Below are 72,089 nucleotides of genomic sequence, written 5' to 3'. Positions count from 1 at the left end.
CTAGGAATAAAGAGCAAGACTTTATAAGGGCAGTTTATGCCGAATGCATGTAAGTTAGCATAAAATCAGAATGCATATACTCTGATTTTTTAAAGGAAACATAAGACAGTCTTTTATAACAAGTGTCAGATTGCCTCAGGGCCACTGTTATACAGAGTTTAGATAGTTAGATTTAATAAACTTTGCTCAACGATCAAATATATTCCATTAATATGTGATTGGCAGTCTTGATGAGACTGGAGTTTTCAACTTAATTTTTCCAAATTGGTCTGTGGAAACCGGGTACAGCGACTAAATCCATAAGGACATTGTCAGTGAGGGAAAAAAAAGAGACATAATAATATGAGATCGAGAATGACTGAAATACAGCTCATCAGATCTCTGTAACTGTCACACAAATAGTCGGTCCCAGGACTATCGCATAAATATCTGCATTGGAGCAGAAGGGTATCTAAATTGCATGCTGTGATTACCATTTACCAATCTGTACGTCAATTTAGAAATTAAATATATACGCAAAGATGCCCTGGCAAGGTAACTCAGTTGGTTAGATCACCATCCCAATATGCCAGCGTTATGGGTTCGATCTCTGGTCAGGGCACATACAAGAATCAACCATACATAAATAAGCATACAGGGTGTCCCAAAAAAATGGATACAGGATATCTGTACCTGTACCATTTTGAAAATAAAATGTATTTTAATAAACACTGGCTTTATAATTACACTTGTTTTGTGTCTACATTTTTGGGACACCTGATATATGCAAAGAAATTCTCCTCTCATGAGGCTGTGCCAATCTAGAGCTTCTAAACTCTGCCAGTTCTCTTTCCCAGGTATTTTTAAGAAAGGTAGGCATAGTGGGAGGAGCTGGGTATCATAACTGAGTGAAGATAACCCCATAGCCATCTACAACCTGATTGGACAGGTACTAAAACAAGGATAATACCAAAACTATTTAATGCGGGTGCATTAGTCAGGGTGCTCCAGAGAACAGAACTAGGAATTCCAAATGGCTAGTACATATACATACATTTTGTTTAGTGTAGTCCTTGTTCTAGTACCTTTAAGATAATAGTACTATTTACTAGTATCTCTAAGATATACATCTACATCTACCTATCTATATCTATCTATCGATCTATCTATCTAAAGAGATTTATTTTAAGAAGTTGATTTATAGGATTATAGAGGTTGGGATGTACCAAAACCTTCAGTCAGCAAGCTGGAGACACAGGAGAGCCAGCGCAGTTCCTGCCTGAGGCAGCAGGCTCCAGGCTCAAGAAGAGACCCAATTTCAGTCCAAGTCTGAAGGCCAGAAAAGACTTGGATGTCCCAGGGCAGGTGGGGTTCCCTCCTACTCAACAGTTTTGTTCTTTTCTGGTCTTCAGTTGATTGGATGAGGCTCATCCACACTGGGGAGGGCAATCTGCTTTACTCCTTCTCGGTCTATCAATTCAAACATCAATCTCATCTCCAAACACCCTCACGGACACATTCAGCATGATGTTTGGTCAAATGTCTGGGCACGCTGTGGCCAGTCGACCTGACATAGAAAACGAACCATTACCACATGACATGAAGGGAGCAGAAGGCTCCTCATGATATCTGAGCTTAAGGCTTTGCATTTCCTCCCCATCCCACACTCCCTCCTCCAACACATGCACAGTTTCTATCTGCTACTAACATTTTCCAAAATGTTTTCCGGATTAAAAAACTATCAGTATTTCTTCCTCAACCTTCAATGTCACCTAGAACAGATGAGAGTTCTTATGAGAGTCTCTGTTTCAGTTTCTGATACTCTTATCCAATGAGAGCAGAGGCTGGAGGATTTGTCGAGGAGTGGTAGTTGGACTGGTTACAGGAAGGGGGTACAGAGAGAGGCCTCCTGTGCAATGTGCTGCCAACACTGGCTGCCAGGAGTCTATTTGCCTGTGTACATGTTCACACTCATGTCCACACAAGTATGCCTGTGCAATCATGCATACATATCTACATAACCACACACAACCTGATGGAGCATGCATGCATTTTTCTCGAGCCAAATGGGCAACAAGCACAACAGAACCTAAGAAGGAAGCAGTGTGTCTGGGACACCTGATGGGCTGGAGCACAGAGCAGCTCTAGACTTGCACTGAGAGATAACAGGAAAGTGGAGTCAGGGCCAGATCAGGGCAGGCACTGAATGCCAGGCTAGGGAATGGGCAGTTTCTTTACAGTTAGTATGAGGCCAGTGAAGGTTTCTGAGCAGGAGTCTATTAGAAGGGACATCTTAGGGAGATTGATGTAGCAGTGATACACAAAACAGAGAGGCAGTGCCCAGAGGGTAGCAAGCAGTGAGGTTTCATTCTACACCTTGGCTGAGCTCAGACTAAGTCCAGTGATGGAAAGGGGGTGGGCGGTGGGGATGGGGGGAAGGACTGTGTAAGAGGAGCAACAAGAATACGATATGTATGAACAGAAAGCAGGAAAAAAGTCAAGATCCAGACTTCACGAGGAGCCTATACTGGGGTGTGTTTTGAATAAAGAGGCTATAAGGACTTCAGCAGCAGAGACTCAGATTTGCTCAGGCACTTCTCAGTCAACTTGACTCAACTATGTACTTCCTACATCTGTTCTTCTCTTGTCTAAGCTCTGTCCATTCTCTAACTCAGCATTTACTTCCTCTTTATACACAAAAGTCAGTTTTACGCCTACAATAGTAATATGAATATCTTATTGGTTGGTCCTCATGGAAACCGAGTTGAAAACAAACCACTTTAGCCAGAATCAAGGAAAGATGTATAACTTTTTTTTTTAGTATTTCTAAATACTAGCAATTAAGAAAACATTTATTCATTGAACATTATGAGAATCTAGACAAGACCATTATTAGAGAATATTTTTATTATTCCCCCTTTTCTCTTGTTATCTAGTCTCTACCTTTCTTTTAATAGACTTTTTCTTCTTTTTACTAAATGTATTTATGCATCCATCCTATCCTTTTGGGAGGTAGAATAAATTCAATTACCCTCCATTGTTTCCTTTTGTGTGACATTTAACATGTCCAGACTGGAGCTGAAGTCAACAGTCCTACCGTGGCTGCACACTGTCACCTGGGGAGGTGGTGGCATCTCATTTCCTGGGCCTCCTCTGGACCAGTTGAATCAGAATCTCTCTAGGGGTGGGGAGGGGGATGCCCAAGTGCAGATGATAATAATGTGAGGCTAAGTAGGGAGTCTGCTTTCTCCATAGCTCCTGCATCTCATATCTGTTGTCAACGGGCTCCGACTGAAACTGTTCTTACATAATCCTTTACTGCCGGTTTGAAGTACGTTTTAACAGTGGTACAATATTTAAGGAAAAAACCCTGCTTAGCAAGGTATTGCAAGTCACAGTTAAGGAATTCACTCAAAGTGAACACACTCTAAGCAGATTACAGTGAACTTGTTTTTCAGAGCATGATGAAAACAGAGGAAGGAGAGATTTAATAGAGTGAATATTATTTGCTAAAATTCAGAAATGCTTGCAGTTAAATCTCAAAGTCTTATTTTGACAAGAGGTGCATGGGTTAATGCTTCTCTCCCATCTTTTCCTGTGTAATTTTACCATGTCAAGCTAAATTCCAGGCATTTGAATGCCACTTGTTAATATTTAAAGAGCATTTTAAGCAAATAAGTGGTAAAGTGTCTTTTGAGACACATAAAATGGACCTTTATAACGTTCACTTAATGAGAGCATGCTAAAAATCTGGAGGTATTTTAACTAGACTATAATCTCTGCAATATTTTAACAGACTTTTAAAATGATAATAGATTTATTTATTTTTTTTTATCCTCATTCGAGGACATTTTTCCATTTTTTGTACAGACAGAGTGGGAGGGAGAGAGAGGAAGAGAGAGAGGGGGAAACATCGATGTGAAAGGGACACATCGAGTGGCTGCCACCCGCACGACCAACCAGGGCCGGGGACAAACTGCAACCGAGATACATGCCCTTAGCGGGAACCGAACCCGGGTCTCTCCGGACCGCAGGTGGACGCTCTAACCGCTGAGCCAAACCGGCCAGGGCAATAGATTTATTTTTTATGCTGACTATTTAAAATTACGTATACCTCAAAATAAAAAGGATTTCTAGCTGTCAGGATTGTTTTGTAAGAATGATGATCTGTGGGCCAGATGAATATGTTTAACTTTCCCAAGAGTTTGTGCATCTTTCTTTTAAAATGAGATTGTGTGTGATTCCTGATACTGAATTATTAAAAAAAAAAAAAAAAGAAAGAAAGAAAAGAAAGAGTTGGGAAAAGATGGCTCCTCATCTCTTGCATGTTAATAATGCCCTGATTTAATCCGCAAGTGTGTGTGTGTGTGTGTGTACATGTAAGTATATATACAAGAACATACACACAAATTGCAATACAATCATTTGTCTATTATACATCTGCTTGTTCTTTTCTCTGATAAATTCTAAGTCAGTAGCTCCAACAGTATTTTTTCTCAGGCATATTTTTATTTTTCTCTTTAAATATTTTTACTATGGTGCAATTTCCCCAGTATCTTAGGTTTTGCTGCTTTAAGTTACTCTACTTAGGACTTGGAGTGACTCCAAACAGCATAGAATGTGGATTTAAACATCAACAAACAGTAATCACAGCATTGGCTGATCCTACATCTCTGCAACCATTTCTTCTCTACATTGCTTCTTTGCAACAGTTACTATCTTATCTTAAAAGCACAATATACCTTCTTGATGGAAACAGCAACTTCTTTAGCCAGCGGTGTCACCAAGGGAGGAGTAGAGAGAAGAAAGTACAGGATTAAAGAATAGAAGAGAAAGAGACAGGGGAACAAAAACAGGTTATACAGACATCTGAAGGTGGAAGGAAAGGGAGGGAGAGGGGACCCTGTTCTCATAACAGCTGTGGTTGGTGCCCAGAAGAATATTCATGGCCTTGGTTACCCCCACTGTACTGTGCCCTCAGTTCATAGTTGAATTCATCCCCTTTGACTATCTATAATCCAGAAGAGCTCAAGATCAATGGGAAGAGGGACCAATACTTTAAATATAAGAACAGAAAGTCACATGAAACTCAAGCCAGATCTTGCCAAGTAAAACATCACTTAGTCACCTATGAAGACTCTCCACTCTGCCAAGGAGTGATGTCTCCGTGAGGTGCATAACAGGCTTGCAATGACCATGTGTCTGTTTTGGACTGTCCAAAGTGGGTCAGATCCTAAATGTGTCCAAGTGAACCATCAGACAGTCCGACACCCACTGCACCATTCAAAAGAGCTCTTACAATAGTTCATTTTCATTCCAGCAAAGCAGCTAAAGTACCAGAGTGCCTTAAATGACCAAGAGTGCAGCGATAACTGTGGCAGAGAATGCAGATTCACGGTATCACCCTTATCAGTTTCATCACGTGTCATGTGTTTCTCACAGTAGCTCTTTAAGGGAAGCTGGACAGATACAATCTCCCTCCTCCCCCTGGCGCCACTTGTCTAATTTTTTAAGGGGAGGAAACTAAGAAGTCAAATTTAGTAATTAAGAGCACAAACACTGGCCCCAAACTACATAGATTCAACTCATGGGTCTGCCACCTACTCTCTGAATAATCTTAGGCACGTTAACCTCTCCAACTTGGTTTATTACCTATATCACATGAATGATAAAACATACCCTATTTAATTTAATTAGAGTTAAATGTTTAAAGTTTAAATTATGTTTAAAGTTTTCAGAACATAGCATATATACCAAGTTTTCAATATATGTGAGTCGTGTTTTCAAATTTTGCCACATCAGAGACAAAAATCAAAATATCTTGTCTCTTTGTTTTAATTTGCCTTTTCTGATCACTAAAGATGATGACCCCACATATTTAAATGGTATGTTTACAAACTATATATATTTTTTCTGTGAATTGACTGCTCGTGTTCTTTGTTCTTTTGTTCACTGATTTATAAGGCTCTTTATTATTGATTTTAAAGTACACTTTGTATATTGCAGATATTAATTATATGTATGTTTGTTATATGATTGTTAGGTAAATAACAATCACTTTCTTCCAGTCAGTGGCTTCTTTTTAACTTTATTTTGCCATTACAGATGTGTGACTTTCATAGTCAAATCTGTTAGTCCTTTTTAATTTATGGCTGTTCATGTGTTTGGTTGGGAAGACCTGCAACACAAGACTATAAAAATATTCTCCCTTTTTTTTTTTTTTAGTAGTTATACAGTGTTTTTAAGGGTTATTTCTTCAATCCACTTAGAATTTTGGTATATGCTGTAAGATAGCATGCCAACTCTATCTTTTTGTCAAATTGCCGAAGATATCCCTATGATCTGAAGTAGCATCTACTGGCAAATACAGTATAAACTAAACTGTGGGTTATGACTTTTTTTCTATTTCATTAATCTATTTGTCCATCTCTGTGCCTGTTTTAATTTTAACTTTTGATTATGTTGGTTCCAAAGATTTCTATACTTTTAATAAATGTTGTGGCACTTATTGCATAGTTTTCCTCCCAGATGAACTTTAGAATCAACTTTTCAAATTTCAAACTAATTGTATTAGAATTTAAGTTGGTATTGCATTAGATTAATAATTTGTGGAGAATTAATATATTTATAATTAAAAGACCTCTATTGATCCAGGCTTTTAGACCCTTGAGAAGAATTTTATCATTTTTTTTCATATAGATTTTGGCTATTAAATTCATTCTTATTCACTTTATTAGTTTTGTTTATACAGTTTAGATTTTTATTACATTTCTGTTATTTCTGTTTAAATAGGGAATATTTATTTTATAACTGTTCTTTTATAGTATTCTTTTATTAATTCTAACAGGTTTGTATAGGTGATTTGATTTTAATGAAAATACACGATTGTAGTGTTTGACTCTTAAGCATAATATTTGCTTCATAATTCTGATAGATGTTCTTTATCAATTAATTTAAGAATGTTTTATTTTATTCCTAACTTACTAAGAGTTTGAGTTTTTTAAGCCAATAATAGGTGTTCAATTTTATTAAATGCACTTTTACATTTTCTGGAATGCTCATATGTATTTTCTTCCATATCAGTGAAGTAAATGAAACTAACAGAACCACTGATGTTGAATAACATTTGTATTATAATAAAACCATCATGCTGATTGCATATTAATATTTTGCTACTTTGGTATATGCAGGTCATATCTATATTTATTTGTGATATTGGTTGATAGTTTTTGGTCTGTGATATATTTGTCTTGCGTGTATCAGACATTATCTACAGGCTTATTTATTATAAGTTTTCAATTTATCCTATGCTTCAAAAGTCTATCTATAACAAAAGAATTATTTGTTTCTTAAATGATTTTTATAATTTGCCTAATAAAGCTATCTGGACCTCATGTTAGTTGAGAGGAGAGCATTGCATTTTTAAATAGACTCCATTATTCAAATTTTACTTACCCTTGAGGTAATTTTGAGAATTAACACATTTGTAGATAATTGTCTTCTGCATCTATATTTTTCAATTTATTGATGACAACATTATTTTTTTTTAAAGTCTCTCAATCTGTGCTGATATTCATTTGTTTTCTTGTTTTAAAATAGGTTTTCTCAAGACTGTACTTTCAGGGATCATTTTTATAGTTTGTTAAAATAGGTTTTCTCCGTTATTTCTTGTCGAGATTGCCACAGGTGTGCTAAGTTGTCAATTATTTCAATCAGCTCTTACCTTTATTTATCAAGTCTACAGATTTTTCTTTGATTTATTCTAATTTTATCTTTGATTTATTCTAATTTTTAGTCTATTTTGTTCTTTTCCTAGCTTCTTTAGTTTAATGCTTAGTTATATTATTTTTCAGCATCTTTTTTCTAATAAAGGATACAGTTTCCTCATAAAGAATCTTGGCCACATGTCATCATTTTTTATAGGACTTATTTTCATTGACATTCATTTATTAATGTAATTTAATTTGTTTTTTTAATTATTAGAGTATGAGTTGTATATTATAGTAAGCTGAAAGGAGTCAAATAAGCAAGAATGATAACTATAATTTGTTAATCCATCACACAGATATGACTAGGTAGCCTTTTATAATCCAAGTCTTCACAAATATAAAAATTAACACAAATGAAATCAGACTATGCATTCTGTTTTGCAGTCTTCCTTTTCTGCTTGATCATATTTCACAAATTATCTAAGTTATTATATATTCTACTATAACAGCAATTTTATTAGCTGCACTGTACCACTGCTTATTCACAGATTTCTTCAGCATTGAATACTTATGTTGTTTCTACTTTTCATGATATAAATATTGTCTCTCCATGATAGACAAACACACACAGACTCGAGATCTTAAGGATTTTTTAAACCAAATAAATAAAACCAAACATAAATAACTAGATTAATTATTAAAACCATTTGAAAGAGGTTGAGATAATGCATTCAGAACTACATTCCTCTTCATCTCAGACCATTGCTAGAAGTGAGAATAACCATTCAGAGAACCACGGATGATGGCTGAAACGAGTCAACCACAGAAACAGATAAGGAGCAAACCCGGAATATTTACTGAGCACCTTTGGTGTGCCAAGCACCATGTTAGGTGCTCTCACATCCAATATCCATGATCTCATTTATTTAATCCTTTGTTTAAATTAGGTATCAGTGGTCCATTTTTTCTATCTACTGTGAACAACTTTAATTTCTTTAGTTTAGGCCTTAATTGGGCCTTTAGTAACACAGAAGGGAATCTGGTTAAATTTTTTTTTTGGTTGATATATATTGCTTTGAAAAAAAATAGGATACCACATATTGGGACTTTGTGTGATGTTTTTATGGCTATGTTTTGGAATTTTATGTATGCATATATATTTTATTAAATTTGCTATGGTGCATGATGCATGGCCAACTCAAGAGCTATCACATTAATTCACTTCAAAAATAAGCTCAAGATCAATTGCAAACATTTTTTCAATAAGAATAATCGAGCTAGCTCATATTTCTTTATCAAGTACATATAATGCAAAGCAATATTTCCTTAGCACCATTTAGGCAAATGCATAACTGGTAATAAATCCTTCACAAACCATTTCAACACAGTCTAGAACTCCTTCTATGTAAAATTCCAAGGAGATACTAGAAGGCTCACATTCATGATAAAACCACTTACTGGTTTTATGCATGTTGTATAACAGTCATATCCAGCCTACATCATGCAACGTCAGCACACAGTCACACATTGGGAAAGAGTAGGTTTGGTTTGGAGAGGTCCCAATGGCAGGTGAAACATCATCAGTTTGCAGCGTATATGGGGCACGTTGCTAGTACCAGCCCCAATATCTCCACACTTCATTGCAAAAAAACACCTCTCCTCTGCTCATGAAGTCAGAAACAGTCTTTCTGCCCTGACCAGTGTGGCTCAGTTGGCTGAGCATCAGTCACTGGTTCAATTCCTGGTCAGGGCACATACTCAGGTTGTGGGTTTGATCCCCGGTCGGAGTATGGGACAAATTGATGTTTCTCTCTCACATTGAAGTTTATTTCTCTATCTCCCTTCTTCTCTCTCTAAAAAAAAAATAAATAAATAAAAATAAAAATAAAAACATATATTTTTTAAAAAGTCTTTCTTCCAAGTTTTCTTATCTGTTGTCTTTAAAAAGAAATAATCAAATGAGATAAATAAGATAGAAACTATAATATTAACAAAATGCCTTCATTTCCTAACTCTAGTGCCTAGTACATAGTGGATATTACATTAATTTGTTGACCTTTTGGTTAAAGTTGAAGACAATTACTTCATTTAATTTTTAAGCGTGCGATCTTCTAACTTCAATTCTCCATCTTTATCCACCTGTTTCTTTACGCTCTTCTCTGCCTATCCTTTACAACTACCATGTCTGCTTCGGCTTCTCCAGCCTCCTTTCTTTCTTCACTCCTCAAGCGTGCGTTTACATCACCTACTTCTCTTACCTTTGTCTCAGGTCTTGCCCAATTTACTATCTTGAGAGATGTTTAAAAACAACAACAACACAACCCCAAAACTTGTTTCCCCCCCTTTTCCTTTCCCTGTCTGGATTCCAGTAGGACATAAAAAGTCTCCCAGCATTGCTGCAGCTTCAGGCAAATCTAAGTAACAAATATCACTTAAAATTCTCTCCTATTCCCCTTCCACTAGGTTCTCTATGTGGGACTAACTTCTAAAGCAAACATAAATGCTTTTCCTTTTTAGAGATCAGGGTCATAATCAAAGAGCAGCGATGGTATTCTCCTGACGGGTCTAAATTTGGAAATGTCAGATTTTAAAAGCTTCCCACTGGCTTTTCTCTTCCAGTTTTCTTTTTATCTCTGTTTCCTTGACACCTTCCCTGAGCCAGGACCCACTGGTACCTGAGGGTCAGCAGGGTCAAAGGTCAGGAACAGCAGCTCTGACCTTGCCCAACAGTGAACCCTGGAAACTTATATTGAGAAGCCTTGATCAAGTAATGAGTGAGCTGTTCATTCCATTCTACCTGTGATTTTAGGAAGGCAGAAATCATGAACCCCCCAAAGCTTCCAGGTCTTTCTTTTCCTTGACCACATAGGTACTAAAGTTGCAACTATAAAACCAGAAAGGCATCAAGAAGAAAAAAAAGTAAATGCAAATGTCAACTCTATTTTTCAATCTCTGCATTCTAAAAATTTTCATCTCTGTCTCTCACACAAATGTGATAACATATTCATAAATGCAGAGAAACCCTCCAGTCACTTTCTCACATAAAGCAAGTTCAAGCCAGGATAGAACTATCAGGAATGAGTGGAACAAGAAGAATACTAAGTCTTAGAAGATTGAATGCAGATTCATTTTACTGTAATTTCCAAAATACTGATCTAAACCCTTCCTTTTCTTCCACCAGCATTTATTGAGCCCTTAACATATGTCAGACTACACCTTCTGCACAAACAAAAATCAGTAAAACAAGTCCTCACTGAACATCATGGACAATTTCTTGGAAACTGTGACTTGAAGCAAAATGACCTATAGTGGAACCAATTTTACCACAGGCTAATTGATATAAACAAGAGTTAAGTTCCTATAGCATATTCTGGTCACAAAATCATCCAGACTTCTAAATGAATTCCCAAACCCTTCTAATAGTAAACATCAAAATAAATGTGACACATACATTTAAGAAAGACAAATAAAAAGTGAACTGGCTGTTCCGGCTCAGGGTCTCGGGGCGAGAACCCATCTGGCTGCTCAGGGCTCACACACAGGATGCCTCCCTCACAGGACCACTCACACACCACACTACTCGGGTGGGACAGTGTAGACATGCCGACTCCCCTCACATGCCCAGCTCAGAGTTGTGGGAGGACCAGAGTCCCCACACAGAACCCACACAGACAGAGGGAGAACAGGCAAACTCCACCCAGACAGTGGCCCTGGCTGGGAATCGTTCTTTTGTTGTTGTTGTTGTTTTCTCTCACCAACATTATAACCAAATGACAGTGAAGGAAATGATGTTATTGGAGGACCTGCTATACAGCATAGTCCCCAAACCAGGAAGCTCACAGCTTAGGGAGAAAGAGCCAAGTAAACACATAGTTACAGTTGTGTGTGCAACAATACAGGGGCGGACAGGATTTCTTGAGAGCATGGCGACTGTGGCACTTAATGGTACCCACAGAGGGTATTAAAGGAAACATCACACAGCAGATACATTGCAATCGAGTCTAGAAGAATCAAAAGGGCCAATACAGTGAAGGGAGGCAGTGTGGGAAGGGACGGGAATGTTATTCCAAGCACAGAGCCCTAAAGTATCAGAAAACAGGATCATTCCCAGGGTATGTGAATGATACCAGAAGGGGATTCTAGGATCTAGTCCTGAAGAAACAATGTATCATGCCAAGGACTTGGGACTTCATTCTCCCCTCCCCACAAGTGGTTTTGTATTCTACATCTTGGAATTCGAGATTAATTAGAATAATAATTAAAATAATAGCCAATACTTACTGCACAGTTATTAAATACCGGAAACCACGTGAAGTATTTTAAATGTATCTATATTTAATCCTCAAAACAACTTTGTGAAGTAGACACGCTTATCATCCTAATTTTCTATGTGAGAAACTGAGGCTCAGAGAGTTTTCCTGGGGTGGAGGCAGGAGGAGGAAAGAGGGGAACATTTTTAGATAGCACTCATAGTGGAAAGGACACATTTCAGCAAAGTATTCCTTTGCTGAGAAAAAAACCCACTGTCTTAGAGGATGGGGAGACATTGATCACAGATGAATGCAAATGAGCAGAGCTGGAGGGGACCCCCTGGTTTTTCATATTATTGTCCTGCCCTCACCCCATTTTCAGAATGAACCTAAGAAAGGAGGAGAGGGGAGAACATGTCACCTCCCACAGGCCCCTTGGGGAGTCCCTTGGCTGTCCCTCCAGCTGCTCTCCTCTGGCGTAGTCTCAGCGGTAACGGTAGGAAGTTGTGCAGTGTGCTTGCTGTACCTTCAACCTAAATTAAACCCTTCACAGTGTTGTCCCATTTGCTCTTCATGACAGTGTTGTTTGCAGCCTGCCTGTCACCCCAATTCACAAATGAGGAAACTGCTGCGTGGCCAGGGCTGGGGCGGTATCCATGCTTCTTTCCCGTAACGCTGCCTGGAACCTTCCTCCGCCCAACCTGCCTCCCTCTTCGCCTTTCTTCCTGGCCACTCTCGTCTAGAAACAGTCCTGTCCGACAACCTGTGGGATTTTCTACTGCAGAATCTCTGAATTGAGGAGCTAAGGTGCTTGGTGATCATACTGCCTCTCCCGTTTTCTTCTTTATGTTTTCTCTACTTATGCCTACCACCTACTATGTGCCAGGAAATCTCCCAAAGCCCACTTAATACATCTACTCCTGTAATACAATGACCCAGAGAGAAATGGCATTACCTCCTCAGCTGAGTATACTGAGACAGCAGGAGGTGAAGAAACGTTCCCAGAACACACAGGAAGAGTCAGAATGGGGATCTGAACCCAGAACGTCCTGCTCCGGGATCTGCGTTCCTGTTCAAGCTTCATCTTGCTTAACTTAGCAGAATCCGCGCATCTGACCACTCAGTTGTTCCCTGCATCCTTTCTTCACTTGGCTTCCAGTCGACCTGCCTCACCTGGTACTAGTCCTACCTCTCCAGCTGTCCCATCCCGTTCTCCTTCACTAGTTCCTCCTCGTCTCCCTGCCTTCCAAAAGTTGGAGTGCCCCAGAGGTCAGTCCTTGGGCCTGTTTTCTACACTCAGTCCCCTGATGACCTCATCTAATTTTACAGCTTAAATAGCTCTATGTAAACAGCTTATAAATCAATACGTCCTGTCTGGAACTCTCCCGGACAATTCAGACGCATATATCTAACCGTCCACTCAACCTCTCTGCTAATGGCTATCTAATGGCATCTCAAAACCCACATGCCTACAGCTGGGCCCTGGCTCTTCCTCCACAGCCTCGCTCCTCCCAAACTCAGTTAATGACACTCTGTTCTTCCAGTACCCAGGCCAAAGCCTAGATGCATTTCATGGCTCCTCATATCCTCTCTCACAGTGCAGTCACCTGTAAAATATATCCAAGATCTGACCACTTCTCATCACCCCTCCCCACTGTCTCCACTCTAGTCCAAGCCACTGGTATCTCTTGCCAAGACGTTATAATAGTTTTTAACTGGTTTCCCTGCTTCTCCCCTTGACTCCCCTGCCAACCTGAGTGAGGGGAGCGAGGCACCACCTTGAATGCAAAATTTAAGAAACAAGAAAACTCAGTAATCAAGACGAATGATATTTTAAGGCAGTAATTTTCAACCCATAATTTAAAATAGCAAAATTATAAATAAAAACAGGACCAGACTCTGTGTTTGCCTTCCTCACCTCCTTTTCCTCATCTCAGTCCAAGTGCCACACTCGACTGCCTTCAATGTGTTCTCGACAGTCACAGTGATTCTGTTAACACTTAACATCTGGTCCCTTTCTGGCTTCACCCCTCAGAGCAAAAGCCGAAGCCCTCGTCACAATGCAGAAGATCCTACATGACCTGGCCCCTCATTATCCTCCCAAACCCCAACTTCCACTTCACCCTGCACTCTGTCAGCTGCGTCTTCTCCACCTGGGCCCCCTCACCATCCCACCCTCAAGCCCCTGCATTCACCAGGTGCTCTGCCTGGAATGCTCGCTCCCAAATACATCCTTCGCTTCACCTGTTTCTCCTCTCAAATCCACTCTGTCTAGACCACACTGTCTAAAATTTCATCCCCCTCCCCGACACTTCATATTCCTCATTCTTCTTCCATGCTTTGTTTGCCCCTGGAAATTATCATAAACACATTGTATATATTACTAATTTACTTAGTTTATTGCCTTATAAACTACTATACAGGTGAGATTTAGGGAAAAGAGGAGTTTGTGTTGTTCTCTGTTGTATTCCTATGTCTCAAAAAGTTCTTGGATGAGAGTGGGTACTCAGCAAATACTATTTGAATGAAGAGTGGTAAAGACTCATGAATGCTTTCCTTCAGCTCCAGGGTCTTAATGCCTGCCATGTGCAGGTTTTGAATTCTATTGCCTCAGTAAATTACATCAGGAACTACTCTTTCACAATGCAGTTGCCTAAGATCAGGAGAATTCACAAAGTGCTAAATTAGATAACATATTGCAAAACCTTTGTTTCAGATTGACCAATTTTTTGGGAAAAAGAAAAACCTGCATAAAAAAATATTTATCTGGGATTCAAGTTCATGCCTTCGATGAGGTCAACATTGGGAGAGCAGGTTGTTTCTGAGACATAAGCACTGAAGATCAAATTTCTCTTACGGCAAATTGTGAATGTTATGTCTACGTTCTTATTTCCAAAGACTTGACATAACCTTAAATGCTATACAGATTTTCTTAATAATTTCCATGTGAATCTACATGTAATCAAAAGGCCTTTCTGATGTAAAATATATTTTATCCCCTTTGCTAATTATTAACCAAAACTAAAGATAGGTTTTGTAAATAAAACTTGTTTCACCATGAACTGTTGTCTTTCGATGGGAAAGATGAAGTCCAGCAAAGAACAAATCTGCTTGGCCAAAAGACAATAGACTTTGCCTGCAAACACCTGTAAGACTAACCTCCTCCGACCCCACGTGCCTTTATGCCCCCCCCCCCCCCGCTCTTGCAGGTTCAATTCAGCACTGTGGGGGCGTTCGAGAGTATCCCGATGGAAAAACAATTTTACCAACATTTGAAAACAAGGAAAGAGCTAGATTTTGTCTTAAAGGCTACTTTTCTTTGTAAGTCTTCAATATGCTTTGTGTAGTTTCATGTATTTAAGAGGATTTGTATTTTTTGTAGAGGTTTCTATGACTGTATTCACTTCACCAGCAGGTTGGGATTATAAAATGAAAACAGGTCTTGTTTCCCCCTACCTTGTCGTGTTCAGAGAAAGAGCATTAACGTTAGAAATGTGTCAGTAAAGTGACATGTCCCACCCTGGAATGCTGCACATATATTTAATCATGACTATCATAAAGATACTTTCTGATTTGTCTTAGCCAAAATACAAAGTTCGGGTATTTTTTTTCTTTTCAAATCACTGCATTTTGCAAAGTGCAGACAGGGAAACTGGCATGGTAAGCAACCAGGTTAGCCTACTGCCCCTAAAACACAATGCCCGAAGCTGGGCAGGAGGTGGGGCTGAATGCAGACAGCGCTCACTAAATACTCCTGGAGAATGAGTGAGTGAAAACCGAATTGACCTGGGTCAGAAGCAAGCGAGAATTCTAAATCAGGTCAAGGGCAAGAACGGCCAGGCTTATATGAAGAACATAAAACTGTTCTGACCCTGTAACAGCTAATGGGTATTATCTCTCTGGAATCTCATTATTTCTTCCCTTTGGTTTCCTAAGTTAGATGGAAAATATTACTTTCTAAATGATGCTTGTCTATTAATTTGGGGACTTTTTATTCTATTATTTTAATAATACTTTAAAGCTGCATTTTATTGAAATGATCACCTTCACTTTTTTTGGTCACCCAATTTTTGGCCCAGTTTCCTATGTTATTAATGGTTTATTCATTCTGAATCTTTAAATGACAACCAAAATCAGTACAGGAAATCTCAATGCACAGGACAGAACATTTTTTAAAGGACGTGTTGTCAAATGCGTTAGATTTGCATTTGATTCAAACCAACACAACACACGTGTCTCGTTCTGGTTGGCAGAGCACCGTAAGCAGAGTGGAACCCAGCTCGAAACCTTCAATGAGCCCTTCGCTCTCCCACCCGGCAGGCATGTTTCTACTACCACACGGGAGTCTTCATAGCCTCACACCACTGTAGCCTGTGACCCTCAGCGTGGCCATATTCTCTCCCCGTAAACCTGTGAAATGGAACAACCAGCACATTTGAAAGGGGGTTCAAATCGTGTGCCCAAACAGAAAGCGTAGACAATGAAAGGCTGGAACTGCATATTCATATCTGCATACCTAAACATGAACATAAGGAAACGTTCGTAATTTCTTAGATGTTCACAAAGGGTTTCATGTCCTCTACTGCGTGCCCTGTGTGGTATAAGATCCGATGTTAGTAAAGCCCTTTTAACATCCCTCTAAAGGATCCATTGTTCTTGTGTTGTTAAAACCCAGGTGACATTTTTATTACATTAAGTAGTTTGCATGATATCGTCTGTATATCTGCCCCCAGCACACTCTGTTCCAGAAATTTATCTTTGGAGAATAGGTAGATAAATGTCTTAGTTAACACACAGAAAAGATAAATGGCACTAAAACTCTCAGGATTTTGATACCTTATACTACTTGATTGATTTAGTAACAGTGCCCTCTTCCCACATCTGCAAGGATAATTTTGCATATTCTTTTAATTGACAAGAGCTAATTTGTGTTTGCGCAGTTGGTGACATTCTCAGATGACTGGATTGAGAATTCCTGATCTGCATTCTAATTGGGAAAAGGATATTACTCATTTTTGACTTCTGAATTTCAACTGAACATTTTTTAAAACTCTTCCTTAAAAAGGATATTGACCTGGCCTTGTTTGTGTGTGGCTGTTAGTGGCTCTAACCTTGATGTCTCATTTGCAGAGAACGTTTCCTAGACATGTCCTCCAGAAAAGGACAAGTTTGGACTTTGGCAACCGCAATTTACTTAATTTATCTTAAATTTGGTTTCAGTGAGCAACCCTAATTAACCTGATTTTTTGCTGATAATCACTCTCAATGGAATCAAATCACAAATCCGGGGATGGATTGAGCGGCACCCAGAAGGAAGCAGCCCTCCGCGCACTGGTCCAGCGCACAGGATATAGCTTGGTCCAGGTAGGAACTTCTTATGCCATCTGCCGAGCCCCACGGAATTCAGTGCTGAGACACTGAAATCACGGTGGAAATGTTAGTGGTCCTAATATGCAAAATGGGGTCAGTCAGTCATATAACTCTTTTGATGGATGTCCCTTTCCAGTGAGGAAGTTGCAAGTGATGGTCTTTCTATACTTTGGTTATCAACTCAACATTTACTTGTCATTTGAAAGCAGAATCAGTGTCCACAGTCACGGCGATGATCGCAGTTTTTAAAGGCAGTATCAGTATATGAAAAGGCAGCTGAGATTTGCCACCCAAAGCTGTCAGTGAAGTAGAACCAAGCCAGTGTTTCAAGAAGCAGCAGAGAACAAACTATCCAGGCCATAACCTTAGTTCCCAGAGAGATCATTGCAGATGCAGGGGGAGTTCTAGATGTGACCATGTGGTAGCCGAGCTATTCCAGTTATTTCTCATAATACCTACTCAATAGTTTAGGATAATATAGTAATTTTTCTTCATGTTTATCATTTGGGGGGGGGGATTCTAAATTATCTATTCATAGATGTTGGTTGTTAAGAATTATCTGTATATAATTGTCTTTATGATAACCTCCTTTAGAGAGATTTTGCTACATTAAAAAGCTAGTATTAGCCATATAAATGATCTTATTTGAAGAAATAATGTTACTCTTTTTACAGTAAGACAAAGTATTGTAATTCTCAGGGATTCAATGGTCCTTCACCCACATGATTTTTCAACTTAACTAAATCTGTGTGTTGTTATATCAATGTCATATGTGGATAACAATAAAACAGGCAACAGTGCCCCTTTGTTACATGGTCCTTTGTCAGATTGTTGTAAAATGAACTTCATTTAGTTTTCAACTAATCTTATAAGTTATGGCATGCTTTGTTAGAGATAACATAATGCTCAGTGTGGTTTCTGATTCTTCATCCTAATGAGAAGTGTTTAGTTAGACTTTTCTAAGATTTCAGAAAGTATCATTTCATGGTAGACATTCCAAAGTTTCAGTTAAGTCAAGGGCAAAGGAAATACTAATGTATTATTAGGTTTTTTTTCACTCATTCAAAAGCAGATTGTATGCTTTCTATCTATTCCAGACATTGTGGATACAGTATTATATATAACAAAAATCTTTGTCCTTATGTGCTTAAATACTAGCACTGACTAATTGTGAGACATTGCACTTACTGCAGTACGCATATTATTCATATTATTCAATATGACAACAGTTCTATACCAGTATTATCCCCATTTCCCAGGCAGCACAGAGACTGAACGACCCACTGAAGCTCTGCAGTCACGCAGCTGGGCCCCACCCTGCAGTGCGGCTTCACGAGCTGGATTCTTAGCCTCCGAACCGTTCTGCTAAATTACATTCCCACTAGACCCGCAGAGAGGAGCTGGCTGGGCAGCGCCCAACAGGCCCCAGCGGGCATCAGAGGGTATTGGTTGTGCAAAGGGATGTGATTAAAGGGCCCCCGCAGGGAGTAAGTTAGAAGGATTCCTGGGGCTGGTTGGGGAGAATGGGTCACTGGGAGCTGAGAATTCCAACAGGAGACCAGTTAGGGACTTACATGGTATTGCAGGCCCGGCGAGGGGCGTTCTTCTATTGACTCTTTTCATTTCTGTGAGGTGGGTATTGGCCACCCTTTATAGACAAGGGGAAAGTTAGGGATCTGGAAGCTTCGAAGACCTTACAGCCAGTGCCCTTTCTGCCCAACAGTGGAGTCAGCAGAACTTCTGAGTCCACGTCTTATATTTGGTTCTTTAATGGTACCTCAGACTCCTGTGTTCTCTCACCACGAGGTAGAGAATGCCCTGTGTTACAGATGAAGGGACCAAGGCTCAGAGGGCCAGAACTCGGTCTGCCTCACCCCACCCTCTGAGTCTCCGCAGGATCCACATACTCTGCTCCTACCACCGCCCTGGCTGAGGCCTTTCCTAGCCCTCATGCTGCACCACACTGATTTCGGATCCTCCAGTCCCCAGACTGCCCAACCCTTCTATCTGGTCCCTCAGTCTACCTGGGACACCAAACTGGTGTGGCCCATCAAACCCTTTCCTGTCCAGCAAGCCAAGTGCTCTGTCATCCGTGTCCCCACAGAATCTCGTACATGCCCTGAGCAGACAGCAATCGACACAGCACGTGTGGCCTTTCTCTCCAGGTATGGGGGGTGGGGCTCGGTGGCTCCTCGGCATGGAGTTTTCCCTTGGTCAGCGTTCTGCCTGTGTGGACTGGCTGCCGGTGGAGGGTCCCTGGGGTTGGCCCAGCTCTGGGGAGAGGAAAGGAACCTTTCATCCACCCCTGCTGGCTGTGGTCTGCCAGCCACACCCTTGGTCCGGGCACTCATATGTCTTGTACTTTTCAAACATTTCTGGAGCCCCTTCCTTCCTGGCTGTTTCTTGAAGCCCAAGACGATCCCTGCTGTTTTCTGTTTATACACTGGGTCTAACAATAAAGCGAGAGGAGGAAATCCACCCTTGAGTGGCGTGTGGGAAGGGCCTGGGCATGTCTGAGCCTTCCAGGACTAAGGCCAGTACTGCAGTCTGGTGTGCGGATTCTGCCCTCTGCCTGGGAGACCCAATCCACATCTGCAGTTCAGTGACATCTGAAGACTCCCTCCTCTGCCTTGTTCAATGTCGCATGAGGTCCCAGGCCCTCTCCTGGGAGCAGGAGCTACGAGCAGAAAGGAGGTGGTCAGGTACAAGTCCCGCCCCCCAGCCTTGCTCCCTTCAGGCCACCCTGGGGAAAGGAAGGGCGTGTCCCATGTCACTCTGACCCCCTCCCTAGCTGCCCTGGCCCTGACGCTACTGTATCTGGCATTTACCAAAGCCTGTCTCAATCACAATAAGCTGATAAAGAACAGCAAACTTCATCAGAAGGAGAATTAACAAATTCTGGTATATTTATGTAGTGAGTATAAAACCGTGGCCCCAAAATGAATAACTTGGAACCACTAGAGCAATGAATAAAAGTCAGAAACATTTGGTGGAGCAAAATAAAGCAAATCGTATAAGATATACACAGCGTGATACCAATTGTATGAAGTTTAAAACATGCAAAATACGTTATAATCCTTAGAGATGTGAGCATTTAGCATAAAACAGTAAAGAGCAGAAAGAAGAGAAAATTGCCGGCGATTAGGGAGCTGTGGGAGCCGGCTTCTCGCTCTTCTCTTTCCATTTGAGTTGGCTGCTCCCACTGGGCCCGCGTGGGTGCCGCTCCTTGACCCTGTCTGCGCAGCTTAGTGTATTGAAAGTCTATTCGCAGGAGCCCATGCCTGGTGAGATCATGGCAATCCATGACGTGGCGCCGGCTGGAAAGTGCTATTTGTTTTTTAATACTTAATAAAAGTCAAATCGTTCTAGATGTTTTTATCTCCAAATTTAATGTGCTTGGGATTTAAACAGTTTTGTGCAGCCTTCTGCCACATAATGTGGTATTTTATAATTCACAGGCCAAATTCTACAGTTTACAGTCTATAAAACCGATACCCTCAGAATAATTTTTTTACATCTGATCAGTACCGTGGAAGGTGGGGATTTTTTCCTTTTGCAACCAACATTCCCATCGATGTTATCAAATCAAATAGTCTTCTTAAATCAGTATTTTTTTGAAACGTCTTTGAACCTGAAGCATTCATGCGAAGACGGTGGTAGTAGAAAGCATGAGAATCCTTCTGAAGAGCAATTTGTCAATATTTATACAGAAGAATATTCTCCTTCTGTAAACAAATCTCTAATGATCCAGAATATAATGACAGAAATGCATATAAGCCTGTCTGGTCTGACATTATTTATAGTACCTCAAAATATCAAACCTATAAGTACATATAAAAGCAAGGGAATCATTAAATAAGGTACGAATCAGTGCGTTCAACAAGCGAGATTTTATGAGAAAGAATCCTAAAGCAACACAGATTGTCTATCTAATTTTACTCTGGGCTCTGGCTCTTCCCTTTCTGCCAGATAGAACTCAGGGCATGTCTCACGACTTTTAAAGTAACTTGCAGATGATAAAAGAATCTCCACTAAATAAGTGGGTCTAGATCAGGGTAATAAAAGCAACTTCATTCAAAGTCACAGCTATTTATTTCCCTTTCCCAGTGATGTCAAGGTGGAGTGTGATTTCTTTTCCGTTTGCCTCCTTTGTGCTTTCAGAAGCGTAGTTTTCTGCGCCAATTCGCTAACTGTAACTCCTGACTCAGAGCGGCAGCAGAAGAGAGGGATAAGAGCACAGGGGAGAGGGCAGGAAAGTTCTGAACTTGACTGATACTGGCATTAGGCTCTCTGGACCTAGCAGGTATGTGAAGCTCATGGGGCCCTTGGCAGGATCATCAGAGACACCTCAAATCCATGCTTGGGGAACCTCTCACCTGGCTGGCTACTGTGCTGAGCTCAGCCTCCCTCTGCAGAGCTTTTTAAATTCTAAGTAACTCTCTTGGAGAAGAGAAAAGATAACCCCAGATTCCAACATGTGGCCAAACTCTAGTGCCCTGCAAACAGTCACACACTCTCCGACCCAGCAAACCCTAAAAGTGCGGTGAGGCACAGAAAGCAGGTCTCCTCTCCGAAACAGAGAAGCAGGCCGACCCCTGCCCCCAGGAGACAGCTGTGCAATGGGTTAGACCCACAGCCTGCTGTGTTCCCACACGCAGAGACTACCCACCAGCTCCGAGTGCCTTTCTCCAGCCCTCCCCTGCCTTAGCTAAACTGGAAGCACCTCGCAATTTAGGGGTAAGTAGGATTCACAACACACCAGCAGTGGTCTCCAAATACCTTTGAATAAACTCCAAAAACTCCTCTCGAATTCTTCAATCTCATTTCTAAACTGCAGTGTAGGAGGGGGAGGAGAGTTAAGAATGTAAAAACACTTAAATAGTTTTCTCTACCTCGTTGTCCTGTTTGGTGGTCCAGTGACCCGATTTCTATCCAAACCAGAGGCCAAAGGAGACCCACTTCCTCTTAAAATTCTGTTACAATGAAATTGTATTCAGTCATCAACTGATCATTTAAAACATGCTGCAGGACAGAGACCTCTAACATTATTATTACAGCTATGTAAAAAACTTACAAATAATATCTATTTTTTAAAAGACTCGAACGGCAATGGAGATCATTTTACAAACCTAATGTTATGATTTAAGAGCATTCTTATTATCAAGGGGAAAAAACAGTAGGGCTATGTTACCTTTATAATTTAAAATGTTTTCAAATAAAATACCCCTAAAAATACATGGTCAATCTGTATATAACTTTGATCTTATATATTCAATTACATTGAGAAACTGGTAATAAGAATTTAGATCACACATTAATAACAATAATAAAATGATAATAAATATTTATTGGGCACTTATAGTCTAACTGCTTTATGTATATTAATTCACTTAATCCTTAAAACAACACTACGAGGTAGCTACTATGATCATCTTCAATTTGCAGATGAAGGAAACAAGGCACAAGGAGGTTGGGTAACTTGCCCAAGAGTTAAAGGCTGTAATTCCAGTGCTACTGGGCAAAATTTCTGACAAGATTTAAAAAACTAGGACCTGGCCCTGGTCGGTTTGGATCAGTGGTTAGAGCGTCGGCCTGCGGTCCAGAGAGACCCGGGTTTGGTTCCCACTAAGGGGATGTACCTCGGTTGCAGTTTGTCCCCAGCCATGGTTGGGTCATGTCGGTGGTAACCACTCAATGTGTCCCTTTCACATCAGTGTTTCTCTCTCTCTCTCCCCCTCCCACTCTATCTGAACAAAATATCAAAAAATGTCCTCGGGTGAGGATTAAAAAAACACAAAACTAAGACTTGTTATAATGTTATCTGTAAGATTACAATTTTACAGGTGAGCCTGTTAAAGCAGTCTAAAAATATTTTGTTGAGCCTAAACTTTGTAGCATGATTCACTTTAAATAATATTTGTTAGCAGAATGACTATTAGATCAGAAATTCTTCAATAATGTTGAAAGCTAAAATTACAAAGCCTAGTTATCTAGATCTAAAGCTTCTAATCAAGATGTTAATATGAGCATGGTGTTAATAATGCAGGATAGTAATTCAATCATTTTGAATCAACTGGAAAGTTTCTACTGATTTTGGCTACAAAGTATTAGAAATCACCCAAGACTTCAATTCAGAGACTGATAGAGACTGGCCCCTACCACATCCAAGTTATATGACCTTGGGCATGTCTTTTAATTATTCTAGGGCTTAATTTCCTACAAGATTGACTAGGACATGCACTCATTCTGTAAGTCATGATTTTGTGATTCTAGTATCTGCTCAGTCTAATCGTTGGTCAGCAAACTGTACCGGTTGGTTGGAAGAGGAGACCAACATGTATTGAAACACAGCCTCAAACTCTGTAATTTAGGGAACATCCTTTAGCCTTCTCAATATTTTAGTCTTTCTACTCTGAATTAGAGGGAATATTAATATTATTAATCTTTTTTTAAAAACAGGGAAACATCAGGTTAACTTTAAAAAAAAAAAAACCTCTGTACAAAAATGAAAATAAACATCTTAATACAAGTTAGGGAAAATACCCATAAAGTGATCATTTCAAATTTTATGGTATTTATAAGTTAGGGTTATTTCTGTTGTAACTTTGCAGTCTGATATTGAATGTTGAATACTTACAAATCAAGAATTTAGAAAACACAGGGTGACTAATTTGTGCTATCTTATCACAGGACAAATACAACAGTCAAAAATAGAATTGTGCAGTTTACTTAATAACGTGAGCCAGTCTGTTACATGGTTAACTGATGCAACAATACCTACTTGTTTGAAAATATTCTTGGTGATTTCATTTTTAAATAATTGGATATTATTGCATATTGATAGCTGAAAATGTTTTAACAAATTACTTCAGAGAATAAATAAACAATGCAATTGCCTGCAAACAGTAGACATTTAATAAATATTATTGATAAAAATTGTGTGATGTTGACAAGCTAACTTTCAACTTTATAGCTGCCTTATGCCACATAGAAATATTTTAGAAGTTAAGTATGCTACAATGTTAACTTGTAGAAAGTCTTTGGGTCCAGGCAATGGAATTATGTGTGGTGCTCTCTTTTCCCTGCTTTTTAACTCTTAATTGTACCTCCTGGATTTTCTAAAACTAGCGTGTATTTTTTTGAGAGTCAAAGGAAAAAAAAATCACATTGTGATGATTCCTCAAGAATTAATCAATGATGTGGGTCATAAACCCTGTGACAAGTGGTGCTCCTTCTATCGGAAGTCTCCTCCCTACAGTTAGACAAAGGGAAAGGGGGCGGGGTAGGTGGAGATGGGAAAAGGGGGGAAATGGGAATAGAAAGACTTTGCTTAGCACAGTGGGTGCATGGTGCAGTGTGCAGATGATGTTTTGAGTTGTACCCTTGAAATGTGTACGCTTTTGTGAGCCAATGTCACCCCATAAATTCAATTTTTAAAACTAGGCAAATAGATATTTCATAGATGAGCATTTGCAGAAAACTTCCCGCCTAGTGTGGGGTTTGTTTACATTAACTATAAACCTACTACAACTAAAGCTAAATATATATTTAGTAAAGATCACCCTGAAATAGTCTGAATATTTTTTTAAATAGAATCAGAATACTTATATATAATTTTGTTTTTTAACTATGGTGTATATTAGCACTGTTGGTCCAATTACCCTATGGTTAATCTATTTTCTAAAGATCATTACAACTCAATCCATTTCTGTGAGTATGATAGCACCATTGCTTTCTTAATCTAATGGTTGTCCTTGGTAAACTGAATCAGTGTCTTGTTTTCGTGTTTCTGTTTTGTTTCCTTAGTCCCTATTACCATACACAGTGCATTCATGTTAGGCCTTGCCATTACGCATATCAAGTAGTTGCGATGAGAATGAATGTATCCAAAATTTTAAATGGCAATTTAAGATTGCATTAAGTGAGTAACACAGATGTGGGTGCTGCTTTTCTGCTTAGAGGTTTGAAACTGACCCTGCTCTTTGACCCAAGGTATGAGGATAAGTATTTAGACATAAGGATGTTCATAAGAGTGAAATTTATAATGTTTAAAAAGTAAACATAGCCTAAATGTCCAATAAAATACTACCGGTTACATAAAATATGATCACCCTTATATTTCCAAAGTATGCAGCCATGTAAAAGTCGGATTTCAAACAATGACATGGAGAAATGTCTAAATTTTAATGTTTACTTAAAAATGAGATTGTAAAACTTACATGCTTGCAAATAATATTTTAAGAAATTATTCACACAATAAAAAAAATATTGGGAAATAATAAAATGTAAATCTCCAATTGGGGTAATTTTTTCTTGATTGATACTCTTGGTTTTCCAAACTTCCTATAATGATATGGGTTATTATTTTATAAGGAAACAAATCTCAAAAAATAAAATAAAATAAAATTAAGTAGCATACAATTAAGAGGGGGAAAATTGGAAACTTTTTATGGAGAAAACTTTATTATTAAAGTGGATGGTAGGTATCTGGATTCATTAGGCTCTTCTAATTCTTTATATGTTTGAATTTAATATGAATATAGTCCAATCCTTTTATTTTGTAGTTAGAAAAGCCCCAGAGATCTACAATTCAATAGACACACAAGCCAGAGGTCTGCAAACTATGACCCATAACTCAAATGTAGCTACAGCCTGGTTTTGTAGTGATTACAGGCTATGAATTGTTTTCACATTTTTAAAGCATTATTTTTTTAAAGCCTAAAATATCAACTAGCTGTTTTTTTTTTACAGAAGAAGTTTGCTGACCCCCCCCCCAACTCTAATTCTTAATCCATTACTCTACGTTTAGAAGCTAATCCTCAGTTTTCAAAGAAAATTCCTTATTATTGCTTAACCAAAATCTCTGTAAAATGCACAAACCCTTTATCCGTAAGGACAGTATGTCTTAAGTTCAAAGATCCAGTAAGATTCACAACAGATAAAAAAGAAAAATAAGTGGGCTTCATCCTTCTCTTCCTCTTTTTATTGGCCATCAGACTCAATTCCCTCAAACCACATTCTTTAATTCTGATCTCTCAGATTTTGTTTTCTATGCATGTTCTCTTAAATGGAGCTTCAATGCAACCACGTTATTTTATTCTAACTTGTTCAATTCCTTAATGAATATGTATAAGTCATCGGTATAAAGGATGGAGCTAGTTCAACATAAATTTAATTAGGATATACTCCACTCTTCTAAGGGTGCCCCAAATTAAGTTAAATCCCTCATCTCTCTGGTTTGGTACTTCAGTAATTTTATGTAGGCATTTCTCAAATTGCAATTCTTTCCTTACAAATAAAAATGAGTAATTTAGGACCTCAGTGTTTACAATCAGCATTATCTAGATTAGCTCAGCAAGAGGTAAATGGAAAAACATGGTGGCATGGACATTCTTCAACCGCTACACAAAAATCCTAAGGACAGAAATAGGATTTTGACTTCATAGTAAAATATAGCTCCTGGGTCCTACGTTTTCTTCTATTGCCCGTTCTCACCACCTGCTCATGTCCCTGCTATCCAAGGACTTAGGTCATCCATCAAGTGCATGAATACTCATTCTTTAAATAGGTAGACTAAGCACAAGAACAGGATGGATCAGCAAATCATCACAGGCACGTGTTTCCCTAGGATTATCACCCCTGCCACCCACCCACAGGCCAACTTTATTTTCAAGCTCATAAGAAGCCTTGCTTCTACCACCGGAAATGCCACAGCACAGTATGGAAGGCTCCGGAAGAAGGACCGTCCTGTGAATGCTTCTGTGGGAAACGTGTGTGCCGCCGTGGCGGGAACTGCAGCATCCCAGGACACGGAGATGCAATCCAGACGCTCTTCTCCAACAGCAATGCACTTCTCCTGGTTTTGTATGAGGTCTTCAATATAAAGTTCAAAATCTTTGCAAACTACGTGGTTTCCCTAAAACCAGAAGCACCTGGGGTTTTCTATGTTATCAGTCTAAAAGGCAGTGTGAACTTCATGACTCAAAAACACAGAAGCATGGACAGCTCTTTTGGACTTGAGGTTTTGCTTACAGGCAACTTCAGGATTTTTTTTTTTATTGTTACCTGTTTGTCTGCTAGATCGGCAACCAAAAATAAGTGACTTTGTCTTCAGAACCTGCAAGCTTACCATTGTGAAATGCAAAGAGAGCTTTCTAACATAGACTAAGAAGAAGAAAAAGTGAGATCACAGAGCCCAACGATTAAGAATGTGCAAGGACTTCAACTCTGATCTTTTTAAACATTGTTTCAGAGGTGCCCAGGGAGAGTTGAAATGAGGTTACACGGCATTAAATAACTTTGAATTTCATACTGAGAATATTATTTCACTTTCGATTCTGTTTCAAATACTCAGATGAGAAAAGTTAGTAGCCCCTGCGAAGCTTTTTAAACACAGGACAGGACTAAGACTCAGCTTTCAGTGGATAACAATGTCAAGCTAGAATTTATTCATGATTTCTCTATTTTGTAATTGCTTTTATAATTACCTTCCATTTGTGGGAAATGATACTGATACTCTACTTATAAGAATGATATATATTATACTTTCTTTTCTGCATAAGTTTCTTTAAGAAAGTGAATCAATACAAAGACAGTCATTAAATAGTGAATGAAATAGGTGTTAATTGGATATGCAATTTAAGATACACTGATTTTTTTTTAATCTCTATAATATCCCTTTAAGAATCCAATTGACTAAGTCACAAAACATTGAATAAACATTTTTCCACACTTTAATATGGTGTCAACATCTGCCTCCGTTTCACAAGCATCCTGATACCCTCACAAGGCCTTTGCATTCACCCAGTGACCCCATTCCTTTATAAATGAAGAAGTTAAAGTCAGGAGAGATACAGTGTCTTTCCAAGTCTCCCAGCTTATCAGAAATTTAAATTCATGGGAGTGTGGTAAAGAGAATGATGACTGTATAAAATTTCTTACTGTGTATTATTTATGTTTCTCACATAAAAACAAGTATATTGGATGGAATGCTCCCTGGCGTATGTTAAACAAGGAAAGGACAGGAGAGCAATGACCCAAACGACATGTTCTTTACCTGCCCATGGACAGATGTCTTCATCTGCTCGTGGACAGCTCTGTACCATTTAACCATAGCTCTGACTGCTCTAATATCAGTCCATTCAAAAGGCTAATAAAGAGTAAATCAAGGAAACAAGTAAATAAAAATGTGGATGAGTCTTACTGATTAAATTATATGTTCCAAAATAATAATAATAATAAGCCTAAACTGGATAAAGCAATGAGGGCAGGAGAAACTAATTAAAAAATAAACAAATGGAACAACATCAAAATAAAAATCTTTTGCACAGCAAAAGAAACTATCAGCAAAATGTAAAGGGAACCCATTCTCTGGGAGAACGTATTTGCCAATGATACATGTGATAAGGTGTTAATTTCCAAAAATATATAAAGAACACATACAACTCAACAAAAGGAAGAAAAACAATTTAATTAAAAAATGGGCAAAGGTCCTAAATAGACACCCCTCCAAATAGGACATACCGATGGTCAAGAGACATATGAAAAAATGCTCCAAGTCACTAATCAGAGAGATGCAAATTAAAACAACAATGAGGTATTACCTGCCAGATGACTGCCATCAACAATCGACAAATGACAAGTGCTGGCGAGGGTGTGGAGAAAAGGAGACTCTAGTGCACTGCTGGTGGGAATGCAGACTGGAGCAGCCACTGTGGAAAACAGTTTGGAGTTTCCTCAAATTTTAAAAATGAAACTGTAATATCACCCAGTGATCCCACTTCTAGGAATATATCCTAAGAAACCTGAAATATCAGTCAGAAAGAATATAGGTACCCCTATGTTCATAGCAGCACTATTTACAATAGCTAACATCTGGAAACAGCCCAAGTGCCCGTCAGTAGATAAGTGGATTTAAAAAACAACAACTGTGGTACATTTACACAATGGAATACAGTGCAGCGGTATAAAAGAAGGATGCCTTACCCTTTCAGACAGAGGGCATGAAGGGATCTGGGGAGTATTATGCTAAGTGAAATAAGCCAGTCAGAGAAAGGCAATTATCACATGATCTTCACTTATATGTGGAATCTAATGCACAAAATAAACTGACAAATAAAATAGATCCAGAGACATGAAAGCAGGAAACAGACTGATGAATCTCAGAAGGAAGAAGGGTAGGGGAGCAGAAAGAGATTAATCGAAGAGCTTATATACATACATGCATAACCATGGACACACGCAATAGTGTAGTGAGGGCCTGGTTGGGGGGGCTTGTGGGAGCAGGGTAGAGGGGCCAATCAATGGGGGAAAAGAAAGGAGACATCTTTAATACTTTCAAAAATAAAGATAAATTAAATAATAATAATAATAATAATAATAGTAATAATAAAATCCTATAGGAGAAGGTTGTTTTGTCCAGATTCTCCAGATGTATAAAAAGTTCAGATACCAGGTGGCCAAAATGAACTCAGACTGTTTGACTTTTATGCTATGATTTATTGCCTAGAATCATTTATTAAAGGTTGTGTGATTTTATTCAAGGTCAAGAATATGGTATACATTATCCCCGAAAGACTGTGGTTCCATCGTGAAAGGCTTAAAATATCCGTGACATGAGGAACTTCCAAATACCCTTGACATATAAACAGAGTTACTGGGTAGACTTGCTATCTAACATTTAAGTTAAAGCCACTGGATTTATCGTTAGAATTAGGTCTTCGATTTTTAATTTACATAGTTGAAGATTCTCACCTATTTATACATGACTAGAGAGTGAACAGCTTCCAAGTCTTCTATTTGGAAAATAAAAATTCTCAGAATTGAATGGGCACTCTCTCATGGAAAAAAAAAAAAATCCTATATTCTTTCTCTCTGCACTATTAATACATTTGTGCTGCTAGGAGGGTAATGCATTCCACAAGAAAGACATCAGCCAGGAGGGGAAAGAGCAGTTATAACTGGGCTTTATCTATTTTAAAATCAACTACAAAAAATAGTGCCTAAAATACCAGCAATCCAGCTCCCAACTGTCCTTTCCAAGTAATAGACATAATATTCTGACCCCATGACTAATGCCCAGGGCCTGTCTTCAACTGGATCCCTACTACTGGGATTTCAATTCTGGTGGATGGTTCATAAAGCAAATCTCCCCCAGGGCGTGAACCTTGTAGCATCTCTGAACCCGTCAGTCCCTTTGCGATCCCAAAAGATATTCTTGGAGAATTTATTTCAAGTGTTTGTAGATACCACAAAAAGGCAATTAATAAGCTTTCCTGCCCAACCATTTTGGTGTGTAAGCAGATACATTCTCCTTTACACATGATTTGCACAAATTGTTTGGTGACATTTGATCAATTATAGGAAGAAAGAAAGTTGAAGGGAAAATTTACAAAAGTCAATATGCTCATTGCCTATTTATTTGCAAACTATCCACCAATGCTTGTCAAATTAGAAATTCTGAAATTTTACCATGGTAGGATGAAAATTTGGTTTCCTCAATCTGAAGAGTAGAAATACTGCCTAATTTATACAAAGTTTTTTTCAATAATCCACTGAATAGTGTGTGTCTAGACATTTAAGATATACAGAAATGGGAGGGCTCACCCATCAACCCAAGAAGGCGGACCATAGTTTGGCAATAGAAATACAGTTCTCAGCAATAAATATGAGATGTTCTCCCCGCTTTAAAATAAAAAATAAAAAAAAGTGTAATAAAATGATTGGAAATTAAAAAAAAAAAATTTAAATGCAACAGAGAGTTTGCAAGTTAATGTCATGATAAATGTTTTCATAAATAAATATTTAAACATATGGATCTGTTACAAGTGATTAGGCTTCCATATAACAAGGCAACAAAATGTAGCTGATGGATTCTGAAACCAAACTACCAGAGTTCAAATCCTGACTTCAGTTCCCAAACACACGACTCAGCAAATTAAATTTCTCTAGGCTTCTGTGTCTTTTGTAAAATGGGGATAGTAACAGTCCATAACCCAAGATGATGTTTGAGGATAGAACAGTGTCTGGCAGTAAGGGCTATATGTGTTAGAAGGTAAGTAAATAAAATATTTAATATGTCTCTGAAAGTATGTAATTGATACTTTCCGGGGAACTCTTAGTTGAGATATAATTCACTTTTTAAAATAAAAATATGAAACATTTCATTTCTTATATTTCTCCATGGTAACAAATTTTTGCTACTGGATAATCCTATGAGCATATAGGAGAGAAAAAAATACAAAAACTCTTGAGGCAAATATTTAAATATTTAGTAAAAGGAAAAATATCTAGTCATTTAAAGCAGAAAGTCAGCAAGGCAAAGTAGAATTTCCATAGGACGTCTTTTTTAAATTTAGAGCAATGTAATATAAATCCTCAGAATTAAAAAAGGTGATTGTAGCCACAAATATCATGTAAATACTATGACCCCAAAAGCCCTTGTGCTAACACATAAGCTAATTGAGATAGACTCATATTGGTACATATGAAGATTTATCAATGAAACTAGAAGCTGCTTTACTTTGACTTCAAAGAACAACTATTGTAAAAAACAATGTTTTTGAACAACCAACATGTCTTTTAAAAATATACATGAAAAGGGCCCTGGCCAGTTTTTCTCAGTGGTTAGAGAGTCTGCCTGCAGACCAGAGAGTCGTGGGTTCAATTCCAGTCAAGGGCACGTACCTCAGTTGCAATTCCGTCTCTGGTTCTGGTCGGGATCACACGGAAGGCAACCAATTGATGTGCCCCTCTCACATCGATGTCTTTCTCTCTCTCCCCCTCCCACTCTATCTGTAAATAAATGAAAAAATATCCTCGGGTAAAGATTTAAAAAATAATAAAATAAAATATACAGGAAAAGTATTTGGAAAGGCAGTGAAATTTTTAATAGCAACTACATCTACAGATGAGTAGGGTGATGCCTTTGGGAAATTTTCTTTTTAGCTTACACATTACTGTGTGTTTTTTTTCCAAACGTGTATTATTTTATAGTATAAAATGTTTTAAAGTGTTAATTGCAAAAGTTAGTGATGCATACTGATATTTGGTTCCTCATAGTTTCCTTTCTTCAAAAATCACAAAAGTACAGTGACAGAAAGCTCTGGCTATGCCTAAGTGGAAAGTAAATTTATCTCTCCCCAGGAGATCCGCAGTGGTGGATTACGCCTATCCTTAGTCACTTCTAGGTCTTGAACCTCTAGAAAAATATAGCTGGCATTGCAGAGAAGCACCAATACTATTCCCCCTCAAATAGGACATTAAATTAACCAAGGGTTTGTTAGGACAAAGGAATAAATAGAAGCTAATTCTCTTTGAACAGAGAACAGCATTTTCCCCGCAAAGAGATCCAACATTAGTAAACACTTCTCGTCATTTTGTCAGCAATGGAAATAGATCTAAGTCCCTCCCCAGCTATCCCCCAAATTAGCCGGCCACTCCTTCCAACGGTAATCTTCACAATATTTCTATTTAGGGTCATGTGTTGCCTTCCTTGGTATATGAAGCAACCTAAATTCAAGGAGGCAAGAAGAGAATGAATAACCAATAAATACACATCGCGTGCCCAGAGCTATGCCATGCATATCTGAGGTGTTCTTTCCTTTCATCAAAGGCTGATATTGTTCTCACTTCTTATGAGCATACTGAGGTTCTGAGACGTCGTCTGTCCAGGACCCCACAGCCAGTGATACAGCTGAGTAGCCCAGCTCCGGAACACTTACCACACACCACACAGCCTTCAGTGGATCCCAACAGCTGCCAGATCATTTGATGATCAGGCTTCAAAGACTTTGAATGACAACATAAAAAATAAGCCCTTACATTCATTCAGCATTTTATAAGTTTTCACACGCTCATCTCAGCAAGTCACAGAAACATGAGCATGGTATTAAAATCCACACAAAAGAGACTTTAATGATTTTTATTCTCTGACCAGTCAACTGTTATTGATCCATGATAAACACGTTTCTTACTGCGAAAGAATTCTGAAAAGTAATCGAGAAACTTGAGCTAAAGATCTCATTTTCTTCTTTCCTTCCTACAACCTTCCCTGGATTTGCAGGAAAATGGACAAAGAAAGTACGGTGGCCCTCCACCTGGCTGGGATGCTGCACCCCCAGAAAGGGGCTGTGAGATTTTTATTGGAAAACTTCCCCGAGACCTTTTTGAGGATGAACTTATACCATTATGTGAAAAAGTGAGTCCAAATTTAAATGTTCTTATCTTTCAAGGGAAAAGTACCACTTTTGATACTTTGTTTCTAAATCCCAATTAAAGGGAGAATAAAAAATTAACAGTTATTTTCAATAATTTACCAAGTGCTGTTTAAGCAATCACATTTCTTGAAAATTCAGCTAAAATGAGAATTTAGCTATTTCTTTCCATAAATGCCAAAATCAATTGTGGGGGCAGGAGATGTGCATGTGCATGTATGTGCTTGTGTGTGTGTGTGTGTGTGTGTGTGTGTGTGTGTGTGTGTGTAACTTAGCCTCAGATTCAGAGCTGCTCCTAATTTTATGCATACAATACCCCTTGGCCTGTGGGCAAATTTTGAGGACTTAATCCTATAAAAACCTTATATACTGAACTTTAAAATGAGCACCAAGAAACACCTGAAACACGGAGGTGAAACCTGCTTGAACACCTCCCAGTGAGTCCAGAAGAAACAGGTGTCCCTCACTGGGTACCATGGGGTGGGATTGGGTCGGATGAGACCGAGATGAGAGGTAACAACCACTGTGGTAAGAGCATGTGCTTGATGATACCTCTTCCTCCCACACATGCCCCCCATATCTATTTGGGCCACTCTCCTTACAGCAGCCAGCAATAACGAATTGTTGAGCCTATATTTTTGGAGAATATTTAGAGTATCCGGAGGCAGCAGTAGACAGAAAGAGCAGAGCAGCTACAGCCAGCGGCATAGTGAGTAGCCTCCGACGGTGGTCCTGGTCCTGGGTCAGTTGGATGAAGCCAGCATTTGCCTTCGGCCTACAGATTGTAAAAATAACAGGGCGCCCCAGATTATCCTCTGAAACACACCTTCTGTATTCCTTTTGATGTCATGTGAGGAAAAAAAAAAGACAACTAAGAAGGTTTAGCGAGGTTCCAAATTAGTGTTCCTGGTTTTTCTTTTAAATATCAGTGGGAGAGTATTACCGAGTAAAGTAAAACTGAAGAGACGTCAGAGGCTAATGGAGAGGGCAAAATCTATCAAGACATTATTTCTGATGACAAATGTGTTTTCAGGTCCCCGGGACAGTGTATAAATCCCCAGAGAGTTGTGTGATGGGAAATGTCATTTGTTCTGTCAAAAACATGTTCTGTTAACTCGGCCACTTGTACACTTTTTAAAAAAAGTTTAACTTGACTTTGCGCATGAGTCAGATAATAGATCTGAACCCAGCATAAAAATATGCAACCCATTCTACCTGGGATGCAAATGTCAAATATGGCAGTGACAGACTTCAGAAAAGTGTGTGTGTGTGTGTGTTCATTTTGAATAATAAATGCATAAATATGAATTTCTATTTTTCTATTACTTATAGATTGGTAAGATTTATGAAATGAGAATGATGATGGATTTTAATGGCAACAATAGAGGATATGCCTTTGTAACATTCTCAAATAAACAGGAAGCCAAGAATGCAATCAAGCAACTTAACAATTATGAAATTCGGTAAGATCCACCTCTTCTAGATAAAAAGGGAATCAGACAATGCACTTGTATCTGTTCTTCTATCAGGTTTATCTAATACAGGATATGCAAAAGATAGCAAAACCAGAAACAAAAAAGGTTATTTTCCTTGGGGAAATGAATTTAATGAAATATTTGCTTAATATCAACATTATATAAGGAACAAAATAAGTTCTGTGACATGTTCAAAGAAACAAAACTTACAAATTTATCTATTCAGAAACATGTGCTGGACCGTGCTTAAAATATTAGAAATATAGCAAGGTATATTTTCCTCACGGTAAGCAAATGAATGTGTAAGATTATTTAAAAGAGTATGAAAAAATAATACCAGGAAATGGGATAAAGTTGTGGGAGGAGGTGGCTACTCTGACCTGATGTAGTTAAGAAAATACTCTCTGGGGAAAGTAAAATTTCACCTGAGATTTGAGTGAAAGGAGTCAGCCTGACAGTCACACCTGGAGGAAGATTACTCTTGAGAAAAAACAGCGAGGGCAAAGATTTGAAAATGAAAGCGAGGTTGAGGGGTTAGGGGGGTAGAAAGAAAGCCGTTGTGGTTGAAAAGAGGAAAGAAAGAAGGGTTGGCCCTGGCCGGTTTGGTTCAGCGGTTGGAGCATCGGCCTGCAATCCAGAGAGACTGGGTTCGGTTCCCGCTAAGGACATGTACCTTGGTTGCAGTTTGTCCCCGGCCCTGGTTGGTCATGTGGGTGGCAGCCACTCGATGTGTCCCTTTCACGTCGATGTTTCTCTCTCTCTTTCTTCCTCTCTCTCCCTCCCACTCTATCTGAACAAAAAATGGAAAAATGTCCTCGGGTGAGGATATAAAGAAAGAAAGAAAGAAGGGTTGACGTCCATACAGTTGGAGAGTCTTGTGCCGAAAGTGTAAGAATTTGGATTTTATTCTAACAAAAAGAGGAAAGCACAATCGGATTTTGATGAGGGTTGTGCTGTCTGAAGCATTCCTCTGGCCGTCGGTGAAGAGCGGACTACAGCAGCGTGAGGACCGACCAGGGAGCCTAAACCTAGACCAGAGATGATGGTGGTTGCGCAATGGGGTGCGTGGTGCAGGTAGTGAAAGGGTCAGATTTGGGACACATTTTGGAGTTTGAATAGATTAGACTGGCTCAGTACTGGATTCAGAGTGTGAGTGGTTTAGAGTTCGGGAGGAAGCCGCAGATGCATCCCAGCAGCTGTGCATGTGTCCTTGAGATGAAACAAGCTGGGAGAAAAGCAGGAAACACGGAGAGCTCTGTTGGGGACCATTTACATGTGAGGTGTACATTAGACATCCTGGGGGACAGGCTGAAGCGGGAGTGTTTGCAATCAGGGTCAGGACAGAGGTCACGGGTGCAATGCAAATTTTGGGGTCAGCCAAAGAGAGATAACATTTAAAACCCTGGGACGAGTGAAGGGTTCCAAGCCATAACTGAGCCTGTACAATCAATACTTGGTTTTCATACGCTGGTGATACCGCTGACTTCACGAAACTTCCCTTGGAGCGGGATCTGTCATAAGCTCTTCCTTGCAGGAGGCCCTGGGCCACTTGGAAGAGAGCTGAGGGCAGCAGCTGAAAGGCAATAGCTTTGGTGTCGACAGTCTTCACTCGAGTGCCAACAAGTATCTTAAGCTCTCTGAGCCTCGAGTTCCTCCCCTATAAAGTGGGCATAATGACACTTATTTCATAGGTCTTATTGTGGGGAGACTATAGAAAAAATTTTAATGTGTAGCCCAGTGTTTGAGACTCAGTAATAGGTCAATAAATTATTGATAGTACTGTTACATATTAGCACATTTCATCAAGTCTAAGATGTAGTTTTTCACGCATATTTCCTTTCTGAAATAGAGATGTACCTTTTGATGATTTTTTTTTTAATCCTCACTAGAGGATATTTTTTTATTTTTTGTTCAGGTAGAGTGGGAGGGAGAGAGAGGGAGAGAAACATCGACGTGAAAGGGACACATCGAGTGGCTGCCACCTGCGTGACCAACCAGGGCTGGGGACAAACTGTAACCAAGGTATGTGCCCTTAGCGGGAACTGAACCCGGGTCTCTCTGGACCACAGGCTGATGCTCTAACCGCTGAGCCAAACCGGCCAGGGCAACATTGATAAAATCTTAAATGTGATGAGTACAGAGTGGATTTCCTACCATTATTTATCTCTCACCTTCCATAGGCCCTAAATAAGTCATGCATTCTTCCTATAATTCTGTAATTCAATCAACTACTGGGTCATTTTTTTAAAAATCCCTTGGCCAGCAAAAGATGGATTGGATTTGGCAACTATGAGTAGCCTAGCCATTCAGTCCCAAGCTTGGATTCTGGAGCAGAGTCCTGGAGAAATATAAAAGAGGCTCCCCACTCCAACACATGCCTCCATGGATCCAAAAGAGCTGTCTGATATGTGGAGGACTGTTCCGAGTAGGAATCTGGACATCTGCAGACCAGTACAGGTCCTTTGGACAAATCTTTGATCTCCTTCGGCATCAGTTTTATCATTAGCCCCTGATCACAGAGACGTCCTGAGCATCCATCATATGAAATCATGTACAGATGCTCCTCGACTTACGATGAGGTTATGTCCCAATAAACCCATCATGACTTGAAAATATCTTAAATAGCACTTAATCTACTGAACACCGTAGCTTAACCTGGCCAGTTTCTACTGAATGAATATGGCTTTCTCACCATAGTAAAAAAAAAAAAAAATTGTAAGTCAAACCATCACAGGTTCAGGACCATCTGGATCGTAAAGTGTTTTAGAAAGGGCTACAAAAATTTAATACAGTCCCTCGTTTATCGAGGTTAATCCGTTCCAGACTCTAGGGTTGCACCTGGTGTTGAAGGATTCCTGGGGTGCTTGAATACATAGGCCTACAGTCCATACATACAGTAATTTTAATTTTAACTGTAATACAGGGATGTATAATTGACTCACAACCGCGCACACGCTGTATCATTTTCACTGTCTCGATCAACTTTTTAATGAATATATTTGAGAGAACCGCAATAGAGTGAAGCCACAGAAGTCGAAGCGCGAAGTGGCGAGGGATGACTGTATTGCAGTTGTATGGTTTCAGGAATTGGAAGATACCCCTTTTGTTGGTCTTTCATGGAACCTGGACACCCTAACAGTGAGGATTATTCCCCAAATGGATTTTGAGTTGAGTGGATGTAGAATTGGCTGTGTAGGGAATCAGCAGGGTAGGCTGTACCTCCTAAATACAGTTACCCACTGGGGTCTGTCAGCCGTTTTTGACAATAGAAAGGTATAAATAATGAATACAATAGGCCCCCTTTATTGGTGAAGGATACGTTCCAAGGCCCCCAGTGGTGCCTGAAATCACTGGTAGTACTAAATCCTATACACACTATTTTTTCCTACACATAAATAACTAAATTTACAAATCAGGCACTATAAGAGTAACAACAGTAGCTAATAATAAAATAGAACAATTATAATATACTGTAATAAAAGTTATGTGAATGGCGTTGGGGCCGGTAAGTAAAACATGGGTTACTCGGACAAGGACAGCACACCACGACGGTTGCTCTAACTCAGACCAGTATTAATTGGCTGATGGGCAAGTCACATGTACAGTGTGGATATGCTGACAAAGGGGTGATTCTCCTTCGGGCAGAATGGCGTGAGGAAGTGTGACATTTAACCACACTACTCATAATGGCACACAGTTTAAAATTCATTCATCGTTACCCTGGGTGGTTTGGCTCAGCAGTTAGAGCGTCAACCTGTGGACCAGAGTCACGGGTTCAATTCCGTTCAAGGGCATGCACCTTGGATGCAATTCAGTCCCGGCCTGGGTCAGGGTTGTGTAGGAGGCAACCAGTCAATGTGTCCCTCTCACTTCAATGTTTCCCTCTCTCTCTCCCTCCTTCCCCCCTCCACTCTGTCTTAAAATAAATGGAAAAATATCCTTGGGTGGGGATTTAAAAAACAAAATAAAATGCATTCACTGTTGATTTCTCACATTTTCCATTTATTTGCAGACTAGGGTTGACTGCGGGTAACTGAAACCATGCAGAGCAAAACCTCAGATAAGGAGGAACTACTGTACAGTCACTGATAAGAAACAGTATTCTCTGAATTTTAGTGCTGTTATCTATAAAATAGAAATAAAAACATACCTGCCTCATGGGGGTGTTACGAAAACAAATGAGATAACGCGCATAAAGCTGACACATATCAAATGTTCTATAAATGTTTGCTGATGGTGATGGTGACAGCGATGGAGGAGGAGGAGGAGGGAGAGACGGGAGGAGAACAACAACGAAGCATTTCGAAAGATAAAGGTGGCGGCAAAAACTCCAGTCAAGGTGCAAAGTGAAGGCGCAGAGTGACTTTAAAATTTAAGAAATAGGATGAGTGGAACATGAAATAGCAGAGTAGACATCCCAGAGCCAGCCTCACCTATGTCCACTCTGCCGTGGGTCAGGGAACCCTCCAGAGAGAGAACCTTTCTCGTAGAGAAGAGAATCACCTTTGGTTTGCTTTCACCAGGGGAGAGAGAAGGTTCTCATCCGGGAAAGACCCACCGTTGTTAGAGCATCCTCCTCATCCTCAAATATTCACTGAGCATCATCTAAATGCCTGGCTCTGAGACATGGATCCTGCCCTCGACTTTCGAGAGGTGGTTTTTCTTCTCCAGGCAATTCTAGGGAAGGTGCCTGAGGAACCACACATTTAAACCTAGAATATGGAGCCTCTAGGCTCCCCCTGCTGGTCACTGATATCCGACCAGCCCTGAACTATCAGAAATAATTTTTAAATGCATAATATGTAGGAGTACAGCACTTCCTTAAGTGAATTTTTTTAAATGAAAGATTACTTTAGCAATCTCCCCTCCCCCAAAAAAACACATTCCTAGAGCGATGGAGATAAACCTGTCACAGATCTGATATATGGTTCTTGCTTCTTTAGAAAAATCATAGAAGGGAACCAGGACAGTGGCCCAGCCCTGGCCAGAACACCTGCCACACATACAAGTCACTAGTTCCAAGAACTCAGCAGCCTCCCACTCACCGGGATGAGTGTTTTAATCATGGCAAACAAGTGGTTTCTATTAAGGGAACTTGACTCATTTTTATTAACTTTTGTCTTATAAAAGTCACATAGCCTGATTCACAACACACACACACACACACACACTATAAAGTAATAAAAGTTAAACCATTCCTTCACAACCCCCTTGCCCAAAAATAATCATTATATTGACTTTCATTGTCTTTTTATATGGTTTTGATCAAAATAACCTTCTCACATACTTAATGTGCAGCCTTTTTTTTTTCTCTCTCTCTCTTTTTTTTTAACCCAGCAGCATATTGTGAACTGCTTTTTAACCAATAAACATGCTTCTACAGTACTATGTTCATGACTGGAGAGCATTCTATACTATGAATTCCCACCTTTGTTAACTATGATTCTCAGCCAGCAGCATTTTGTCCACCCTAGGAGACATATTGTAATGACCCAGCTGGTAGCTACTGGCATTTAGTGGGCAAGAACCAGGCTGAAAAATATACGATGGTACACACTGAGGAAATGTCCAGCTCCAAATTCAGTAACAACATCTCAACTGAGATACATTAAACCAGTCCGATGGGTTGGGATAGTCTGCCCACTTCCCATCTGGAGGCAGGCTATTTTCAATAACAACAATAAATATTCTTATCCATGCTTGGTGCTCATCTGTTTCCTAAGGTCACTTTCAGAATGGGCATGACTTGGTCAAAGATTATGCACACTTGAAACTTTTGATACATTTTGCCAAATGTTTCCCAGAAAAGTTTAATCAATCTACTCTCTGCCAAGGGAAGTGTACTTCAACTTGCTATTAAGCAACATTGTTCAGTGCAAGAAACAGGAATTGAACTGAGAATCTGGCAAGTCACTTAATTTCTTAGAGTCAAGTTCTTCATCTCTAAAATGGAAACAACACCTCTAACTACCTACAGGCTCCTGTAGAGGCCAAATAAGATAATATGTAAAAAGGCTGTTCAAGCATAAGGGACTATTTTTAATAGCAATCATGTCAGAAGAGCTTCCCCATGTGGATGGAAAGGAAAGGGAGCACCAAGTACCGCCAGGGCCAGGCAGGGACCTGAGTGATGAGGGCAGGGGTACAGGTCCCAGCATTGGGGATACTTTAGGGAGGGGTGAGAATCGACACCTGGCGCGACCCCATCTAATCTAAAGGCAGCAGATGATATGCAGTTTCAAATACCTTTTTCTCTTTAAAAAATAAAGAGCAAATGTGGACAGATATTCCAATTTCTCAACAGCAGCCACAACCTTCTAGAAATTGTGTGATCACTCCGAAGACCAGACAGCCCACATCTACAGACCATATCGGGTGCAGGGCCGTACTTGGTCAACCTCTGTTCATCGCACCTGGACTCTCCCCAATCAAACATCTGCTCCTTTTGCAGAAACGGGCGTCTCTTAGGGGTTTGTGCCAGCGTGGACAACTGCCGGTTGTTTGTTGGGGGAATTCCAAAAACCAAAAAGAGAGAAGAAATCTTATCGGAAATGAAGAAGGTGACTGAAGGCGTTATCGACGTCATTGTCTACCCAAGTGCTGCAGATAAAACCAAAAACCGAGGCTTCGCCTTTGTGGAATACCAGAGTCATCGGGCAGCTGCCATGGCCCGGAGGAAGCTCCTCCCAGGTTAGCCCCCCACCCCCAGCCCCACCCCCATCACACCCGGTCTCCCCTCTCCACCCTGCCTGCCTCCGGCTGCTGTGCTCCTCAGCGAAGGAAGCAAATGTTTGCTGTGCGGGGGGGCCTTTGTTTGGGGGTTTTTTGTTTGTTTGTTTTCTCTATATCTATGGTTATGTTACGTTTTAAACCCTTTATCCTTCTCATTTATCTCAGAATAAATCAAGTTCCCTGAGGTTTTCCCAGACAAGGTTCTGAAAAATGTTCATTCTGTGCATTAAGTCTAATTTACATGCACTGGAGAAATTTAGGACTTTAAGCTCTACAATCCTATCATGAATCCCTAAAGTAAAGAATTTTCTTAAAATAAAATAAAATATATCAATCAACAGTTATTTTTATAAGGAGATTCTGTTATCCGTTTATTAGAAATAGGGTGTGTTATCCATTACAATGTAGAAATAATAAATATTCAAAAGATACATTATCCCAATGACAATTCAGTGGTATTTTATTAGGACTCCCTGGTGTCTAACTATTTCTGCATAACTTGGGAGAACAGCCCTCTGTAGAAAGGCCCCTTTGTTAGATGCTACAACCACAGGGCAGGTCCCAGGCGGCCGGAACCTATCATTTCCTCAATTTAAAGCCTCCACACCAAGACTGCCTCAGTTGGAGAAACGTAGGGAAAATTGTTGCAAGTCTTCTTTCTAAACTATTTGCTAAAATTTACACAAAGTAAGGTATTAAAATGAATAAATACTAAAATAAGAGGATTTCCATCGTAACAGACTGGACCCCTCGAAATCAACCCTTCTCGTGAATATTTGGAGAGCCACCAGAATTGAAAATGACACAACGAAAACACCAGAATTAGGTTGCCCTTGTACACATTCTCAAAGACAAAACAAACCAATAGCAGGATTAGCCCGCTAGGGATTTTCAACATTGGAAAATGGCTTCTGAGCTTGGGGAAGATATTTTAAATAATATTTTCATAAAGGCCGTTTAAAGTGGGGAAAAATAATGAGACAGCCCCCTTCGCCCACAACTGCTAAATCTGTTAGAGAGGGACATACGTTTAATGCTGACGCTTCCATTCACTATCTGCTCACTACCCAGTGGTCCAGTCACCTGACTCACAGCTACGCAGAATCACTAAAGCTCCTCCTGGGGCATGTCTGACCTTCCTACTCACTTCAAGTCTTCTCTCTTCTTCGAAGCCAACCATTCTGCCACTGGAAAGTCCCTCATACCCATTCTGTCCTCAAGGACATCATCACCGTCTCACACAGACAGCCCTCACACACACCCCTCAGATACTTTTTTCAAGGTCTCCTAATTATTCCCCCAGTTCTGCTCTCTCCAGGAGGCCCGCCAGCCTTTGTCTACTCCATCCTCGACGCTGCTTCAAGATGAGTGTTCCCACAATGTCATGTCTTCCTTTCAACAAGCTCTTGCAAATAGTAGGGATTCGGTCTCCATCTGTTGATAGGTTAAATGGTGTCACTCACTCATCAGTTCAAAAATGTTTGCTGACTCCTTGCTGCATATGAGAGAAACAGTCCAGTAAACCTGGGAGCCTACCCTTCGAGGCTTCCCTTCATGGCCCTGGTCCCTTACAATCTTATTTTCTACCTTCTGTTTCCCAATAAAAACTCTCTGCTCTCAGGACAAACCCGTCAACGTCCCACACAGCACCAGGCTAATTTTTGTCTCCTTTTCCCCCTCTGCTGACTAATGATGCTCAAAGCCCCGGCTCAGCCACCACCTTCCTTGAGAAACCAACCGGCTGCCACTGTTCCGCCCACATTGATCACTCGCTTCCTTTATTATCTGCAAAAGGAGACAAGTGCAATGATTCTGGGGTTGGGGGAGGTTGGCAGTGAATGAGAGTCCAGAATGGGAGAAAGTTTTCACAGGCCAGACAACACTGTTCCTAGAGAATCCGAACTTTTCATCAGCTTCCCCTCTCTCCAAACACACAGCACGTGGACGCAGACACAGCTGCTGCCGGTACCTGAGTTGAGCTGACCGGGCTGGGCAGCACCGAGCAGCGGGGCTTCAGAAGTTCTCACGCCCTTGCTTATGCTTCCTCAAGGTCCTGACTTTTCCGTCTGGATTCTCTGTCCAGGATCCAGGAATATGTCCTCTCCCCACCCACTCCCCATCTTCATCATGATGGAGGCAGCACCCCTTGCCCAGGGCCCTTTAAATCGACCTCAGCTGAGTCGAGCTTCGTTCAGCTGGATGTGGGTCAGACGCCTGGTCGGCGGGTTAACGAGAGGAGGCCAGTGGTGAATCCGTCAGCCTCGGCTATCGGTGTCATTTCCACTGAGGCCTGAGAGTAAAATCTATTATCCATTTGGACACTCTACCTATTACTCCATCTTAAACTCAACAACCACAAAGGATTTCTAGGCAGCCTCGTTGTAAAGAATAAAGAGATCCTTAAGAAACATGATAAGTGAGGCTTTTCCTTCTCACTTGATCCAAATATGGAGACAGAAGACTGTTGTCTAAAGTGATGTATTGGCTCCCCAACCACCTACCTCCTGTTAACAGTGGCAGCTCTCATCAATAAAATGCATCTTTGCTGAGATATTCATGAAACAAAGTTGTTCCATCCTACTTGGAGGTCACCAAAGAATACTGCGCTGCTCAGGAAGTTCTAACAGTGCTTGGCCTGCACCAGAATCACCTGGAGGGCTTCTCAAAGCACATTGCTGAGCCCCGGCACCAGCATTCCTGGTTCAGTAGGTCTCGTGTGCAGTCTGATGCTCTGCATTTATAACAAGTCCCCAGGCGTCTACTGCCCCTGAGGCTACACATCTAAAGAAATAATTGTCCATCGGAGCTGCAAATTTGCAATGCCCAAGGTGGTTTTTAAATAATACCAGTACCCAAATCAAACTCTAATCAACTGAATCTGCTTCTCTTAGGTACAGAGCTGGGTTATTGGTGTTTTAAGTTTTCCAGATGATTCTGTCGTGCAGCCATATCTGTTGATCCATTCCTAAATCTATTAGCTAATAACACTGGACATTCACCTGCATTGGGAAGTAAATAGGACGACTTAGGGACCACTCAGTATGGAACATTTATTAAGCATCTATAACATGCCTTGCTCTCTTCTAAATGTCATGGGAGCCCTGGCCAATGTGGCTCAGTTGGTTGAGCGTCATCCCATGCACTGAGAGGTCACCAGTTCAATTCCCAGTCAGGGCACATGCCCAGTTGCGAGCTGGATCCCCAGTAGGGGACGTGCAGGAGGCAGCCAATGTTTCTCTCTCATCAATGTTTCTCTCACTCTCTCTCTTTCCCTCTAAAATCAATAAAAACATTTAAAAAATTATACCCAATCACTGTACTCAGAGTACATATTTTGAGGAAATTATAAATACATGAAAATAAACCCCCCCAAAAATCGAGAATACATTATTGAATTATTGTTTACAAATGAAAAATTAAATTTTTTTTATGCATCACCTTCTTTCATTGTCTTCCCAACAGCCCTAATTAAGAGGTACCTTTATGATTCCAGTTTCACAGATGGGGAAATTGATGCTTTGAAAGATCATGTTTCCACCCTGGCCATTTTGGCCCAGTGCTTAGAGCATGGCCCACAGAGACCCAAGGTCTCGGGTTTGATTCCTGGTCAAGGGCACATACCTGGGTTGCCCTGGCCCTGGTTAGATTGTGCAGAAGCAACCAATCGATCTCTCTCTCTCTCTCTCTCTCTCTCTCTCTCTCTCTCTCTCTCTCCCTTCCTCCCTTCCACTCTATCCAAAAAATCAATGAAAAAATATCCTCCGTTAAGGATTAACAAAAGAAAAAAGAAAGGTTATGTTTCCTAGCCAGGATCACTGATCTGATCTTTGAACTTGTCTGATGTCAAAGCCTATGTTCCCACATCACTCCGTAGCACTGACTTGCACAGGAATGTTCATGGAGATCACTGCTTCCCATGCCCCTCTCCCATCTGTCCATTTTAGCCTTTTGCAAATCTTCAGACACACGGACGACTTAAGGCTGGGAAGGCAAAAGCCAGTGTACGAAACAGTGGTTCTCAACCTCGGTTGCATGTTAGAATGAAGTGCTTATAGGAGTCCTGAGGCCCAGACCACTTATACTAGAACAGGGAAGGAGAGTCCAGGGTTGGCGATGAGCTGGTAAATCATTAACAACCAACTCCCAAGAGAATATCAAAAGCCCTGATGTGTAGCATTTGCCAATTTCTATGGTATTAACACTCCCGCTGTGGCTGATTTCTAGCTACCAAGGTGATATCAACTGGCTCACACAATTCTGAAAATTTAACAGTCTATTCTTACAAGTGTATAGGATCTGGGTCCAGCACACCACTGAACGGCAACCAGGTTTCAGTATTTTTTTAAAGCTCTTCCGATGTGGGGCCAAGGCTGAAAACCACTGGGCTACGGAAACCTGAGCCCCCTGGGAGCCGTAGGGATCCTGTGACAAGACAAAGAGCAACATCTATGTAAAGCCTGTGAGCGGAAGAGAAGGAAAGCACTAGGAATGGAAGGCAAAGGAAGGGAAGGAGAGGAAGGGGACAGGAGGGGAGGGGAGGAAGAAAGTAATGAAAAAAACTATCCTATGAGAAGCAATGCAGAACAAGGTACCTAGCCAGCTGGGGCAGCAAGAGCCAGGGTCTCTTGGATCAGCTAATTCATTAGGATAAATCTATTCTTTGGCTTTTAGAATGTCAATGCCTTTCTGGCCAGTTTGGTTCAGGGGTTAAAGCGTCAGCTGAAGATCAAAGAATCGAGGGTTCAGTTTTGGTCAAGGGCACGTGCCTCAGTTTTGGTTCATCCTCAGTTCTGGTTGGGGTCGTGTGGGAGGCAACCAATCAATGTATCTCTCTCACATCGATGTTTCTCTCTCTCTCCCTCCCTCCCACTCTATCTGAAGATAAACAGAAACATATCCCCAGGTGAGGATTTTTTAAAAATAAAATAGCCCTGGCCGGTTTGGCTCAGCGGTTAGAGCGTCGGCCTGCGGTCCTGAGAGACCCGGGTTCGGTTCCCGCTAAGGGTGTGTACCTCGGTTGCAGTTTGTCCCCGGCCCTGGTCGGTTGTGCGGGTGGCAACCACTCGATGTGTCCCTTTCACATCGATGTTTCTCTCTCTCTGTTCCTCTCTCTCCCTCCCACTCTACCTGAACAAATAATGGAAAAATGTCCTCGGGTGAGGATTAAAAAAAAATAATAATAAAAAAAAATAATAATAAAATAAATAGAATGTCAATGCCACAGATGCTTTCACTGACTACTTTTCAAAAAATAAAAAGATGCAATTTGATTGAAAATAATTGCCTCCCATGTGTAATAATTAAACAACTAAACCCTTACCAACACTGAGAAGTTCTGATTTTGTTCCCTCAAGCTTTTTATTGCTTCCCGGGTATAACTTGTTCCGTCACAACTAATATAAAGCACACAAGATTTTCGATCACATTTGAAATTGAGCTGGCCCTCACCCTCCTCTCGTCGCTTCAGCATGGATCTGTGCTGCACAGGGGTCCAGGGGCTGACTGAGAAGTCACAGGAGCAGGGAGAAGTGTAACCTATCCTCTCGAAAGCTCATTTCCTCTTCTGTAAAATTGAGAAAGTCGTTCCCCTCCCCACGGAGTCACTGTGAGAAGGGACCGAGAGGCATATGGAAAACACACACTCAATAAACTGCAGTTTATAGGAATACAAACATATATGTAGTCATGGATAACAACTAACCTTTTGAGAAGAGTTCAGTTTCTCATTGTAGACTCTTCTATTGTTCTTTGTCTTCTTAATGTGGATAAAAAATTATTTTTCCCCAGATTCCCAGGCTGTCTGTGTTCTGAAAGAAAGAGAACTAGGAAGGAAGACAGTGTGTTGGAGCCCTGACCAAGTGAAATAGACAGAGAACAAACTGGGGGTTCTTGAGCCCTACCGACCCATGGCCATGCTCCAGATTTTGGACAACTTGGTGGTGGCCACACAGAGTCCAACAGCAGCAGAAATACTTCCAAGTGACCTTTCTAATGTTGCGTGAAGTCAGATTTGATGTCTGAGCCCTAAATTCTTTTCCTTTCTCCCCCTTTGCCATATCACCTCCAATGGCTACCTTCACCACGTGGGAGCTATTCTAGGACTCAAACACGCCCACTGATGCCTCATTTATGTTTCATTTCAACCCGTATCCTGGTTCCCTTTCTATTCAGTCACTAGAATAAGCCACTTAGTATGCAGAACTCCCTTCTAGCCAGCACCTGCATTTATTTGGAATTTCTAACATCAATAATCACATCTTTTCATATTGCTCTTCCTGTTCCATCAAGCCCTCAAGGGTCAGTTCAATTTCAAAGGCCATCAGTCTGAATTGAGATAATGTTGTCCTGATTTCTATATAGTTTATTATATTTGTGGTCCTTTTCAACAGGAAGAATTCAATTATGGGGACACCCTATTGCAGTGGACTGGGCAGAGCCAGAAGTAGAAGTTGATGAAGACACAATGTCTTCAGTGAAAATCCTCTATGTAAGAAACCTAATGCTGTCCACCTCTGAAGAGATGATTGAAAAAGAATTCAACAATATTAAACCAGGTAAGACATACCGTAGATTACTTTTTCAAAAGAGACTTTAAAAACACTATGCTTATGATGACCTCCATAACTTTAAATAGGATAACTTTCATTTATCATTCTCAGAATAGCACGCAGACTACTAAAACCTATTCCTCCCTTTAGAATAGAAAATAGGGACATATGATCCTATAACATTTCTCAATATTATAATTTTACATCTACTTGTGTGTTTACTTAATGAAGACATAGTTCCTTCACTAAACTATATATTCCATGAGTTCTTTTTGCTCTTATTGTCTCTTCGGCCCCTGTCTCTGTCCCTGGGACACAGATGCTCAATAATATGTACTGAATGAATACATGGACATACTTATAGAGTAATGCAGAGTTTCTCATCCTCAGTACTCTTGACATTTGGGGCCAGGTAATTTTTGGTTGTGGAAGTCTGTCCTGTGCATCCCAGCATATTTAGCAGCATCCCTGTCCTTTACCTACTAGATGCCAGTAGCAACCCCCAAGATGTAATAAGCCAAACTACTTCCAGACATTACCAACTGTACCTTAGGTACATAAGTAAGTAGGTGACAATTAATTCTAGAAAACGCACGTGTGCAAAGAGGTAGGAAAAGGAACAGAGGGAAGGTGGAGGGTGATAATTACTTGCTACTCATCTTATCAATACTTTTCAGTATCAAACTTAAGTTATGAGATTGACTCCCTATCTCTTTTTTCTCATATAAGAACCACAAGACTGAGACAGGTAACGCATTTCAAGAAACAATGTCCAAACAAGCATTTCCCACAGTCAGGTCTGTAGAACATTAATTCTACAAATTGTTAGCAGATGTTACTGATTAAAGGGGTTCATAGTAAAATAAGTTTGTAAATACCAGATTTAGCTAAATTAAACAGATAGTTTTTATTGTGAGACTTCTCAAAGTCCTTAACCTTACAATGGGCTTTGAATATCTCTGAAAGAAGAGATGAAGGATGCTGGATTTCCCAAATATTTGGACCATGGATCCCATTTTTGGTAGACCATCTTGTGGGATCAGTGTGTCTTGAACACATTCCAGTCTAAGTTTATCCCTGTGGTAACACTGTTCCATAAATGAGAATATTTCTGTCTCCAGCAGTAACTCTTTGGTGGTTGATCAACATGGGCCACAATGCCATCATGTCAAAACTACCTAAGAATATTCATTTCACATAGTTATGTTGCCTGTTTTCAACTCTAGGTGCTGTGTCAGGTAAAACAGAATAAGCTGATTTGTTCTAAAAGTAATTAGTAAGTTGCCCGACTGGTGTGGCTCAGTGGTTGAGCATTGACCTATGCACCAAGAGGTCGCTGCTTTGATTCCTGGGCAGGGCACATGCCCAGTTTGTGGGCCAAATTCCAAGTGGGGGCATGCAGGAGGCAGCCAATCGATGTTCTCTCTCCCTCTCCCTTCCTCTCTTTCTAAAATCAATTTTTAAAAAAATTTTAAAAAATAAACAAATAAAATAAAAGTGATTAGTAAGGATGTAATCTCTCCCTTTTTAAAGATTCACCAGAGCTTTGTCTATTTTCAGCTTTCGGGAACGCTGTCTTCCCTGCCATTGTAGTATATGGTGCGGCTCTTTACTGCTAGCTACACCTAGGCAGAGACGCCAGTGACTGTCTGCCTCACTGTGTGCCAGGCATTGCAGTGGGCACTTCCACAGCTCACGTCGTGTGTTCATCACAGTACCCCTGGGGAGTAGGTTACTTTATTACTTAATTATTTCCTGGATTAGAAAACTAGGACCAAGAGCAATTAAGTACCTTGCCCAGGATCATGCAGCTAGCAAATGGCAAATACTGGATTTGAATCCAGGTCTGGTTAGGACTTTCTCTTAACACAGGGAGCCCTATCCCCACCCTCACTCCCTTTACTCACTCATTCAGTCAGCTGCCATTGCTTCCGTAGCTCCCCTGTGCCAGGCACTGTGGGAGGAGCTAACAAGTGTGATGTGTGTGGAAGGAGTTGAAAATGTCCCAGAAGAATAACAGAAATTTTAGAAGTGATGTGTAAGCTGAGATCTGAAAGTCGGTGCAGCTGTGGGCATAGGAGATGACATTGTGTGCACACATAATACTTCTTCACCCTCTACTTTGTGTTGACTTTCCACCTTCCCAGAGTACATAATACTTCTTAGTTTTATCTACTTAAAACATTACCTTTCTTTGGAAAGGACTGGAATGAGAAAGTACTAAAAGGCTGCTTCTTTTCATAGCGACTGGTCATCAGCTTTCCCAGTCTGCATGTTGAAGAGAGACATGTGCCCAGGCCCCATTAATTATAGGAAAATAATTACTGAATTGCAGAGGGTGGACAACTAGCAGACACCTGCTGTATTGGAAAGAACGAGTCAGAGCCAACTACTTTCTTTTCCAGTGGGAAAAAAAAAAAGTGCTTTGATCCTTCAGAGGAATCAGAGCATTCCCAGCAAATATGTGACCATATGTTATTTTAATCCCGATTAACCTGAAAATAGTACAATGCCACTCAGAAAAATAAATGACAATCAGAACAGAAACTGGAGCCTAAAAATGTAAGTTCTTCCCCGGTGTAGCCTAAAGGTATCTGCTGAAATTCCAGTTATAGCCATTCTTCAGAATCTGATTTTCCTAAAACTGTGTAGCATCAGAATCACCTCCAGGGCTTGTTAAAAACAGGTTGCTAGCCCTGCCTCGGTGTCTGATTCAGTAGGTCTGGGGGCAGCCCAAGCATCTGCATTTCTACTGAGGTTCCAGGCTGAAGCTGAAGCTGGGCTGAGGACCCCACTTTGAGAATCATGGCCCTCTGATAAGCTTCCCTCTGAATTACTGGTGTGTTTCTCTTTAGGTAATTGACATCTGCTGACACACTGATAATGAACAAAATAATATTTTTTCAGTTACGATTTCAGAGAGTCTTTTCCATCATTGCTGATGGGTTACCACTGATATTTTATTGCCCCACCTTCTGCCAAATGATGACCAGCCAGTAACAAATTCCTGCACACTAAAGAAGAAACCCATTAAAATAAGCCATGTGGTGAATGCTATTGGAGAAGACAGCATCTTTTATGATGCAAACTCTCACCTTCTCTTGCATCTGCTTTGTGAGGCTAAATTTTCATATAGCAGAATTTCCAAAATCAGGTGTGGGTAGACATTCTTGCTCAAAAATGCATGCTGATTTCAACATCTGCAAGACGAATTTTAGAATATCTAAATGATCATCATCTGAAATGCCACCCAACAAATGTGGATACTAGAAGTTGGAGAGCGAATTGACTGATACTATTCGCTCATTCGTGTCTATTTACTGAGCGGCCCTGTGCACAGGGCACTGGTTAGGAGCTGGGTGAAGGCTGGACCAAGGTGTCCCTGAAGCAGATCCTGCTCTCAGGGTGCTTACAGCCCGGGGGAACCCAGATAGAGAATGGCACTGAAGAATAAATGGAGCAAAGACAGGGGAGGGTCAAGGTCCTCATGGCCCACCTCTTACCTCTCAATTACCAAGACAAGCCATGGGGTAGAGTCCCAAGATTCATCCCACCCGACACTGAGGGAATACAGAGGCCATGCTGGAATTTGGTTAATTATGTGTCCCACACATCCTGGTCTCGGATACCTTTATTTATTTTCTCAGCTTGACCAGGCAGTCTTGCTCTGTACAACCATTGTCGTAAGAGGTCAATGGTTGAGTGCCAAGCGGAGAGAGAAGAGAAGACTGCAAAGTTTTAAAATGATCCTCATAGTACATCATGATTATTATTGCAAAGGAAAACAGTTTAGAATTATTGAATCATATGGGAGAAGTAGAAACTCTAATGGCTTTCTGACCTTGGATCTAATAGGAGAATAACTGAACTTTAATGGGGGAGGAAGAAAGAAGAACCTATCGCCTCTTTTGATCCTCCCTGGCATAGGGGCCCATCCTATATTGTCCGTAGAAACTAAACATAGGAAAAGAAAACCTGGTCTCCCAAGATACACCCAAGTGAGTATAACCACCAGAGGATAATGAGCGTGCTCCAATGCTAACAAGTCCATGTCAAACAAGTTTCTATCTTAACATCACTCTCGGCAAAAGTTTATTTTTAAAAGTGAGCAAGCAACAATATGCTTTAACAACAGTTAAGTAATAATGCTTTCACTCCATGTACAGGTGCTGTGGAGAGGGTGAAGAAGATCCGAGACTATGCTTTCGTGCACTTCAATAAGCGAGAAGATGCAATTGAGGCCATGAACGCTTTAAATGGGAAGGTAATGTGGACACAGCGAAAAATATGTACAGATTCCACCAAAGTCTGGTGTGGACATTTTATTCAAAAGGACAATCCTGCCCAGCTGGTGTGGCTCAGTGGACTGAGCGTCGTCCCATGGACTGAGAGGTCCTGGTTTGATTCCCAGTCAGGGCACATGCCCAGGTTTTGGGGTCCATTCCCAGTAGGGGACATGCAGGAGGCAGCCGGTCAATGTTTCTCTCTCACATCAATGTTTCTATCTCTCCCTTCCTCTGTCTCTGAAAATTCAATGAAAATACATTTAAAAAGAAAGAAAGAAAGAAAGAAAGAAAGAAAGAAAGAAAGAAAGAAAGAAAGAAAGAAAGAAAGAAAGAAAACAACCCTGCACGTCCAAGTCACTCAGACCTTCTCTATCATTGACATGGCTGCCTCAGTCCATTTAGGACAAAGGAAAGAAAAGTGACGGATAGTACAATGGACATGTCACTTCTATGCCCAACTCTACCTCAAATTTTTGTTGATTTGAGCAAGTCACTGGCCCTCACTTTCCTTAGAAAGAAGGTATTGGGGGAGATTACTTCAAGGTGTTTTTCCCCATTCCAGTTTTCACTCATTACTTCAAAGAGATCATCACCTTCGTAGTGCAGTATTGTAGAGGCCGATGGTCAGAAAACAGAGGCCAAGGTAGCTGTTATTCTTCCCTCGGCGTCTGATCTTCCAGCTCCGAAAGGCTTGGAACGTCTTCACCTTGCCAAGAACAAGGCCCGGGGAAACGAGCCTCTACGTCCTTACTTTCAATTGATGTATAGAAACCAATATATTTACTTATCAATCCAACACACAATTAAAAGCATCTGTAGGCCACCTATCATGCTAAATAATGTCCAGGATACAAAGAGTATCCAACCAAAGATTTTGATCAAAGAGCGGAAAGCCTGCCAGAAGAATAAGACAGGTCACGAACGTTTGTGCAAAGTGTTCAAAACAAAGGAGGGTGGTGCGTAGAGAATCAGAAACTCCTCGTGAATACGAGAACACTATCCACGAGAAGCCGTGCACACTGGGCAGAATTCTAAAAGAAGAACACACGGGAAAGGAAAGGCAGTCTTAGAGTCGCAGAATTTACAAAGAGCCGTCGTGATTGCAGTACGGTAAAAGCAGACCAGTTTGGTAAGAACATAACACACTCGGGGCCGTTGCACCTGTCGGGCTTCGCATCGGGCAGTCCTGACAGGACACAGAGGGCAAAGGGACTAATTGCCAAGGTGTGAGTGGGGAGCAGGACAATCGAGAGAGCGCAGGAACGAGGGATCGCACCATTCCTGGAGTCCAAGGGACAAGGGGCTGGAGATGTAGCTGGAAACTAACGGAGGGAGGATTGTACAGCAGACCTCTCTGAGAGAAGTAGTGATCTTTGGTCAAGAAACACACCAGGCGCCCTGGCCGGTTTGGCTCAGCGGTTAGAGCGTCGGCCTGCGGTCCTGAGAGACCTGGGTTCGGTTCCTGCTAAGGGCACGTACTTCGGTTGCAGTTTGTCCCCGGCCCTGGTTGGTCGTGCGGGTGGCAGCCACTCGATGTGTCCCTTTCACGTCGATGTTTCTCTCTCTCTCTCTCTCTCTCTCTCTCTCTCTCCCTCCCTCCCTCCCTACCACTCTATCTGTACAAAAATTGGAAAAATGTCCTCGGGTGAGGATAAAAAAAAAAAAAAAAAAAAGAAACACACCAGGCAAAAGTGACCTCGCAGAGAGGGAGCCAGAAGAAGAAATCGCTCAAACTCACTGTTATCTCTCTCTCTCTCTCTCTCTCTCTCTCTCTCTCTCTCTCTGATGTCCTGCCAGGACTCCCCATGGTCAAATCCAATCATAATCCAGAAGGCCCAGGAGCCCTGCAGAGGACTCCTGTAGAGCGCACCCCGCCCCAGGGCAGAGAGGCTGGAGGCCAGAGGGGAGTAGGCCCTTTAAGGTGCAGCGGGGCCCGGGCATAAGAGCTTCTGCAGCACCTACAGAAGTGTTTGAGTCCTTGGGGGAAAATTGCTGACTTCAAAACACAACAACAAAACTGCCAAGCAAACATTCATGCATATTTAATACATATACATGGAGCAAAACATTATTTTATCATCATTGATTATTATATTTCATATAAAAATGTTACTACTTTGAAAACAGTTTGCAGGTTAGACTTTTTCTATTTGAAAACATTCCTAAGTATACTAAGGATTGCTGAAAAGGGATAAGCATGAATTAGCATTTACTTATTATTTATTTATTAGTATTCATTTATTTACTAATGAATTTATAATTAATTTATAAATAATTGAAAAAGTATTCAAATTTTTTCCAATTTTTAAAGCTAAACATATCTATAGCTAGATATCTTTATAGCAATGGATACATATATTATGTAGTGAAATATATTCAGTATCATTTTTAAATATACACTATCATAATTATATTTCACTATAATGTTGTATGGGAAAATCAAAGGTTAGTTTGCCTAGGACCTATGAAGGCTTTTGAGTATGCATATGGATGTTTCTATTTAGTTTGGGGGGGGGGGGGTTGTTTCTTTTTTAATTTAGTTTTGTTTTTTTATCCTCACCCGAGGACATTTTTGCATTTTTTGTTCAGATAGAGCAGGAGGGAAAGAGAGGAAGAGAAAGAGAGAGAGAGAGAGAGAGAGAGAGAGAGAGAGAGAGAGAAACATCGACGTGAAAGGGACACATCGAGTGACTGCCACCCACACGACCCAACCAGGCCCGGGGACAAACTGCAACCGAGGTACATGCCCTTAGCAGGAACCGAACCTGGGTCTCTCTGGACAGCAGGCAGACACTCTAACCACTGAGCCAAACCGGCCAGGGCTATATTTAATTTGTTAAACAAGGTGAGACTTTGAAGTTTGGGGGGCAGTGGAATAATGATCCTATTTACAATTTAGGGAAATGAACCTACTGAGAGCTGGAATTTCACAGAGTAGGAAGAGAGATGTAACTGGAACTCGTTACAGTGTTATTACAGTCACCGCAGGGAAGAACTGGGGCTTGAGCCAGGGCGGGAACGGAATACAGAGGCGAGCTCTGCACAGGACTGTGGAAGGTGAATGCAAAGGACCCCGGAACTGATTGGACATAAGGGTGAGAAAGAAGGATGAGTCGTTATAGGTTTTCCATATGGGAAACTAGGATCATACTGTTAGGGAAGCCAGGCAGGAAAGCCTATTTGAAGAGAAAAGTGATTAACTGAGCTTTGGATGTGATTATTAATTTATTCTATAAATATCTGTGGATGTCTATGGTGTGCAAGAAATGTTGCTGGGCTTGGGCTATACGGATTAATGAGATATTGCCTTAGCTCCTGAAATGCCTAAACCAAATAAATAAAATACAATGCTGAGTTTAAAACACTGTTGAAGGGGCAGAGGAATGTAAAAAAAAATCTATCACAAGAAATCCGACTTTGCTGTATATAATCATTCCATTATAAATCTCTCTTGATATGAAAGTGCCTATAAGCAGAGACCTATTTGGGTCTCTCATGTTCTTCAAGAAAAGACTGATGCTATCAAGCAGCTGATATCCAAGTGTACCTCATTCCTGCAGTACTCTCTGACTTCTAATTACATCAACGGCAACGTAACATCGTTGAACCTCAGCTGGATTCTCTCTCTCAGCGTGTTCCATCTAACAGATTTGACACTGGCTACTACAAAGGAGAATAGATCCATAGAACCAGGGATACGTTCCCTCAGAGGCTGAACAAAACCGTCAGGACAGCTACGAAGCAGAAGCTTCATGCGGCAGATTTCAGTGATCCAAGAACCACTCACCGCTCATGCCGTCGGAGGATCAGGGTGCACCCTCACTGCCGTGACAGGGAATGTCTGCAGGAACACTTTCTCGCATAGCTTTTGTCCACATCAAATAGAAGCCCATGATATTCTTATTAGATAGAAGCCACAAAGGCTTTCTCACAATGCCCTGTCCCTTTGATACGACATGTATTAATCTACCGAGTACTTGTTGAGAGCCAGCTCTGCCTGTGTGTGCCAGTGATGCACACGAGTGAGCCACACGTACAGATCTAAACTCTTCTATCATTTTCAACTACTATCTTCAGCTATTATCTGAAGCTGTTTGCAATGTCAAAAATGTGTGTCAGAATAGAACCACTTCAATCATTCTTGAGGACAAGTCTTGAGGAGTGCTTGACTTGTGAAACCTCGATACTGTCCCGCCATCTCTGTTTGCTTGTTCCTACCTGCTTCCCAGACCGAAAGGTTGCTCCACAGGGAATTACACATGGGGGACAATGTAAGAGCTTCAGAGATTTCTTGAGTTGGGCCCCCCTTTTAAGCCTCTCCTCCTTCCCCGTGAAAACTTACCTATTGCGTAGCTACTCAAAGGAGCAAGACATTTAGCTGGTTGGCAGCCAGAAAAGGCCACACTTGGCTGCCCATAACAAAATGTTACTAATAAGATCTAGCCCAGTTGGTGTGGCTCAGTGGTTGAGCGTCAACCCAGGCACCAAGATGTTGCCAGTTTGATTCCCGGTCAGGGCACATGCCCACGTTGCCCAGTAGGGGGATGCTGGAGGTGGCCAATTGATGATCTCTTTCATTGATGTTTTTATATCTCTCTCTCACTTCCTCTCTCTCTAAAAATCAATAAAGAAAAAAAATTTTTTTAAATAAAGTAATAAGATATATTTATTGGTTTCCTTTCACCTTTATTGTATACTGCTAGGGAGTGGAGATTATATTCCTTCTATAATTAACCTTAAATATTTTAGAATTATATAATTATGTAAATATGTAATGTAAAACATATATATCACATTAAAATATTACATAATTCTCTGCCTCAGTGACTGTATTCAGATAATAAATTTATAACCAATATGTTAATGGACAGTGCTCAATTTGTCACTGGGAAAACCTGTTGGCAGCTTATATGCAACTTATCAACAAAACTATTCAGGGAAAATTTCACTGACACACACCACCAGCCTATAGAGACAAGTACATATAATTGAAACAGTCGGTCGGTATACATAGCAGCAAATAGGCTAACACAGAAGGAGACGCATTAGGAGGGCTCAGCCTAACGTAGTTGTCTTCATGTCATTCACCTTGTTGCTTTTTTCGTACTCTCTACAACAGGTGCTGGATGGTTCCCCCATTGAAGTGACCCTGGCCAAACCAGTGGACAAGGACAGTTACGTTAGGTATACCCGAGGCACAGGTGGAAGGGGCACCATGCTACAAGGGGAGTATACCTATTCTTTGGGCCATGTCTATGATCCTACCACAACCTACCTTGGAGCTCCTGTCTTCTATGCCCCCCAGGCCTATACGATTCCTAGCCTTCATTTCCCAGCCACCAAAGGACATCTTGGCAACAGGGCCGTTATCCGAGCCCCTTCTGTTAGAGGTAATACTAATCAGCTCTTGCCTTAGAATAACTTCATGATTTCAAATGATTTGTACTGGAACAGCCTTAGACAAATTGGATGGGTCCACTGGGAGAAAAGGACTCGAAAATTGTTTTGTAAAAATCAAATATTTCATCAATAGTTTTCATTCCATAGGAATCTTTTTTCACATTACAACTGGTTATTGAGAAAACTTGGTCACCACAGAATACAAATAAGTCTATGCACACATTTGATCTTTGCATGGACCCATAAAATTTGCACAAACTAAATCTCAGGTCCACAACTGTTCACTTCTCTCTTCTCATTGAATCACCATATTGCAGTCATATGTGACTTGTTACAAAACTCACAAGTTAGAGCAGTGTGGTCCAATGGAAACCAGTCAGCTCAAATAGCAAAAACATGTCAAGGAATTTGTATATTTGATAGTGACTCAGTGGCATCATCTTTTTACGTAAATCACAAATTATCATAAATATATTCTAACATATATAAGATGTTCTTATCTGGCTCCCCCAGGAAATACGTGCTATGCCTTCTGAAAAGGCACATTATTAAGGAAGTCAACTTATTTCTTCAGAATACAGGTAACTCTATAGTAAAGCACAAATAGAAGAGGGTAAAAAAAAAAAACTCAATCTGACTGCTAAGCCATAAATCTTTCCTATTGAATCCTATAAAAATTCCAAATGTTCAAGCAGTTTTCTGAGCTCTGTCAGTTGAAGCAATACTGAGAATAAGAAAGCAATGCTTTTCATTTCCAACGAACTAGCTTGTCTCTGCCTAATGGGACCCTTCAGAATGATTCTGCTAGAACGTGGTTAATGCCAACAGAAGCCTCGTTCTATCTCCCAAACGTGACACCAGTCCAGCAGTTCAACTACAAAGTGTGTATTTAAATCAATTCTTGGGTTTGCCTTAGAAGCAAACAGGCATGTCCAGATTACTGTGGAAATAGTTCTTTTACTGTGTTTTACTATTTTTCAGGGGAACTGAATTGACTATCCTATGAACTCTAGTTTTCAATGCCTTAAAAGTCCCATTCCCCCAAAATTATAATGCAAAAGAAATCATGAGGATTTCCTTCAGTCTATATGATGAAAAATTATGTCATTAAAACATTATGCATTTATCATCTAAAATCACATCATTAAACAATCCATACATTAAATCCAAGCTGTTAACCAGTTGTAATGTAAGGAAAAACCACTCTACTCAAGGGTTAAAAATACCTGTCTTATAACAAGAAAAAAAAAATCAATGAATGATATTTATGGATGAAGGGTAATCAGTTTAACACTTTTATCTTTATACCCACAATAGGAAATCAAAGTAGCAATGTGGAAAACAAAAAAATCAAAAGGAATCTATTAATGAAACTCAATGGAAATTTAAGCCTCACATTGATAGAACATAAGATAGAAAGTAGTGAATTTAAAATGCTTTCTAATTGTTGGTTTTCCAATAGGTCAGTGAGAATGGAAGTATTGGGAAAACTAGAATTCATTTCTGATTTACTGATCAGTGACAAAATGCAAGATTGATTTTAATGCATGTGGTCATATCATGCTGGGGTGTGCTTTCAGAAAAAGAAAGAAAAAAAAAACCTTCCTAACATTTATTATTCTACAGAAAAATGTCAATAAAAGGTTAACTAAAGACAGAAACTGAAAAATTTTTCTCTGTACCAAATTTTAATATTGCTCATGTACTTATCAATAGCTTTGATAGTATATCTTTATTCCACAAATAGTTTAAAAAAAAAAAAAAAAGACACCCCTGGTGAACTCTACCTTATTTTGAGTTTCATTATATTAGAATCCTAGAGTTTTCTTTGTCTTCAGGGCAATAATCAATGTGACTTGGGCTAACTTTTCCATTACAGTAAGATTCAGGGTGATTTTCTGGTGGTTTGATTCAGCTTAATGCCTTCTTACATTCCTAGAAATTTACATGAATGTACCTGTAGGGGCTGCGGGAGTCAGAGGACTGGGCGGCCGAGGCTATTTGGCGTACACAGGCCTGGGGCGTGGATATCAGGTCAAAGGAGACAAGAAAGAAGACAAACTCTACGATCTTTTACCTGGGATGGAACTCACCCCGATGAATCCTATTACCTTAAAACCCCAAGGAATTAAACTTGCTCCCCAGGTAGGTGGTGCTATTCCAGAGATAGTTTCTTTAAGTTGAGCCGAAGTCCATTATTTACCTTTCATCAAATGATTTGACTTGATTCCTACTTGGGTTACTGTTTTTTGTTTTGTCTTGTTTTGTTGTTGTTGTTTTGTTTTTACATAGCTACAGTGACCAATCAACATAATATACTGTCAGAGAGTGTTGAGGGCCACTGTTCCATTATAGACTTTCATTTCCTTTTTAATTACAAAGTTTAGTACCTTAAATAATCTTCCACTGTGCCCTGGCCAGTTTGGCTCAGCGGTTAGAGCGTCAGCCTGCGGTCTGGAGAGACCCGGGTTCGGTCCCCGCTAAGGGCACGTACTTCGGTTGCAGTTTGTCCCCGGCCCTGGTTGGTCATGCGGGTGGCAGCCACTTGATGTGTCCCTTCACGTCGATGTTTCTCACTCTCTCTCCCTTCCTCTCTCTCCCTCCCACTCTATCTGTACAAAAAATGGAAAAATATCCTCGGGTGAGGATTAAAAAATAAAAATAAAAAATAAAAATAATCTTCCACTGAAATGCAAAGATCCTGAGAGCTATTGAGAATTATCAACCAAGACCTTAAGTAAGATCATATAAAGCAAAGACCTTAGTTCAAAATAAATGCCAATTGTATGTGAGCCAGGTTGGTTAGCAAATAAAGAGTATTCGTGAAAGTGAATGAGTAGACCAGTTAGGACATCCTTTCTTGGAAACAACATTGGGTTTAAGAGAAAATAGCATGTTACCTATGGGGATACTATTACTTGTATTAACTATAAGGTGCCACCAGTCACATCAAATTAAGTTTTCTACTGTGATTATATTTGCACAGTAGTATTAGGGTGAGTTTGTATTGCTTTCATTTCACAGTTCTAAGTTTCCGGGTTTTGGCATGAGGCTGTGGTTTTTATTATTGGAAAATCAAAAATGATAAAAGTTGTTTTGGTAAGGAAACTGAGTCAAAAACATGGTTAAAAATAACGCAAAACAGGTTCTAAGTTAACCCTTAGACCCTTCCCTGTGAGGTACATGCTGAATCCTCTGCATAGACACCTTGGCTGCATAACCAATATTCGTTTGCTCAGAGTTACAGTTTGCATGTTCTAAAGGAAATTGTTCCTACTCCTGCCCCAGAGGCACAGGCCCCACATTTATGAAAGTCGCCTTACGATTGCAATCAAGTAAAAAAATTTATTTTCTAAGAGTTTATCTTGAGTTTTATTTATTTTTTTTTTTGTAGAATCACTGGCTTTCTTATACATACAAATTAGTACATCTAAGGTTTCTGTTAATCCTACTGAGACGATGAAAAAAGAAAACAGTACCTATCAGAGTGGTAAACAGCAATCATTTGTTTGTTCAAACACCATTTGTCAAGCATTCTTTATGCACCAAGTATTTTGGTAGGTTCTGGGATAGAAAATTGAATATAACACAGCCCTTGCCATCAAAAATTATATAGCACAGAAAAGGTAATTCAATTAAAAGAGGACCTGCATAGACATTTTTCCAAAGAAGATATTCAAATGGTCAACACATTTTTAAAAATGAGGAAATCCTGCCATTTGCAACAACATGAATGGACTTTGAGTATGCTAAGTGAAATAAGCCAGACAGAGAATGACAAATACTGTATGATCTCATTTATATGTGGAATCTTTTTTTTTTTATCCTTGCCCAAGGACATTTTTTGATATTTTGTTCAGATAGAGAGGTAGGGAGAGAGAGAGAAACATCGACGTGAAAGGGACACATCGAGTGGTTGCCACCTGCACAACCCAACCAGGGCCGGGGACAAACTGCAACCGAGGTACATGCCCTTAGTGGGAACCGAACCTGGGTCTCTCTGGTCCGCAGGCCGATGCTCTAACCGCTGAGCCAAACCGGCCTAAGCTATATGTGGAATCCTATAAAAAAATTCCAAACTCAAAAAGGAGATCAGGTCTATGGTTACCCGAAGCAGATGGTGGGAATGGGGGAATTGAAGGAAGGGGGTCAAAAGGTATAAACTTTTAATTATAAGATAAATAAGAACAAGGGATCTGATATGCAATATGATGACTATAATGAAAACCACGGTATTTTATATATATATATATAGTTAAGAGAATAAATCCTAAGAGCTCTCATCACAAGGAAAATAATTTTTTTCTTCTTTCTCTTTTTATTCTATCTGTATGACATAACTGATGCTAACTAAGCTTATTATTGTAATCATTTTACAATATATGTCAGTGAAACAAATATGCTGTATACCTACAATGCATACAGCGATGTATGTCAATTATGTCTCATTGAAACTGCGAGTAATGAGATGGCGATTCGGTGAGAGGATACTGACTTGTACACAGACGATTATAATGGAATCCAGTACGTGCCATGAGTCTGGCACTCAGAACTCTGCCCAGAAAACACAAAGCTAGTCATCCAATCTCCCTTGGGTTAAGGCCCAAAATAGGGAACCTAATTAAACCACTGGGAAAACCAGAAATCTTCCAGGAAAACAGAAAATAATGATCATCATGGATTCTGTATAACTGTTCTAAGAGCTGCTTTAGCATGAGTCATGATCTCTGCTTTTTATATCAAACCAAGGTTGGAAATTGGTCATGGTTTTTATTAAGATGTGAGTAACCATCTCTATCAACTAGTGAAAGTCTTTAATTAATTTATCCCCGAATTTCTGGAACAATGGCTTAGGTACTAAAGATCATGTCACCCCAACCGGCCTGGGAGCCTCACCCGCTCCTTGCTCCTCGCTCCTCGGTGGACTTGTGAACTTCCAGCGGGAGCAGAGGGCCAGTGCTGGCCTGCAGAGTCAGCAGTCAGACCTGCTGCTCGCTGGCACGTGTGTACCCAGCAGGCATAAACAGAGTATCTACCAGTGAAAGCAGTTCGCTACTGCCCGGGAACTTCAGAGAACGCTTTGTAGGGGACGAGAGATGCTACACAACTGAGAATATTAAGAGCAAAAGTTAATAAAGAAGCTAGGAGCAATCTATAAATTTAATAAACTGGGAAATGTTATGCTATGGCAGCCGGGTTGCTACTAGAACCAATGAGATAAGCTCCAGAGTCATCCCGGGACACTGTTCTGTCCCAAAGAGTTGGGTTTGTTTGTTTTTTTTTTGGCTTTTGGTTTTGGTTTTTTTTCAGATTTATGACCTATTTTTCACAGTTTACTGAATCTGCTGACTGGTGGGAGCATCAGGGCTTATGGGCCACCAAAAATGGCTTCAGGATGAAGAAAATAATGTGCCTTTAGACATGATTCCATTTGGAGTAATGATAGAAAAAAATGCAGAAAGATGCTATAAATCAGACTTCATAAAAATAACCAAAAGTGGTGTTTTATCAAAAACATTGCACTGTCAACACCCACCTACTAATGCTCATCCGTAACTACCTGTTAAACTTTAAAACTCTGTGTTTATGGAAATTTGAAGTTAAACCTTATGATAATTAATATGAAATAAGAACATACTGTATTCTTAGGTTATTTTCTCGAAACCATTATAAACAGAAGGATTGATGATAATAATAATGAGTAAATCCAGTCACAGTGTTAGAATATCAATTTTTTAAAATAAGGATAAATATATCAAAAAAAATTATAAAATTAAACCATTGGTAAAAAGTTACAGCTAATGGACAAAACTAAAAAACATATTAGAATAAATGGTGTGAAGATGGTTTTTATGAATTCATAGACCTAACATTTCAAATGGAGTTCAAATTGAGTTCATCTTAAATTTTACGAGTCATTAAACCATGTGGCATTTTACATCTTTTTATATTAGCTTAAACTCTGAAGGGCAGAGTTTTAAAAAACCTGAAAGCTAGAGAAATAATGCAAATGTGACATTTGAAAGGGAAGTCATTTTTTTTTTTTTTCACTCTTGTAGATACTAGAAGAAATTTGTCAGAAAAATAATTGGGGACAGCCGGTATATCAACTGCACTCTGCCATTGGACAGGATCAAAGACAACTGTTCTTATACAAAATCACCATTCCTGCTCTGGCCAGCCAGAATCCTGCAATGTGGGTAACTTCTCCAAATTCCTAAGCATAGAGATTTTTCAAGAAGAGACTCTTATAAACTAAGTGAATTTAACCACTATCTAAAAAAGATAAATATTCAAGTCTGCTACCTGCTCATTTTTTATTAAATGCAAACGTTGAGATGCAGATTGGGGATGTTTTGCTTCAGCTATGAGACTGACACCTCAAAACCCCCAAATTGTGTGTAGACGATGAAGACCTGGTAATACAATCAACCAATGGGAAATCGCAGCTGTAAAATTTAACAGAAATGAAAACTATAACCCATTCTTTGATCTGTGTAGTATTTAGGTTGAACCATATGAAACAGCCATTTTATACAATATAACGTCATACCCTGTCATTTAAATGTTGACCAAAGATATTACCTCTGTGTTGGTGGATATCACCTTCTGAATTTTCCCTTGAGCCTGTATGTCTACATTATTTTAGGAACCATAGTGTTTCATATGTACCTTAGAAAAGCCACAGAATAAGTTACAAGCATGCTCCAAGAATGACATCAACCACCCATGTTCTAGGTCAATTCACAGACATTTCTACATGCATCTATATTTAGAAGCTTGAATAGCAAAGAGAATGAAAAATAGGATAAAAATCCTAAGATCCTATCATTTTCGAATGCTCACAGCACCTTAGAGTTTCACCTGTCTCAGTAGCACAGGTTTAAAAGGCCTACCCTGCCTATGCTTCCAGCCACCCTTTCACACCTCCAAAGCTGAGCGCCTACGTGGATGAAGCGAAGACGTACGCAGCCGAGTACACCCTGCAGACCCTGGGCATTCCCGCCGATGGAGCCAACGCTTCCACCACAGCGGTCACTGCCGCTTCGGCTGCTGCGTTTCCAGGTAGGAAAATACTGGAGCAGAAAGACAGTGCTTGGCAAACCTTTCTTGGTACCATGGACTCATAGAGTTGTTTGTAAACTCCACCTGCAACAAATCCGATTTCCGCCCTCTGTGACCAGCTTTGCCAGATAATTGAAACATCCGAGCGTGAGGCTAGAGAATTGAGCTGGGCTGCAGAGTGGGGTCTGGTCTCGGCTCAGCTGCAACAGCTGTGTGATATCGGATGAGTCAGTCCCTCTGCATCTCCTTTGGTTTGGTTTGGTTTGGTTTGTGTTTTACTTTTCCCAAGGCAGTCTGGAGCTACCTATTAATAGCTGACGTTTCTCTGAGCTCTTACAATGTGCCAGGCACTCGCCTAAATCCCCAGCATGCTTTGTGTTCTCTCAGTCATTCTCATGACGCCACACGAGGTAGGGGTTCTATCAGAGCCTGTGGTACAGGGGAAGAACCCACATACTGCAAAGATGAAGTCATGTAGCCAAGGTTAGCTTTTAAGCAATCCTTGTGTTCACCCCTCTCCCATCCAACCTTTGATTTTACTTTTATTACTTTGATTTTTGAAAGAGATGTGTGGATCACATTTTTCTTAAATTATTTTAAGTCAAAAACTATGTGGTGTGTGTGAGAGAGAAACAGATTCTTTCAATATGTGCACAATCAGGCCTCTCTCTGTCTGTTCCATAATTGTGGTCTGGGGCATGTGCTGAACGCTAAAATATTGTCCATCTGCAGATCAACAAGGCTTCAGGGTCACATTTAAAGATTTTTCCTCATTTATTATTCACCTACAATAAATGCTGATATTTAGACAAATGAATCCTCTAGAGAGGGGACCAGACAAATTTCTTTTGAAAATTTTTTCTCAGCATTTAGTTTGAATAACACCATTCTTTTTTTTTTTTTTTAGTAATAAAAGTTTTGTTAATTTTAATTGTCATTCTGCCTTGTCATTTTGTCTATATGCCCCCATAAGCCCAAATCAGAGAATTCTGACTAGACCTAGAAATATGACACTCCTTTTGATTAATTCATCTATTGGTTATACAAAGGTGAGAGAACTCTATATTTCTCACATCCGTAACACTTGGAGCTCACTCTCATATTTTTATTTCTCAAAAATGCTGAATATATCCTTCACTCTGGCAGGTGAGGCTGAAACTAATGCTTTACACGCGAACGTGACCCCAATTCCAGGTTTCTCTCTAGAAAGAGAACATCTGTGGTGCGCCCCTAAGTGGTTACCAAGGCAACAGAGCGTGCATTCTCCCCTGGGCTGTGCTAGGCCATCAACCCTGGACTTGAGTTCCATAAAACAGGGTGTTAACGTCTGTCCACTGGGGATGTGTGCAAGGACTTCTTAGCTCTTGGAGAAAGTTGAACCCCTGTCTTGCAGAAAGCTGTACCCCTAAAGACCCCTAACAAATGCACTATAAAAATAAATGAGCAACTGTCAGGAGAATTTTAAAGTTTCCTTTCACATTGAAAAGGATTTGCTTTTTCTCAAGAATATTGTATTTTATCCTCACTTAATATCTCCGACAAGAAGTCAAACAAAATTTAGGGCATGACAGTTGTTTTGGGATTGCCTACGAATTTAAGAACCTCCCATAACTTTTCAGGGGAATCAAGCAGAGTAAATAATAGGCTTCAAGGGAAGAATCTATCTGAAACACAAATACTCTTGCACCTAAGAAATTAGTCAAATTGCAAAAGAAAATGCAAAATCTCTAAAGATAAAATCTATGCTACACACACACACACACACACACACACACACATTACTTACTCATTTACTCAGTGTTTTAAAAAACAGTCCAGCCAGCTTCCTGCCACCGCCTCCTGAGAAGCCACCAGAAAGAAATCAATGTGTCTGGGGTTGGGCAGACTTCCACCACAGCATGTGAAACAAATGGGCTTTTGTCTTTTTTCAATCAGATCCCCATCCATTGCTTAAGTATCCTTTTCTCTTTTTCTTGCCATCTTTCACAATTTTTGATCATCTCAAATACCCAGGTTTTGGTCTAAAACACTAACTGGGTAATATTGCTTTAAGATAAGAGCTGCTATGCTCTCTTTTTCAAAAGTGAATATTGATCAACTAAACATAATACTAAGGCGAGAGTACACTGATGATTCCCTTATCAGTCAAAACTGTGTTCCCTGGGCATGAGGACGAGCACCAAAATACACCAACATCAGCGTGATGGGAGGGTAAGAACATGCTATTTGCCCTTCAAGGTTAGGCCTAAATGTGGACAGGCTATTTGCTTTCATGGTGCTATACTATAGAAACATGCGAAAACTAAGTATTTCTCCTACTGGTCTACCTAGTCCCTGCACGCACTTCTCCAGTGAGCTCAATGTCTTTTATCATTTCACAGGGTGAGGGGTGGGGTGCAGCAGAAGCAGACCCACAGAGCCCCACCCCCCCTCCCTGCCTCCTTTACGAATTCGGAGACCCTCTATGAAGGCTCTAAATCTCACGCTGTAATCAGCTCAGCATCCTATTAAGTTTGTTTCGGGGAATCTATCCCCAGTGTTTCTAATTCTTTAAGAGTGAAATGACTCTGCCACAGGGCTTGACCTCACTCTGAGGGATGCTGCTCTCTAAGGAATGAGTCCCCTGAGAGCACCTTTTAGAGCATACAGATGAGCATATGCACATATTCCGAAAAGAAGACAATAAGCCAAAGGGAAGCAAGTGGGAATCCCTTTCATGAAGTGTTCTCTGCCTCCTCCTCCAGGGTATGCCATCCCCAACGCAACTGCACCTGTGTCTGCAGCCCAGCTCAAGCAAGCAGTGACGCTCGGACAAGACTTAGCCGCTTACACAACGTATGAGGTCTACCCCACTTTTGCAGTGACTGCCCGAGGAGATGGATATGGAGCCTTCTGAAGATATCTTTTTTAAATTTTAATAATAAGACTCAAAACTCTATATAGAAGAAATAAACCTCTAACTCAGTCCCCTAATGATCACACATAATACTTTTCCTCATGCCGTGCTGTTCTCAAGATTGTAGAGTTTATACTAACTGTAGACTCATAATATGAGAACATTATTCCCAATTGAATCAAATGTTAAAGAGCCTTTTCTCTAACAGAAAGCTAAACAGACAATGCCCCAAACTTGTTCTTCTATGGTTTCTGAGAGTCTTGGGAGTATGTTTCCAAAGCCTGACAGAGCAGAGAGAAATGTTTTAGCAGACCTCAGTGCTCAGTAACAACAAAGAGAGCCCGGTCAACTCCAGAGTCTTCACCCTGGCTTGCAGCTGTGTTTGTGATACCCAAAGCCACGCCAGCTGGTGTGGCTCACTGGTTGAGTGTCGACCCATGCACCAAGAGGTCACTGGTTAGATTCCCAGGTCGTGAGCTCAATCCCCTGGTGGGGCATGCAGGGGGCGGCCAATTGAAGTTCTCTCTTATCGATGTTCCTATCTCTCATTCCCTCTCCCTTCCTCTCTCTCTAAAATCAATAAAGAAAAAATATTTTAAAGAAACATGTTCCCCATTCCCCATTAGGTGGGGCATGTGCACAGGCTGCAGTATGAAAGACTGTCCGAGGTCTGATGAAGCAGCATCACTGCAGTCTGAACATCCCATCCAGTCACTTCGCCATTGGTCCGCATCTCCCATTCCTGCAATCCCAGGGGACTTCCTGAAAATTGATGTGATATATTGCAGACATGCTTAAAGCAATCCAGGCTTATTGTTCATGAAACTCATTAGCCCACCTCTTTTTCCCTAGAACCCCTGCCCTTCCCAAGTATCCCCACAAGACAATAATCATTCTAACTTAAAATGACTTTTTCTTGTTTTAAACATCTGATGTATCCATATTGATTTATTTTCATTTCAGTCTTACTTTGCTGTTCTCCTATATCTTCCAAAAGTAAACCACATTTACAGACTATTGCCTATGATACTTCTAGGTATTCAGCAAGTTGGCTATAAAGTCATTTCAAACAAAGAGAGAAGTGAGGATTCACTTTTGTTTCTTTGACCTTTTTGCAATACCCAGACCACCACTCAGCATTTAGAGACAGTTATATTAACTTGGTTCAGCCTTGAACTATCTAACCTGCTTATATTAAATCTGCCAAGAAATCCTCTACCTTCCTTTCCTCTTACTTCCAATGAGCATCAGATAGCGTCAGCAGAGCCATATGCTTCGGTCTTGGGAGTCATCACAGGAAAATCTTACATGGTCACTGCTGATTACAAGCTGATTCTTCAGACACTCAGCAAGGGTGCTATTTACCCAAAGTGCCTAGCGTTGGGGGGCCTCCCTTCCTGGAATATCTGATGGGGGTGAGAGTGCTATAAAAACTGGAATGGAAGGGAGCAGAAGGTACCATGTGCTTGCCATACTTGGACATGATTGCTTTTTGTTCAAAACAGAAATAATTGAATTCCAACCACCAAATACCTATCACTGCCACTCAAGTCAAGTCACATTAGTGGTTTAAGACATAACAGTACTACAATTTTCATTTTTAAAAATCCCTTGGCCCTTCTAACATTCTATAGGACTCAAGGGAAAATGCAAGCACAAAGGAATAAAAAATTGTCAACTCTTTTTTTTCCCTGTTCACTTGATTTTTTTTTTTTTAAATATCTTGATTGTTGAATGTATTACAGATGTCCCCCCTTTTCCAATATTGACCCCCTCCTTCCCACTCCCACCCCCCTCCTGCCTTCCCCACACTATTGTCTGTGTCCATTGCTTATACATATAAGTTCTTTGGTTTATCTCTTCTCACCCCGTTGAAGTTCATCCGTCTAACAACCAATTTGTATTGCTTAATTCCTTCACCTTTTTCATCCATCCCCCCAACCCCCCTCCAATCTGGCAGTTATCAAAAATTTATCTATATCTATGAGTCTGTTTCTGTTCTGCTTGTTCATTTTGTTTGTAGATTCAATTGTTGACAGATATGTATTTATTGCCATTTTATTGTTCACATTTACCATCTTTTTCTTCAAGAAGACCCTTCAACATTTCATATAATACTGGTTTGATGGAGATGAACTCCTCTAGCCTTTTTTTTTGTCTGGGAATCTCTTTATATGTCCATCAATTCTAAATGATATCTTTGCAGGATAGAGTAATCTTGGTTGTAGGTCCTTGTTTTTCATCACTTTGAACATTTCTTGCCACTCCCTTCTGGCCTGCAAAGTTTCTTTTGAAAAATCAGCTGACAGTCTTATGGGTGCTCCCTTCTTACTGCTTTTCTCTTGCTGCTCTTAAGATTCTCTCTTTGTCTTAACCTTTTGAATTTTGGTTATGATGTGTCTTGGTGTGGGCCTCTTTCGTTTCATCTTGTTTGGGACTCTCTGTGCTTCCTGGACCTGTATGTCTGTTTCCTTCACCAAGTTAGGGAAGTTTTCTTTCAAATAGGTTTTCAATTTTTTGCCCTCTCTCTTCTCCTGACACCCCTATGATGTGAATGTTGGCATGCTTTAAGTTGTCTTAGAGGCTCCTTACACTATCCACATTTTTTTGGATTCTTTTTTCTTATTGCTGTTCTGATTGGGTGTTTTTTACTTCTTTATATTTTAAATCGATGGTTTGCATCTTGGCTTTACCTACTCTACTATTGATTCCCTGTAAATTATTCTTTATTTCAGTTAGTGCCTCCTTCATTTCTGACTGGTCCTTTTTTTATGCTCTTGAGGTCCTCACTAAGTTCCTTGAGCATCCTTATAACCAGTGTTTTGAACTCTGGATTTTATCTCCATTTTATTTAGTTATTTTCCTAGAGTTTTGTTCTGTTCTTTCATTTGGGACATGTTTCTTTGTCTCCTCATCTTGGTTGGCTCCCTGTATTTGTTTCTACATATTAGGTATAGTTGCTATGTCTCCTAGGCTTTGTGGGGTGGCCTATTATATAGTAGGTGTCCTGTAGGGTCCAGTGGCACAGCCTCCCTGATCACCTCAGCTGTGCCCTCAAGGTGCATCCTAATGTGGACTGTACACCCTTCTGTTGTAACTGTGTCTTGGTTGCTGTTGGCATGTCTATGGGAGGGATTTACTCAGGCTGATCAGCTTCAAGGACTGGCTGTGTCCACTGATCACTGACCTCTGACTACTTTGGAGGATCAGCTGTGCAGGGGCCCACCACACAGAGCAAGACTTTCTTCAGCAGGGCTCTGGTACCCACTGAGTACCAGAGTGTGTTGAGTGTGTTGCTTGTGGAAGTAGTTGGGAGCTTCAACGTGGTCTGACACTGTCCACTGGGTATACTGCTTCTGGGGCAAGGTCAGCCGTTGCCTGTGTTCTACCCACTACAAAGTGATCTGCAGACGGCTGCTTCTTGTGCTGGGCTTGAAGGTGCCATAAGGAAAAGCCAAGTTGTGAACCAAAGCTGGCTGCTTCTAGTGCCAGGCCTTGGGCCACTTAGAAAAAGGTATGGAGCTTGCTGAGGGCAGATGCTGTTTGCTTGAAAGAATTTAAGAACATATGAAGCAGGATCCAAGACAGGTCAATCCCATGGTAAAGCCACTGGAAATGGCCTGGGTGGTCCTGAAAGTTGGGTGGGGCAGGGCCTCAGGGAATCACCAGTGTGAGCCAGTTTCCTGGAGTCCCAGATATGGTGGCCTCTGCCGCCTCACCAAAGGAACAATGGCCTCCACCAGTATGTCTGTCCAGGAGAAAGCTTCCTGTCCAGCTCTTGCCAGATGCCAAACAACTCAGTCCTTCCCCATATGTCTCTGATGATTTCCAAACTGCCTCTCTCACACTGGAGCCTGGAAGGAGCAAATCTGAGTAAGTCCGTGCGTGGGCCCTTTAAGAAGAGCTGCCTGGGACTCCAGAAGCCTCAGCCTCCCTGAGCCTCAGTTCCCTCTGGTTTTTCCAGCCAGAAGTTATGAGGACTTCACTTCCTGGCACTGGAACCCTGAGCTGGAAGCTTGGTGTGGGACAGGGATCCCTTGCTCGTCAGGGAGGACCTTCCAAGCCAAGGTGTCCTCCTGATTTTTATCCACCACACGTGGGTGTGGGACCAGCCTGTCTGTGCCTCCGCCCCTCCTATCTGTCTGGATGTGGCTTCTTCTTTAAT

At 40.5% G+C, this 72,089-nt stretch overlaps 1 protein-coding gene across 2 annotated transcripts; it reads left to right on the top strand.

Annotated features, from left to right (window-relative positions):
• Positions 1–17,156: 17,156 nt before the first annotated feature.
• On the top strand, positions 17,157–68,006 carry A1CF (APOBEC1 complementation factor). 2 transcript variants are annotated; one of them, XM_036265429.1, is made up of 11 exons: positions 17,157–17,302; positions 33,372–33,506; positions 34,855–34,985; positions 41,449–41,687; positions 48,119–48,283; positions 52,444–52,541; positions 57,683–57,953; positions 59,903–60,108; positions 64,023–64,159; positions 64,877–65,028; positions 67,773–68,006. In XM_036265429.1, exons 1-11 carry the CDS (start codon positions 17,204–17,206, stop codon positions 67,922–67,924), a joined length of 1,785 nt encoding a protein of 594 aa, XP_036121322.1. In that variant the 5' UTR covers positions 17,157–17,203; the 3' UTR covers positions 67,925–68,006. The 2 variants fall into 2 exon arrangements, with proteins under 2 accessions (XP_036121322.1, XP_036121324.1); XM_036265431.1 differs by having other exon boundaries at positions 17,200–17,302; positions 59,927–60,108; positions 67,773–67,928.
• The last annotated feature ends 4,083 nt before the right edge of the window (positions 68,007–72,089 follow it).

The sequence above is a fragment of the Molossus molossus genome, unplaced genomic scaffold (assembly GCF_014108415.1).
Source record: "Molossus molossus isolate mMolMol1 unplaced genomic scaffold, mMolMol1.p scaffold_m16_p_17, whole genome shotgun sequence".
NCBI classification, from domain to species: domain Eukaryota; kingdom Metazoa; phylum Chordata; class Mammalia; order Chiroptera; family Molossidae; genus Molossus; species Molossus molossus.
The sequence above is the reverse complement of the archived record's forward strand: the minus strand, read 5'-3'. Positions and strand labels throughout refer to the sequence as shown.

Bases quoted from the DNA above. Each gene is read 5' to 3' on its own strand.
- A1CF (XM_036265429.1), top strand. From the start codon at position 17,204: ATGGAATCAAATCACAAATCCGGGGATGGATTGAGCGGCACCCAGAAG. The intron at 33,507-34,854 runs GTGAGTCCAAAT...TATTACTTATAG, and splicing joins TTATACCATTATGTGAAAAA to ATTGGTAAGATTTATGAAAT. The intron at 64,160-64,876 runs GTGGGTAACTTC...CTATGCTTCCAG, and splicing joins GCCAGCCAGAATCCTGCAAT to CCACCCTTTCACACCTCCAA.